General features: G+C 38.1%; 3 protein-coding genes, 1 non-coding gene and 2 pseudogenes across 4 annotated transcripts in view; 2 read left to right on the top strand and 4 right to left on the bottom strand.

Annotated features, from left to right (window-relative positions):
- Positions 1–28,215: 28,215 nt before the first annotated feature.
- On the bottom strand, positions 28,216–31,320 carry LOC142178504 (putative disease resistance protein RGA3; annotated as a pseudogene).
- A 7,497-nt stretch (positions 31,321–38,817) lies between these two features.
- On the bottom strand, positions 38,818–38,924 carry LOC142178708 (small nucleolar RNA R71). The gene has a single exon (XR_012706972.1). It is a non-coding gene; the product is annotated as a small nucleolar RNA R71 (small nucleolar RNA).
- Positions 38,925–43,192: 4,268 nt separating this feature from the next.
- LOC142178288 (uncharacterized) lies at positions 43,193–44,218 on the top strand. Its single transcript, XM_075247618.1, has one exon. It carries the CDS (start codon positions 43,193–43,195, stop codon positions 44,216–44,218), a length of 1,026 nt encoding a protein of 341 aa, XP_075103719.1.
- A 13,226-nt stretch (positions 44,219–57,444) lies between these two features.
- On the bottom strand, positions 57,445–62,362 carry LOC142178287 (uncharacterized). The gene is made up of 6 exons (XM_075247617.1): positions 62,129–62,362; positions 59,007–59,290; positions 58,438–58,712; positions 58,218–58,393; positions 57,509–57,905; positions 57,445–57,455 (listed from the first exon to the last, which is right to left on the bottom strand). Exons 1-6 carry the CDS (start codon positions 62,360–62,362, stop codon positions 57,445–57,447), a joined length of 1,377 nt encoding a protein of 458 aa, XP_075103718.1.
- Positions 62,363–66,867: 4,505 nt separating this feature from the next.
- Positions 66,868–71,543, top strand: LOC107801427 (katanin p60 ATPase-containing subunit A1-like; annotated as a pseudogene).
- A 137-nt stretch (positions 71,544–71,680) lies between these two features.
- LOC107801423 (GDSL esterase/lipase At5g03980-like) overlaps positions 71,681–72,089 on the bottom strand; it is a 1,518-nt gene continuing 1,109 nt past the window's right edge. The window contains exon 1 of the mRNA XM_016624750.2: positions 71,681–72,089. This exon is cut by the window's right edge and continues 1,109 nt beyond it. Coding sequence (XP_016480236.1) covers positions 71,824–72,089 — 266 coding nt within the window. The 3' untranslated portion in view covers positions 71,681–71,823.

Raw genomic sequence — 72,089 nt, 5'->3', positions numbered from 1 at the left:
CCGTACTATGGGCATAGCAGAGTCGAGTGTGGTTTCTTTTACTACATTCCAGTTTAGAGGAGCAACCCATTAGTGGTGGCGTGCTTATGAGTTAAGTAGTCCGGCTGAGGTAGCTTCACTTACATGGACTTGGTTCTCAGACATATTTTTGAGGGAGTATGTTCCTCAGAGCCTTAGGGACGCATAGCGCCCGGAGTTTGAGAAGTTGTGCCAGGGTGCTATGACTGTGCTAGAGTATGTAGTTCTGCTTCAGTGATTTGGACCGACATGCACCGACCTTGGTTGCTACAGTTCGAGAGAGGGTTTATCGGTTTATTGAGGGAATCCGCCCCAGTATCCCGATTAGTATGGCCAGGGAGTTGGAAATGGATATTTCTTATCAGCAGGTCGTGAGTATTGCTAGGAGATTGGAGGTCATGCTTGCTCGGGATAGAGAGGAGAGGGAGTCCAAGAGGTATCGAGAATCGGGCACTTACAGTGGTACTCGTGCCCCAGCTGCAGTTTGCCAAGGTAGGGGTTATGTGAGTCGCCCCGTTCATTCAGCTCTTCCGGCCGCCAGTGGTATTGCAACCCCTTCTAGACCCTAGGAGCCTTATTATGCACCGCCAGTATCTAGTGTACCTCCTGCACGGGGTGCTTTTAGCGGCCAGTCCAGCAGACCTGGCCCGAGTCAGTCATAGCAGCCACGCCCTCCGAGAGCTTGCTTTGAGTATGGCGACACTCGCCATATGGTAAGGGATTACCCCAGACTTAGGAGGGGTGCACCTCTACAGACTTCTCAGGCACAGCGTGCTCCACAAGGTCCTCAGGCTATGATTACAGCACCAGCTACCGCTCCACTTGCTCAGCTAGCTCGAGGTGAAGGCCGGGGAGGTCGAGGTCATCTTAGAGGGGGAGGCCAGTTCAGATATTATGCTCTTCCAGCTCGTATAGAGGCAGTTGCTTCTGACTCTGTCATTACAGGTATTGTTCTGGTCTGTCATAGAGATGCGTCGGTTTTATTTGATCCAGGCTCCACTTATTCCTATGTGTCCTCTTATTTTGCCATGTATTTGGGCGTATCTCGTGATTCCTTGAGTTCTCCTATTTATGTGTCTATACCTGTGGGAGATTCTCTTGTTGTGGACCGTGTGTATCGGTCGTTTTTGGTTATTCTTAGTGGTTTTGAGACCAGATCCAATTTATTATTTCTCAGCATGGTAGACTTTGATATTATTTTGGGCATGAACTGGTTGTCGCCCCATTATGCTATTCTTGATTGTCACGCTAAGACCGTGACGCTGGCTATGCCAGGATTTTTGCGATTAGAGTGGAGAGGTACCTTAGAGTATACTCCCAACATAGTTATTTCATTTCTTAAAGCTTAATGAATGGTTGAGAAGGGGTGTGACGCGTATCTAGCTTATGTGAGAGATGTCAGTATTGATACCCCTACATTTGAGTCAGTCCTAGTAGTGAGGGATTTTCTAGATGAATTTCCAGCTGATCTTTCAAGCATGCCGTCCAAAAGAGATATTGATTTTGGCATTGATTTGTTGTCGGGCACTCAGCCCATCTCTATTCCTCCATATTGTATGGCTCCTCCGGAGTTGAAGGAGTTGAAGGAGCAGTTACAAGAGTTGCTTGATAAGGGATTCATTCGGCCCAGTGTGTCACCTTGAGGTGCTCCTATCTTGTTTGTGAAGAAAAAGGATAGTTCTATGAGTATGTGCATTGATTATCGCCAGTTGAACAAAGTTACAGTAAAGAATATGTATCCATTGCCTTGTATTGATGACTTATTTGATCAGTTACAGGGTGCTAGTGTTTTCCAAGATTGACTTACATTCAGGCTATCATCAGTTGAAGATTCGGGAGCCAGATATCCCAAAGACTGCCTTCAGGACTCAGTATGGTCACTACGAGTTCCTGGTGATGTATTTTGGGTTGACCAAAGCTCTAATAGCATTTATGCACTTGATGTACAGTGTTTTCATTCGTAATTGTGTTTATTGACGACATTTTGGTGTACTCCCAGACTCGGGAGGATCATGAGCAGCACCTGAGGATTGCGCTTCAGACCTTGAGAGAAAAGAAGTAATATGCAAAATTTTCAAAAGTGTGAGTTTTGGCTAGACTCAGTAGCATTCTTGGGTCATATAGTATTGAGTGATGGGATCCATGTGGGCCCGAAGAATATTGAAGCAGTGCAGAGTTGGCCCAGACCATCCTCAGCTACGAAGATCCGGAGTTTTCTTGGTTTGGTAGGGTATTACCGTCGATTTGTAGAAGGTTTCTCATCTATTGCAACACCTATGACCAGGCTGACCCAGAAGGGTGCTCCATTCAGGTGGACAGAGGAGTGTGAGGAGAGCTTTCAGAAGCTCAATACATCTTTGACTACAACCCCAATATTGGTATTGCCTATAGGTTCGGGGTCTTATACTGTATATTGTGATGCGTTGCGGATTGGTCTCGGCACGGTGTTGATGCAGGACGGTAGGGTGATTGACTACTCGTCCAGACAGTTGAAGGTGCATGAAAAGAACTATCCTATCCACGATCTTGAGTTAGCAGCAATTGTTCATGCCTTGAAGATTTGGCAACACTATTTGTACGATGTCCCTTGTGAGATTTACACCGATCATCGGAGTTTGCAACATCTGTTCAAGAAAAAGGATCTTAACTTGCGTCAGCAAAGGTGGTTGGAGCTGCTTAAGGATTATGATATCTCCATTTTGTACCATCCCGGGAAAGCCAATGTGGTGGCCGATGCTTTGAGTCGCCGGGCGGAGAGTTTGGGGAGCTTAGCATATCTACTAGCAGCAGGGAGGCCCATGGCATTGGATGTTCAGGCCTTAGCAAGCTAGTTTGTGAGATTGGATATTTCTGAGCTGAGTCAAGTATTGGCTTGTGTGGTCTCTCGGTCTTCTCTTTATGATCGTATCAGGGAGCGTCAGTATGATGACCCCCATCTGCTTGTCCTTATGGACACGGTCCAACACGGTGATGCTAAGGAGGTCACTATTGGATATGATGGTGCATTGAGGATGCACGGCATGATATGTGTGCCCAATGTAGATGGTTTGCGTGACTTGATTCTCTAGGAGACTCACAGTTTGCACTACTCTATTCATCCGGATGCCGCAAAGATGTATCAGGACTTGAGACAACATTACTGGTGGAGAAGAATGAAGAAAGACATAGTGAAATATGCAGCTCGGTGTCTGAATTGCCAGCAGATAAAGTATGAGCATCAGCGGCCAGATGGATTGCTTTAGAAGTTAGAGATTCCGGAGTGGAAATGGGAGCAGATCAAGATGGATTTCGTTGTTGGGCTTCCACGGACTCAACAGAAGTTTGATGCAGTTTGGGTGATTGTGGATAGGCTGACCAAGTCAGCTCATTTCATTCCTATGATGACTACCTATTCTTCCGAGCAGTTGGCTCGAATTTATATCCGCGAGATTGTCAGGCTTCATGGCGTACCGGTATCTATCATCTCTGACCGAGGTACGCAGTTTACATCACGGTTCTGGAGGGTTGTACAATGGGAGTTGGGTACTAGGGTTGAGTTGAGCACAACATTTCACCTTCAGACGGACAGAAAGTCTGAGCGCACTATTCAAATACTAGAAGATATGCTTTGTGCTTGTGTGATAGATTTTTGAGGTGCTTGGGACCAGTTCTTGCCACTTGCGGAGTTTGCTTACAACAACAGTTATCAGTCGAGCATTCAGATGGCACCGTATGAGGCCTTATATGGGAGGCGGTGTCGGTCCCCAGTGGGTTGGTTCGAGCCGGGGGAGGCTAGATTATTGGGTACAGACTTGTGAAGGTGATTAAGGATCGACTTCGCACAGCCTAGCCTAGACAGAAGAGTTATGCGGATCGGAGGGTTCGAGATATTGCATTCATGGTTGGGGAACGGGTCTTGCTTTGGGTTTCACCCATTAAGGGCATTATGAGGTTCGGGAAGAAGGGCAAATTGAGCCCTAAGTATATCGGGCCTTTCGAGATTATTGAGAGGGTTGGAGCGGTGGGTTACAGACTTGCACTACCACCTAGTCTCTCTGCAGTTCATCTAGTAATCCATGTTTCTATGCTCCGGAAGTATCACGACGATCCATCTCATGTGTTGGATTTCAGCTCAGTCCAGTTGGACAAGGATTTATCCTATGTTGAGGAGCCAGTGGCTATTTTGGACAAGCAGGTTCGAAATCTTAGGTCAAAGAACATTGATTCAGTGGAGGGGTCAGCCGGTCGAGGAGGCGACTTGTGAGACCGAGCATGATATGTGCAACCGCTATCCTCATCTTTACACCACTTCAGTTATGTCTCTATACTCGTTCGAGGATGAACGATTGTTTAGAGTGGGTATGTAATGACACGGCCGGTCGTTTTGAGAGTAATAGCCCTGATGCCCTATTTATTATTTCCCCCGTATCGTTTTCTGCTTATGTGACTTGTCGGGAGGTTTTATTTTTGGTTTCGGAGTGTTGTGGGACACTTAGTCCCTAAAACAGAAGCTTAAGTCTTAAGAGTTTTTCCCGTAGTTGGTACTGTGTGAAGACGACTCCAGAATGGAGTTTCGTCAGTTTCGTTAGTTCCATTGGGTGATTTTGGACTTAGGAGCGTGCTCGAATTGTGTTTTGGAGATCTGTAGCTAAATTAGGCTTGAAATGGTGAAAGTTGAATTTTTGGGAAGTTTGACCGGTGGTGGACTTTTTGATATCGGAATTCCGGAAGTTGGAGTAGGTCCTTAATGTTGAATATGACTTGTGTGCAAAACATGAGGTCAATCGGACATGGTTTGATAGGTTTCGACATCGGTTGTAGGAGTTTAAAATTTCAAAGTTCATTGAGTTTTAATTGGAGGGTGATTCATATTTTTAGCATTGTTTGATGTGACTTGAGGGCTCGACTAAGTTTGTATGGTGTTTTAAGACTTGTTGATATGTTTGGTCAAGGTCCCGGGGGCTTCGGGTGTGTTTTGGATGCTTAGCGGATTGAATTTGAACTTAGGAAAATGGCTGAAGTTTTCTGGTTTCTGGTGTTTCGCACCTGCGAAGGGGGAGACAGCAAGTGCGGACACGCACGTGCGAGAGGCCAAGCACAGAAGCAGGATTGAGGAAAGTGGCCAGAGGTCTCTGGTGCAAGTGGGTTGTCGCATATGCGAACCCGCAGATGCGCTTGAAGTTCTGCAGATGCGGAGAGTGAGCTAGAAGGGGAGTCCGCAAAAGCGAACATTTGTTCGCAGGTGCGACCTTTTGATCGCAGAAGCGGACCCAGGTATGTAAGTCAAGTCCGGACCTACGATGGAAATTTCCGCAGGTGCGGCGTTGCAGGTGCGACAATGGGTCCGCAGGTGTGAGATTTCTGGACAAAACACTTAAATGCAAGGGTTCGCAATATTTGCTCATTTTTAACATTTTGAGCTCGGGTTTGGTGATTTCTTGAGAGTATTTTCGAGGGATTTCTAGAGGTAAGTCTCCTATGCTTATTTTTGATCAATAATCTTGCTTCCCCATTTATATTTCCACTAGTTAGTGTATATTTAAGGTGAAATTTGGGAGTTTGAGACTAGGGATTTGGAGAGTTTGATTCGAGGATTAGAAGGACCATTTGGTGTTGGATTTTTGTGAATTTGATATGGCTAGACTCGTGAGTGAATGAGTGTTCATATTTTGTGACTTTTACCTGATTTTGAGACGTGGGCCCGGGTCGACTTTGTAGCGCGAATTTCAGAATTTTTGTTTAAGTATTGATTTCATTAATTAGATGAGTCTATTATAGTTGTATTTATGATATGCAATTTTGTTTGGATAGATTTGGGCCATTCGGAGTCGGATAATCGAGGAAAGGGCATTCTTACGGATTGATTGAGCTCGATTCGAGGTAAATGGCTTGCCTAACCTTATATGGGAGAAATCTTCTTAGGATTTGGAACTATTGTGATATGTGAGCGCTATGTACGTGAGGTGACGAGTACGTACACAGGCTATTTGTTGTAAAAACCGATTTTACTAAGCAGCAACCTGTTTTCCTTTTAATTTGATTTATACTATTTTAGTGAGTAATAATCTATTTTTCATTCTTAATTGAGCTATTCCAATAGGTATAGTTATCCTGTTTAGTCTAATATCGCAGTTGTACGTGCTTTAACTGCTTATTTGAACTCTGTGCAGCATGCCAAGTTATTTTCTTGTTTTTCCTTATTCTTTATTAGTTTTAATTGTAGAATTCTTGTTGTTAACTGTTGTATTTATTGATTTGAGTTGTGTGTTTACTTTTGAGACTACGAGGCGGTTCCTCGGGAGTTCTCCCTATACATTTACTCTTGAGACTACGAGGCAGTTCCTCAGGAGTTATCCTTGCACATTTACTTTTGAGACTACGAGGCGGTTCCTCGGGAGTTCTCCCTATACATTTACTCTTGAGACTATGAGGCGGTTCCTCGGGAGTTCTCCCTGCACATTTACTTTTGAGACTACGAGGCGGTACCTCGGGAGTTCTCCCTGTATATTTACCTTTGATACTACGAGGCGGTTCCTCGGGAGTTCTCCCTGCACATTTACTTTCGAGACTACGAGGCAGTACCTCGGTAGTTCTCCCTGTATATTTACTTTTGAGACTACGAGGTGCTACCTCGGGTGTTCTCCTTGCATATTTATTTTGAGACTACGAGACAGTATCTCGGGAGATCCCCTGCTGTTTACCCCTGTGTTGTACTGTTATTTTGTTGTGTTTCCTTTTGTTAAATTCTAGTCTCTTATTATACTGTATATTTTCTTGCCTTATTTATCAATTACTAGTGGGCCGGACCTAGCCTCGTCACTACTCGACCGAGGTTACGTTTGGCACTTACTGGGTACCGTTGTGGTGTACTTATGCTACTTTTCTATACATGTTTTGTGTGCAGATCCAGGTACTTCTTATCAGCCCTGCTATTAGCTGAGAGTGCTTGCTGTTGTACGAAAACTTCAAGGTACATCTGTCGCGTCCGCAGACCTCGGAGTCTCCCTCTATTCTCTCTTATGTCATTTACTTTCCGTACTTCTTTTATTAGACTCTGGTGTATAGAGATACTAGTTTCCTTCTGTAGCTTGTGACACATGATGTTTCGGATTTTGGGAAGACTATTTATTTATTGAGTATTAGTTGTTGTACATGCCGAGCGGCATTGTTACTGGTTATTCAGTTATCCACTGCTGTTAATTATCAAGTTTTACTTTCGTTTTGTTATTTTTTGCGATTTGTTAGGCTTACCTAGTCGTAGAGACTAGGTGCCATCACGACATTATACAGAGGAAGTTTGGGTTGTGACAAACAAAATCTTTAAACTTATTATTGGTGATCTTAGAGATTCTATATCGATGTTATAGAGGGGTAATTTTATATAAAGCGTACTGCTATAAAAATAGATGTTACTTTTATAGATAAAAAGGTGTTATAGAGAGATAAAATATAACATTTAAAAAATCGGTTCTTAGAGAAATTTAGCTTTTATAGTGAACGATGACTATTAAAGTAATAATATTGTTATAGAGAGTCTAATAGTATTTGTTTTCTATTCATGTATAGCTAATACTTGTATAAAGTTACACACCAATTTTAATATTGTATGGAATAATAATGCATGTATAGCTTATTTATGGAAAAAAACATCAAAAAGGACAAAACTACCCTTGTCTTGGTCAAGTATTCAAAGGTATAATTGTAAACTCATTATTTTTTTAGTTTAAAAAATAAATAAATATTTAAATGATATTTGTATATATCTTATTTTAGTACAATACCAAATACCTATCAAAAAATAATTCTTGCATTACTTGTCAATATATTATTAATATCCTATATTAGTAGTCCGTGCAGTAATGCCTACATAACTTATGACATAGGTGCACAAGAATACTTCGCGCTACAACCATCTCCTGTTTATAGGTTCTATGGACCGATGCCTGCTGACTCAGCAGCAGTGCGGAATTGAGTTTCTTGTCTGGTGGATATGATCTATAGTTAGGGGGCAATACATACCAAAAGGTTCGAAGAAGGAAGGCGCATAAGAGTATATAACCAACCTACCCTTCTGTATAACCTATTCACATTAGTGAAGCGATTGGATGCATAAGGGAAGTGCACGTTTGTGAGACCTTAGATCTTCAAACCAAATAACCCTTGAAACTAAAATTCAGTATTCATTTATACAATATTTGGTTGTTACTTTTATGTTTTTCGTAGATAACATGTATAAATTATGCGAGAACCAAAGATAACCCTCGTGATTGTAACAAACTTTAAACATATCTATATTACTCTATACATTATATACAAATTTATAATATGTCAAACTAAACATTCTATAAGAAATAATCCATGCACTATAATCCTTTATAGCTTTTGTATTATTAATTTTTAATACAATACTAATTCTTGCATAATTTATCTTTAACCAAATCTATCCAAAAGTATAAATCAGTATACCACGCGTACATTTCCCCAATAACCAAACAAAAAATACAGTAAAAAAATGTCAGAAGAGTCAATGCAAGTTCAAGTTGGACAACAATGGTGAGTCTCGAACCAAAATGTGATACTTTTGGACTCAAAGTATGGATGATTAACGGGCGGGTTGGGACGGGCTGTATACAAAAATAACCAGCAAGTCTGTTTAACGTTCCGGGATGGTTAGCGGGCTAAGATAACGGGCTGTTAGCGGGTTGTACATTTTTGGATTTTTTGGGCCCGTCCGGGTTCAGGCTTAACGGGCTACTTTTTTTTTAATTAAATTTTATTTTTCTTATTCAATGTTATTGATACTTAAGTGTTTGCAAATTTTTAAGGCTTAGAATTAAACTTTAAAGTTTTAAATTTCAAATTTGAATTTTAAAATTTTAAAATTAAAATTTGAAAGTAAGTGGCTACAAAAAATTATTTAATAAGACTAATAGGCAATATATAAGGATCAAGCTCCGAAGGCTTTCATTTGATATTTTTATTGAATAATATATAATACTTCAAATTAATTTGCAAGTTCTTTTTTGATTTTTTTAATTTTTGAACTTGCAAATTAAAAGTTTACAATAATTATAAAAAATAAGAAATAGTACATCACATGCTTTGCATCATTTTTGTAAGTTCATTCATGTCAACATGAGGTTCGTGATTTTCGGCATTGGTTGAATCGGAATCATAAACCATTATATCTTCAATTTCTTGGTCCTCCGCTTAATCTACCTTGTCACGCCCTTGATTTCGCCGTTCTGATCTTATCCAATATCTGAAGCACACTAGAATTTCCAAAGCGTTGTTGCCCAATGAATGACGGATATCTCCTAGTTGCTGCCTTGCTTGACTAAATGCGCTCTCTGATGCGACTATTGAAATCAGCACATTTAGCACGTCTCGAGCCATGGTCGAAAGAACAGAAAATTGATTTGAGTTGCTCCTCCACCAACCCAGCGGTAGAAATTACTTTGTGCGGCGCTTTGCTGACTTTTATAAGTAGAATTGGAGTTCATCAATATTCCTTCTACCGGTTTGTTGATGCTCTTCTAGTGTAGACCAAATCAAATAATCTTCAACATCATCATTATCATCCAAAGCACCGGTCCCAGATGTTGAAACTGAACTTGAAGGAATATTTGCATCTACAGCAGAAGAAGCATCAACAATGTTAGCATAATAATTATATAAAGTTTGTAAATGTTTGTTTAGATCAGAAATACATGTGTCAATATGAGGAGTTTCAGTTGGTTCAATATCCATATAAGAATATAAAGCACTGATTAATTGGCGACAAATGGCCATTTTGATAAAAGGGTTTAAAATAGTACCAATTAAGTAATTGAGAATTTAAGAACAATAATCAACAATATCAAGAGAGAATTGAGAGACAATTAGAGTAGTAAGAGAGTGAATTGTGAGGAAAAATGAAGAAGAAGAAGAAGAAGAAGAAGAAGAAGGGGGCTATTTATAGTTTTTAAAAGGTTAAAATTATAATTTATCAAATATTAGGAGTGGTGGGTCTATTTTCTTAAGGGGGTAGGCCAAAATAGCCATTTCTGCAAAAAAGGGTTGTTGGCCAACGGTCATTTTTGAATTTGACCATTGGCAACGGTCCAGAAAATAAAATTAAAAAAAATAATTGTAATGGATACCGGGCTGAACCGGGTAGTAGCCCATTAAAAATCCGTTAATGGGTTACCGGGCTTAGCGGGTTCCGGTGCACCTGTATCAAAAAATTATTCGTCTAAAACCCGCTCCCCGCCCAACCCGTCCCAACCCGCCCCCAAACGCTACAGTACCAGGCTGAATTGGGTTGAACCGGGTTGTAAACGGGTCAGCCCGACCCGATTAACAGGTATAACCCAAAGAACCATAATGTGTAGAAAAAATAACTGGTGACCATAATATATAAAATGCCCTTTTAAAGGGCGTTATACCTTAACGGTTGTTTGCCCAGTTAAATATAGCGCCCTTTTAAACGACGTTATATATATAAAGCACTTCCTTACCGCGCTATATATATTATGTGGGCCCACCAATAATTCTTCTAGGCTTAACTGATATAATAATAATTTAATTGGGTATAGCGCCCATATTTAAGGCGCTATACCTCAAATAATTCTACCCCCGGGATTGGTTTTTGCCTTATTTAAAGAGGTTAAGGATTTTGTAAAAATCCATTCATAAATATTCTCAAGTCTTCTAAAATATTTCTTCGTTAAGTTGTTTTGTATTTTGTCATAATATCTGAAGAGCGAATAATTAGGGTTTCATTATATTGGGGGGTGAGGTTGTGGTGGCGAATAACTCAGTAAGCTATAGTTTATCTCTATAGTGTCATGTTAAGTTACCACTTACAATGGAGTATGATACACTGGTATCGTTGTTATGTAAAAAAATAAATATGAGCAAACGTTCAGTGAATATTAATGTAACCGGAAGATATCCGAATTCTGTCACTCCGCACGGGGTTGCTTGTTATGCTGAGTTTAACATCGAAGACGATGAAACTCTGAGAGATTTTTTGAGGACTCCGAATGAATACCGGGAATTTCTTATGATAAAAATGTTGGAAATATACGTCAAGGCTGAAGACGTTCGCAATAATGAGATTGCGCAAATTAGGGATATTCCTCAGTCATCGGGTGGTTAGTTTGGAGCAGTTTTAACCGAACAAGTTCCGGCTGAAAGAGTTTGGCCTGATCAAAACTTATCTCCACGGGCGAATGAGGAGCGAGAAAATAATTTCTTCCCTAGTTTATATAATCCACAAGCCGAGTGGTAAACTTCAATTTTCCTTTGTGTTACGATGTTTATTTTTGATGTATTAAATTTGTATTAACACTCATATATTCCAAATGGGGTACCAGCCAGATATGAATTTTATAAGTTATGAACCAACGCCCAGTTGGAATATGCCTAATTTTGGTATGTTGGATCATGGTGGTCCATCCGGAAGTCATCACCAACAGGATAATGTCCATCATGGGATGTCAACACATTGTGATTTGTAAGTGAAGTGATAAAGCTATATGTAAAGTTTGGATTAATTTGAGTAACTCATTATTTTGTTGGTTGTGCAGTGAAAATGAGCAACTTGAAGGTCATGTCCTTACTCAATTGGCTGAAGATGACATATTTAATCGGGATCTGGAAGATGCGCAGAGTCAGAAATAGAATAGTGATTATGACAACAATGCCGACGAGTCTGGAGATGACACACCCTTCCCTGATGAGGTTAATGATGAGGAGGGAGAGAATGCTGAACCTTATTTGACGAGGGAGCATGCTCCACCTCCCGTTAGACCAAGAGTGTATGAGTCCCACGTGCCGTTTCATTCAAGGGAGATTCCCTACCTTGATAATTTAACAAGTATGCCGGATGTGGATTCCTTCAAAAGGGATATTGACGAAATTCAGACAGCAATATAGGATGAATCTAAAGCAATTGTGCTGTCAAAGGGCATGCTTTTTCCTGATAAAGCTCTCCTAAGCAGGGCGGTGCGAATGTACAACGTAAAAGAGTGTCGTGAGATGATGGTAGCAGAATCATCTCCGGATGTATACAAGGTTATTTGCTGTAGATGGTTACGGGTTGTAATTGGATGCTGCGTGCGAGGAAGAAGAAAACAAATATATGGGTTGTGGGTAAATACATTGGCACCCACAATTGTGAAATGGACACATTCAGTGGGAATCATTTTAACTTGAATGTTGACTTGATTTCTATTGTCTTGATTTCACACATTGAAGCGTCCATAAGATACAAGATCAAATAGTGTATAACATTTGTCCACCAGGAATATGAGTGTACCATTACCAAAAGAAAGGCATTTCTCGGGCGCAAACGTGCGTTTGAAATTTTTTATGGTAACTGGGATAAATCCTTTGCATCTCTACCCAGGTACATGGCCGCATTGCAACACTTTAACCCCGGGACTGTTGTTGAATGGAAGTTTGAGCGGAGTCCGGGAATACTAGAACATATATTCAGTTATGTGTTCTGGGCATTTAAACTAGCAATTGATAGTTTTGTGCATTGTCGGCCGGTAATATCCATAGACGACACTCATGTCTATGGAAAGTATGATATTAAGTTGTTGATCGCCATTGCAGTAGATGCTAATGGAGGTATATTTCCCCTAGATTTTGTTATTTGTGCCAATGAAATCCAAGATACGTGGACACTATTTTTGAACCACTTGAAGGAGCACGTTGTCAGACAACATTCAGGTATTTGTCTAATATCTGATCGGTATGGCGGTATTTTAAGTTCTATACAGAATTTGCCTGCATGGAAGGACCGTATGCTTACCACCGTTACTGTGTGAGGCACCTGAAGGCCAATTTCTAGAAGGCATATCCCGACAAGGATTTGCATGATTTAATATGGATGGCTGCAACTGATCACCAAGAATGTAAATTCAGGAGGCGCATGAAATCGATCAGGCAGGAATACCCAGGAGCCTATTGTTGGTTAATGCGACATGAGCTTGACAAGTGGACTTTGCATGCGGATGGTGGAAGAAGATGGGGAATTATGACATAAATGTGTCTCTTTCAACGGGTTATTGAAGTCTGTACGTGGATTGCATGTCACTGCCATGGTGCGAATGTCATTCAAGAAGATGGCGGAGAGGTTTGTTGAAAGGGCTAGAGGTTTATCGTCATTGATGGAAAGGAGTGTTGAATTTATGCCAATACCAATGAAAAGATTTGAGAAATACAGGAGGCGAGCACATTGGCATTCATATTTACAGTATTGCAACAAGCGAAATATTTTTGGAATTTGCACCGCTATCCATCAAAACCGGAGGAACAATACACACATCTTAAATGAAGCCAGAAGGTTATGCTCTTGTGGGAAATGGTCCATCTACCACATGTCGTGCTCAGATGCCATGAAGTGCTTTCAACATACAGGTTTCGCGGCAACCAACTATGTTGATAAAGAATATAGTATTGTTGCATACTTAAACACCTATAGTGGGCAGTTGTAGCTAGTGGGTGCCGAGCATTATTGGCCGCCAGAATCTTTTAAAATGGTGTGTAACAAAGACTATTTACGTCCACGACAAGTGCAAAAAAGAACGTATATACGAAACCAAATGGATGTTAGTGATACCGTTTATGTGCGTAAATGTGGCATATGCTACAAGACACAGCCGTCGTAAATGTCCTTCAGTTGGTTTGGGTAGCGGTAGTAATTCAACTCCCGGTGGAAGTTCATGCAATGTGACCAATTATCAAGGATTTCTGTAGTGTTGTATTTCAATAATTTGTTGTAATAAGTGTATGTATATATTCATCTTGCAGAACGTATGAAATAAAATTATGTTTCCATTGGTGTTAAGTCTTAATGATATTTAGCATTAATACTTCAGTACAACAATTTAACATACACCCCAAGAAAAGAACAATTGTCATTCGCCATTATCGTCGTTGTATTGCACTATTTCATTGTCATTGTCTTCATCTTCTTCGTCAACATCGTGTACATATCCTTCGGGACCGAGGGAATCGTAATCTAGGTCCCAGTTGGCACACATTTCTTGTATTTTATCGCTATCATCAATAAGACCACTTGCTAGATTTCTACAGCAATATGGGACTCCGACGTTCAACGTATGCGGTAGAAATTTAGGTAGTCCCTCCTACTCGACAACTGTTGGAAAAACAGGATAATCGTTGTCTTTATGCAATTTTTTATTTTCTAGTAAATCCCAGTACTGATTATCTGTTCTTCCCTGGAAGTTAAGATTATCCATTGCATGATGAACATCTAGTGCCTTTTCCATCTCTAGAATCTCCTTCATCAAATGCCGAATCACTTCTGGTTCATCTTTGTGTGTGTTTGTTTGGAAGGTTGCAGACAGTGCTTGTGGCACAACAAGCCCATGCCAGCGACATAGTACTTCATAATTAGATCATTTTGTATAAAGGGGAACCCATTGTAGTTTTTCGCCCCAAATTCGCATACCTTCAGACTTTTGAGAATGCGCTTCGCCCTCAATAATGTGCCATGCAACTTTGAGATCAGTGTGTATATTGATAGGCTTATTTTCCAAGGGTCGCAGAACACCATACCACTTGTCATCAACTAAATCAGTATAGCAACCTAGCATATTTTTTTTAAGGTAGGGATCGATAGTGTTAAGACGTGTTCCATGGGATCTGTTGAAGAACCTTCACCCTTTTGCCTCTTCGTGAACCATTTATTAAATGTTAGTGTCATTTTTTAAATCGATGTTGTAATGTTTCTTCAAATTGTCTTTGAATGCATATCTCTTGTTTCAGTTTAAGAAGTTGTCTTATACCCTAAAGAATCATAGGGCGCTACCAAAATGCGTTATATTTAATATCTTGTCGATCTAGAAAAGCTAGAGTTCTGTAAAAGCTGTAGTTCTGGAAAAGCTGTCTTGTATCCTTGAGAATCCTTATCACGGCAACATAGCGCGACACCAATATGCGTTATGTGTATTGTTTTGTCGACCTGAAAAATCTGTCATTCTGAAAAAGCTGTCTTGTACCCTAAAGAATCATTATCACACGAAACATAGTGCGCGCCAATATGCGTTATGTGTAATATCTGTCTATAAAAACTTAGTGCATTTTAGTTATTATTTTCACTTAACGAAACAAGTAGAAAACTTTCCATTAATTTTTCATTTGTCTTGCGTTAAGAAATGTCTGGACGCAATAATATACCAAGTTGTTATTGTGGCAAACGTGCGATTTTGAAGCCATATTGGTCAAATGGTAATGTGGGGCGCACACGCTGGATATGTCAACAACTTGTAAGTTATTGTTTTGGAAAAATTGTTTGTTAATATTTTTATATAACATGTTTATTGATAGTGTTGTGTTACAGTCCCCATTTGTAGGATAAAAATCAATGTACATTTGAATAATGGTACGATGAACCCATTAATCAGGAATACTACAAACATTATTTGCGCTATATTTGGAATATGACCGGTGAATACGAACTCCAGATATTTAAACTACAACAACAACTTGTGGCAGTTAAGGAGAATCTAAAAGAGGCGGAAGAAGAAAAACTAGGTTGGAAGAGAAATTTAAGTGGTTGAAGTAGAGAATAATGGGTGATTGTGACTAAACAAACACAAGTATGTTTTGAGTCTAGTATTTTATGTTTATGTTTTCCGTATCATGTATTTTCATTAGTTGTACCAAATTTAAATTATGTTAAGTTGTTATGTTTGTTTTTGTGTTGTAGTATTAAAATAACAAAGAACCCGAGAAATAAAAACATAATGCAGATATAATGTAAACCATAAATAATGCTACTATTATTTACCATGGTCTCGGCGGGCTCCTGAATATAATCATCTGTCTCAGGCATGTCAGTATCGCACAAAGTGCCTCTGTGACGGGCGAGGATGATGCCTTAAAAAAATACTTTAGATATTTATGACTAATCAATGAGATAAAAACAAATATAAATAATAGTAATACAAACTAACCAAATCCCGTGAAAGATCCTCAGCATCCCTCGATGATGAGACATAACTCAGTCGTCGCCCACTATGCACCTCTCGTATCGGACGATCCTCAGCAACCGTCGATGGCCCTGGTCGATCAGAAAAATACTGATCCCACTCCTGCTGTGTAATGGTCGTGCCCGTGATCAATAATGGATCTGACGGGGTCACCTGCGAAGTCCTTGGAGTAAGTTGCAGGCTGAATGATGGAATATCACTAGGACAATGGTCTGGCTCAGGGTGGTCACACGGCTGATAAACTCCAACATCCTCAACAGATGCCTCAACGCCCCCTTGCTGGGGACCACATCCTCACCGACCCCCACGACCTCGTGGGACACCCCTACCTCTCTAGGCACGCCTGCCACGTCGACCACGTTCCGGCTCCACTACTGGACCACGATGGTACTGCTATGGAGCCACATAATCAGCCTTGTATCCTAAGCGCTCATCATCTCGAGCTCGCCTCAATGTCCAGGAAGCCATATCTATAACCTGTCGGCCATACTCGTGCAAAGCGGCTGCTCCCTCACCGGTATGTTGCTGCATCTGTAGTCCCAACTGGTAGAACAGATGTGGGCCAATAGCCTGCACAATATGTAAAGTATTAATTATGGAATTCTAGGTTAACATTATAAGCTAGTATACCAAATAACATACCAGTGCCTTATGCCTCCCGATGTATGGAACGTATCAACCGCCAGCGCGATGAACGGGATTCCTAATGAAAAGTCAGGTAACGCTGCGGTACCAGCCCATATACTCATGCTCACCATCCATACGCTCAGGTGGAGGGGGTGGAGGAATCAAGTCATACCGTTGGCCCCAAATCTCGATCTGAGCCTCTAGCCATGCCACATATGTCTGGTCAACCCTGGAACGATGATCACGATGGTAATGTGCCCTGATCCAAGCGGGCGGTGGAGGTACAAGTTATGGTCGACCAAACTGGCGAAGGACTTGCTCGGTGGCATGATGCTCGACAATATCGAGACACATCAATGGGGCGGAAGAGCTCCACATAATTCGGCCGGTCGAGCAATAATCGGGCAAACCAGCTATTAGCTCGTCATTATATGGCCTCCAAATGAACTATTAAGTAAAGACAGGAACCGTGAGAATACACAACACATATAAGCCAAGCCAAGTAAACTTAAGTAAACATTTACCTGCGCGCCCTCCAACAAATCCAACAAATCCCTGCAATAGGGTAGATTATGTCGAGCCTCGTACTCACGTCCATATCCTCGCCTATCAACCCACTTCCTAGCTAAAAGGAGAAACGGAGGTGGTGCATCCGAAGCGAAGGGTGGTAGAGGTAGCTGCAACTGCAGGAACCGCTCCTAGGCCCAAACCTAATATACAATGTGGACGTAAAATTTAAGATATATGTTTACTATGTATGTTATAATGAAGAGAGTATTTGACTATGTTTTCACCTGCAACAGCGGCAAAAATCCGGCAACGTCTCGCTGGGTGACCATGCTCGCCCGACACATCTGCCTGTATAAGTAACCAAGAACAGCAGCACCCCAGCTGTAATCATGTAAATAATTTAGCCGCTCAAGATGATGAAGAAATCTCAAGCTGACTAGGTTTCCCGAAGTGTTCGGGAACAATACCCCTCCAAACATAAGCAACAACAGCAACCTCGTGTACCAGTTAATATGAAGATCTGGTGTATCATCCGTAATGTCAGTATGCATCGCCTCCAGATGCAGCCGGACGGGTGTCAACTGCAGACGACTAGCCCCAACTAATGCACCCTCATCCGCTAACTGGAAATTGGTGAGCCGCTGCAATATCTCTAAGTACTGCAAACCCGTATACTCTCTGATGGCATGCGGTAAAGCAACATGATGTCCATCAACCGGCAGCCCATATAGAACCTCCACGTCCTGAAGCGTGATAGTGGCCTCGCCAATGGGTAAATGGAATGTGCGTGTCTCCGGTCGCCACCGCTCTATCAAAGCCGTGATCAACGACAAATCCAGCTGCAGCCGGTCGATCTCAACAATCCTATAGAAACTCGTATCCTGAAGCCGTCTGACTATACGGGAATGGAGATGGTGGGCCCTACGAAAGTTTCATATATCGTCTACTCTTCTAGCACGGAACGTCCGGGCCAACAACTGCCCCTCCTATATGTAGGAAGACCTATGCTCGGCATGTAGCAACAGTAGCTCTAGCGAGGCAGGTCCGAGATGCAAAGGCAGAACCTCCATGACGACTACTGTAAATTGAACAATATTAATTAAAGTATTTTTCTTTTTCATTGCTTAAATATATTGCAATACCTTTAATATTAAAATCTATTCGATATTTTTACTATATTGTTAATTAGGTTGATACATTTTTAATATTATAATTTTATATTTTATATGTTACTTTAATATTTTACATGTTAGTTTACTATTTTATATGTTTGTTTATTATTTAATATGTTTGTTTCTTATTTTATATGTTAGTTTTATTATTTTATATGTTTGTTTGTTACTCACCTATTTTTTACTATAATAAAATTAAATAATTAATTTTCATAACTATACAAGATTTAATTATTAAATATTCACATTTTGGTTCCGGACTCGATATTTGAGGCCCGATAATACCAAGGTATCCGAATTCTTGTGTTCATGATGAGAAAATTTCTCCGATTTAACACTCATCAGGGCTGTTATTTTATATGTTAGTTTATTATTTTATATGTCAGTTTATTATTTTATATGTTAGTTTTATTAGTTTATTTGTTTGTTAGTTACTCACTTATTTTTAATTATAATAAAATTAACTAATTAATTTTCATAACTATACAAGATTTAATGATTAAATATTCATTAAATAATACTTAGTTTGACAAATATTATTGCTTTCTCATGTTATTTTATTACGTTTGTTGACTAAAATTGGAGAGAGTTTGTGTTTGAACTATCATCTTTTTTTACGTATCTTTGGGTTTAAGAGATACTTAAATGATTAATTTTAATAACTATAAGGATACTACGTTAAATGACACTTCATTTTACAACGCTAAAAGGGCACTACATTACAAGATACCATTACAGGGAACTAAAGTAACAATTTATCTATTTTACTAGTCTTTTAGCAAATAAATAATCTAAACCGGATAAAAGAAACAAATTAATTTAATAAAAAATAATCACGAAAATACATAGTACACCACAGTAAAAAGTAACTAATTAACAATTTTTTTAACAACTAATAACAATTTCTCTATTTTACTAATTTTTTTAGCACAATAATACTATAGTCCGGATAAAAAATAACAAGTTAGTTAAATCACAAAACAATCACAAAATAACATATAGCACATTAAAAAGAACTAATATGCATTTTTATACGAGTTTTAACAAAATCTAAGTTGGAATACCTCGATTTAGCTAGCGTTTGGCCATAGATTCCCAAATTTGTTTTGAAAAATTTGTTTTGGGTGAAGTTTAGCTTGAAGATGAAAATGTGTTTGGACATACGTTTTCAAAACATATTTCCCAAATTTATTTTCGAAAAACATGTGTATTATTAGGGATTTGTCCCAAAATCAGCTATTGAGCTGGTTTTGGGATTTGAGATTTTGGATTTTGCCAAAATATAGGTAAAATTTATGGCCAAACATGTGTTTGCCAAATAAAACTCAAGTTTATTTTGGCAAAATCTATGGCCAAACGAGTCCTTAAAGTTTTGGAAAGTTGAAGATTTAGTGATTTGGAGCCGAAACGAGCAACCCACTACGAGATAACGCCTTAACTAGGATGTGAGACCGAGAATCTATACTTTTGTGGGACCAATGGGCTCCACTCGAGCTTTTTTCGATAATAACCGAGGGGGGGGAGGGGGGGCTATTTTTTTTTTGGTTTTAATGGGGAGAGGGAGCTTCTGGTTTGGTGGGGAAGGAGACTGGACGGATTTTTATGTGGATATAACGCGTTTTATTAAGACGTTATACTGTAGCGTCTTAATAAAAAGCGTTATACCTTCCCGCTCTTTTCATGTTCAAATATAGCGCCTTTTAAAAGGGTGCTATATTTAACTGAACAAACAATCGTTAAAGTATAGCGCATTTTAAAAGGGCGTTATATATATATTATGGTTACCAGTTATTTTTTCTACATATTATGATTCTTTGAGTCTAAAAGAATGACATTTTGATTCCGGACTCCAACAATGGTCAGATACCGAAAGGAAAAAATTACATACAATGTACACTACACAGTAAATAAAGCTTAAAAAAAATTAATTTATCCAAAGTCGTTACACACATGTTTAGATACCGGGGAAAGAAAATAGACCCAATTAGATACAGCAGCAATCACAAAATCTGAAAAGAAATCTCCTTTGATAGATTCAAAGATCTAGAGTACATATACAGTGAAACTGGACTATTCCCCCATATCTGGCTAAATCTATCTCGGTCATATACTTGTGTTGACTCATTAAGTACTAGTTTTGGTTCAGATTTTTTTTTTGGGGGGGTCGGATTTGGGTTGACTTTATATTTTTGGGGATGTAATGGAAGAAAATAACTCAGCAGTAATTCATACAGCTATAAATGCAGTGCAAGCATTAGGAAGGGGATTTGATGTGAATTATGATACAAGATTGCTATATTGTAAGGGGGTAGGTGAGAGATCTTTGTTTATATGATAACGTAGTGCTGCCTAATATTTCTAGGGATATTAAGAATTTTCAGGAGCCTGGTGGTCGAGATGGTTCTAGTGTTTGCAATTATAATGAGGTATGTCTGCTCACCAAATGGCTGTTTTTAGTGTTTGAATGTATTAAGTTAGATAATTGTTGGTTTTACTGTTTTGTTATGTCAATCAATTAATGCTTTCTGCTAGTTTCTTTTCGTTCCATTTTATGTGACATTGTTTGATTGAAAGAAGTCTAGGGTGTATCGGAAACAACCTCTCTATCCTTGTAAGATAGGGGTGAGTGTACTGAGCATAGTGAGAGAGAATGCGAGACAGTGAGATTGAGTACTCTCAGAGTGTGAGTACATGAGTTCATCATCGAGATGCATTGCATTTGACATGCGTACTTGTGATACATGAATAGAGGTGCATTTTCTTCTGCTACCCAGTTTGGAGGCATTTATGGTTTTACCTGTATCTTGATATGTAGACATAGAAAAGTACTTTCCTCGTGCTATCTCAAATTGAAACATCTTACTACTCGTTGAAAGAGGTTTTGGGAAAAATCACAGTTTTCAAACTTACTCGTATTTTGGTATTTTCGGTAAAAGATTTGGATTTTCACTGAGATACTTGAAAAGAAATGCCTATTTTTTTTATGGAACTGTGAGCGAACTGAGCATTTTATTTCTGAGATATCTCTTTTGTTACTTGTACTATGTTGTTATGAACTGTTGTAGAATATTGGTGTTGGACCTGACCTTTGTATTAGCTCGTCACCAACATCTTACTACTTGTTGAAATAGGTTTTGGGAAAAATCACAGTTTTCAAACTTACTCGTATTTTGGTATTTTCGGTAAAAGATTTGGATTTTCACTGAGATACTTGAAAAGAAATGCCTATTTTTTTTTATGGAACTGTGAGCGAACTGAGCATTTTACTTCTGAGATATCTCTTTTGTTACTTGTACTAGGCTGTTATGAACTGTTGTAGAATATTGATGTTGGACCTGACCTTTGTATTAGCTCGTCACCACTTTCAACCTAAGGTTAGGTTTGTTACTTATTGAGTACATGGGGTCGGTTATACTCATACTACACTTCTGCACCTTGCGTGCATATGTTGGCTGCTGATGTTGCTGTGTTCGATGGGAGCTGGATTTGAAGATGTACCTGTGTCCCGGTTGTAGCTGCCTCTTGTTCGTGGTAGCCTTAGATCTATAAAACTCTATTTATGTACTTTTCAAACAGACGATGTATTTATTTCATTTTAGTTTTGTGAATTCTATTCTTAGAAGCTCATGATTTGTACTACTAGTTCTTAGGAAATGTATACGATTCAGTAAATTACTTTCGTTTAATTGTCTTGTTAATATCATTGGAATTGGATAGTTACCAGTTGGTTTACCTAGCGGGTTGGGTTAGGTGCCATTACGACTAGCAGATTTTGGGTCGTGATAACTTTTTTTTTTCTTGATGAATTTCGTAGACTGTAGCTTGATATTAAATTAAATCTCCTCTAATTATTTTTCTAATTTTTGTTCATATTATAAGTTCAGTTGCTACTAAGAATTATGAGTATCACATCCCATAGCTTGGAATTTAACTTTGGTTCTTAAGGCGTAATTTTGTGATAATTACTTGTTGCCCAAATGTTTAAAGTAGAATAAGAAAATCATGGTGCGTGAATACTCATCAACAAAGGCTCACTATCGGAGGAAGAAATACTTCAGTTGTTGCCTTAAGACTTCAGAGTTGTTAACCTAATAAGATATTATAAACATTCAAGTCATGTTGGAAAGAAAATCATGATGAATATTTGGTACATTTGGACATGGTGGAAAAAATAAAGAGAGAAGCTAGAAAAATACAATAAGTATATTAAAAGAATCGAAACTCAATATATAAATGAATATATGGTTGTCAGTATTTTTACGAAGCAGATGACTAATATATGAGGAAGAAGTGCAGTAAATGAAAGGGGTTTAACAGGTTATTAATGGGTTTTAAAAAAAAATATTTTTTAATTTGGTGGCTTTCTGTTAGGTTAAGGGTGTTTTTAAAAAGTTTGTCTAATGGTATATGTCCCGATAGTATAAATGGAGGATAGTTGTAAACAATATGCCAAAGTAGAGGGGAATATTCGACCCTTTTTCCTTTTATAAATGGTAGTGATGCCAAATTTAGGAGTGACAAATGGACCATTTGGGTCGAGTTTAGGTGGGTCAAAATGGACTAACTTAATAAATGGATCATTACCCAACCCAGTCCAAAATTTATTTGGGTTAAGATAGATTGAGTCAAGATGGTTAAACTATGGGTCATAATCCAACCCGTCTAACTTGACCCAACTTTCTTTTCTTATTTCTTAAGACATTCTCAATCAATTTTTTTCCAAATAAGTCTTCAAAGTGTAATACTTATATATATTTTGGAATAGACTAAAAAGAAAAGCAGTTCATCTAATTTGAAACTGAGGGAATATATAACAACTCTAGTTTTCTTTGTCATTTTATGTTCAAAATTTTGTTCAATTTTTCGAATGTATAAATTTTATTTTTAATGGCTATTAGTAAAAGGAAAGAAAAACAAAAGTTTACTGATACTACTTAATAGTTGTTTGAAAAATCATACTCACTCCGTTCATTTTTACTTGTCCACTATATTAAAATTATATTTTCACTTTTACTTGTCCATTATACTAAATCAAGATAAAGACAATTTTTTCTGTTTTATCCTTATCATTAACTACTCATCCCCAAATTATTTTTCAGGACTTTTGAAAATACTATCATTATTATAGATAAAATTGTAAAATACATTTTTTTTAAAAGAAGTGTAAAGTCAAAAGTGGACAACTTAAAAGTGAACGGAAGGAGTAACACTTTACTCATCCGTTCCAGAATAAAATATTTATAACTAAAACCACGTACTCAAAAAATAAAAAAATAAAATAAAAAAAGACAAAAGGAAAAGGATGAAATGCAAATCGAGAAAAAGAAAAAGAAAGATGAATTGGGAAACAAACCTGACCAAAACTAAAAGAAAAAGTTATAGACGAGTTGTTAGACCTTTACTCAAAGTTTTGTTCTTTTACGCTTTACTATTTCATATTACTGTTGTCTTTTAGAATACTTGGATTGCTTCTTTCAACAATTATTACATTTAAAGAAAAGGTGATACAATTTACAAAGGAAAAGTTGCAGAAATTGTGAATTTGCTCGATGTTGTAGTCACGAGTTATGTTTCGGCTGTTTCGCGGGTCAACTTAGGCTAGTGGCTTAATGGTGGGTCAACTTGGGCATTGCCCATCTTAGCCCATCAATAAAATAGTTCTTGCCCAACCCATTACGGGTTGGACAGGTTGGACGGGTCAAATGAGTTTGTGCTCAAATTACCACCCCCAACAACAATAAACGTTTCCAAGAAAATTTTGAAATTCTCCAATTTCATTTTAAACAGGTAACCACCAAGAAACAAGCTTAAAACTTTTATCTTATACCTCATGCGTCACATATTGATTTTTACCTGAAAAATACTTCCTATGTCCCTTTATGTGGCGGAGCTTGAATTTCAAGAGTCGATTTCTTAATTTTGACTGTGAATTGAGACATAAAATCTTTAAGTTTTTGAAAATAAAATATATACATTTGAAAACTAGTTAAAAGTATTATAAGTCACAATAATTAACAATTCAAAATATCTAAAAGATATGAAAAAAATTACAGTCAAATATAAACTTGTTTGACTCTCGAAATTCAAACTCCGCCACATAAATTGGGACGAAGGGAGTAATATATTAAGGCATTAATGGGAAGAACTTCACATTTTCATTCAATGTATATATCTTAGATTTTGGTTATGGACAATACTATATAACTATTTACATCTATGGACAATACCTAGTCGCTAGTGAATTAAGGAAGTTACAATGTACGATTTGGAGAAATATGTATCGTAAATAGTAATTTGCCAATATTACAATCCTATATTTTAAGGGGTTGTTTGTTTGAATGGATAAGATAATCTAATGACCCGACTTGTCGCTCTAATAATTAGCATCTCGTTCAGCGACTTAAGGTCCCAAGCAACTTTGTGATGTGTATTATGACTTGCGCGTATGGTCGAGTTTGGTTTTCGGACAATTTAACAATTCTTATTTAAGAAGCTTAAAAGAAAAGAGTTGACCAGAGAGTTGACTTTTGAGCAAACGACTCTGAAATAGAATGTCGATGGTTCCAATAACTCCGTATGGTGATTTTGGACTTAGGAGTGTGTCCGGATATTTATTTGGAAGTCCGTAGTTGATTTCCCTTGAAATGGCGAAAGTTGAAATTGGAAGGTTTGGAAGTTTGACCGGGACTTGAGTTTGGTGATATCGGAGTCAGAATGTGATTCTGGAAATTGAAATTGGTATGTTATGTCATTTATCACTTGTGTGCAAATATTGAGGTCAATAGGTTTCGGCATCGATCGTAGAAGTTGGATTTTCCTTAGTTTTAATAGGCTTGAATTGGAGTGCGATTCGTATTTTTGATGTTGTTTGATGTGATTTGAGGGCCCGACTAAGTTCGTATCGTGTTGTAGGACTTGTTGGTATATTCGGACGGGGTCCCGAGTGGCTCGAATGAGTTCCAGGGTGAGTTTTGAGCGAGTCTGGGCATTTCGGCACTTTGACGATGTTACGGGACAGTTGAAGTGTAAAGGGAACATTTTAGAGTGCAGAAGTGCGGCCGCAAACTCCTAAAGTGCTGTAGCAGTAGGAATTGTACGGACCGCACTTGAAATTGTACGGTCCGCATAATTCTTCTCGCGGCCACAAAAAGGTGATTTCGGAGATTTAATGGTCCAATTTCGGAAGCTTATATCTTTTACTGTACAAAGAATTTGGAGATGATTCAAAAACGAAAGTTGTAGCCCTTTGAATCTAGTTTCCATAGAGGTATACCTTTAACCAATTGGACATTTGTAGAGAAAGTTATTATCAATTTACTGAAATAAAGTAGTGCAGAGCTGCTGAAGTGCGGCCGCACAATTTGGAGTGCGACCGCACAAGAAAATGTGCGGTCAGCACAATGGGGATCAGATTTTGTACTATATATCATTTTTGGACTTTGAGAGCTCAGTTTATGGTGATTTTTCGTGGGAGTTTCAAGAAAATCACCGAGGTAAGTGATTCTAACTCGAATTTGGTTAATATACATGAATATATCATTGTTTTCATCATTTAATTAGTACTTTGAGATGAAAATTTGGGAAAAATTGTAGAAATTTTATAAAACAAAAATTTAAGATTTGGAGGTCGATTCGTTATCGGAATTTGGTAAATTTGGTATGGTTGAATTCGTATCGGAATGAGTGTTCGGATTTCGTGAAAAATCTGTCGAGTTCAGAGAGGCAGGCCCCGCGTTGACTTTTTAATGTGAAATTTTAAGTTGACATTTTATTATCCGAAATTATTTTCGATGAATTTTAATGAAGTTATACAATTAATTTGGTTAGATTTGAACTGTCTGGAGGTCAATTCATTTGCCAAAACTTCAGACTAAATATGCTTAAGTTTTTTTAGTTCATTTGCTAAAATTTCAGACTAAATTATTTAGTTCATTTGCTAAAATTTCAGACTATACATGCTTAAGTGTTTTAGTTCATTTGCTAAAATTTCGGACTAAATATGCTTAAATTTTTTAGTTCATTTGCTAAAACTTCAGACTAAACATGCTTAAGTTTGTTTTGCAGTATATAATTTTCTAATGAGCTTTTGCTAATGCATGCTGAAGTTATTTAGTTCATTTGCTAAAATTTCATACCAAAACATGCTGAAGTTTTGTCCTGCAGTCTACAGTTTTGTCATGAGTTTTATCCGAAACTTAAGTCTAAACAAGCTGAAGTTATTTAGTTCATTTGTTAAAACTTCGGTCTAAACACGCTTAAGTTTTTGTCTTGCAGTATGTAATTTTCTAATGAGTTTTTTCTAATGCATACTGAAGTTATTTAGTTTATTTGCTAAAATTTCATACAACACATGCTAAAGTTTTGTCGTGCGGTCTACAGTTTTATCAATAGTCTTTTATTAAAGAAGGGCAATTTAAAACGCTTTTAACAAAAAAAATTAGTGCGGATGCAAACGGAAAAACAAAACGGGTATAAGTTAAAAAGGGGCGCAAAAATAGGGCGTCACATGCAATGTTTTCGAATTTGAGGTCCCAAGGGTATGGCCTCCTGTACAGTCCAGACTTCCAGGCTAACAACGTAAGGAACCTGTTTGCCCACATCTGCAGTCCAGCATGATGGGGCAAAAGCTCTATGTTAGCCAATAACAAGTATGCTGATTTCCGAATTTGAAAATAGTGCTTTTTGTGAATGCTAATTTATTTATATTGATTGAGGAAATTATTCGTTTCTTCCTGAAAGTTTGTCAGACTCAAACTTACCTCCAAATAAGCTATCAATCGTAAATCAAATTAGTTCCAGTTTTACAACCGGTTTGATGGCTATCCGATAAAAGCTTAGAATATTTTTGAATTCAAGGATCAGGGGCTTAATGAAAGTCATCCATTTTTAACTGTTAATGTTTCCCTCGCAATTAGAGGTGCTGTTTGAATGTTGTAGTAAAGGTGTCGGTGGGGCATAAGCCTGTGACTGGTGAGTGTCCTGAAACTTTTATAGGTGATGACCGCTCTGGTGTGTACACAGTGACAGGAGCACAGCTTGGGGTGTGGGACTTTGGGTCAAGAAATGTGTTGTATATGAAGCTTCTATATTTGCAAGGCTACCAGGATGCACTATATGAAGATCACTACAAGTTTATTCTTCATATTGACTAGTATTGGGAATGACTAAAGCTATGGAAAGCTTGTGAAAGACTTCCCCTATCGTCTCACTAACCGACCTTACCACAATTATTTTGAGGTCATATCTAGTATTCAGAGTTTGTCTCAATTTGACAGCGCTCGCGTATCCTGCACTGAAATAGTGCTCGTAGAGAACCAACTAGTTCTGGGTCGAGTGGAGGTCATGAATTGGGCTTTTAAGAATCAACAGACTTAGATAAATCGTAGAGGGACAAGAGGAAAATATACATTTTTACAAAATACTACCATGTCAACTTCGGCAGAACTGTTACATATTTGCATTTTAAAAGTTAGTTGTAACTACAGTGTTGTATACGTATTTCCTAATAATCACTTTTTCATAGTAAAATGATGCTTGAGATACTTAGAGATATCCTTTTCTGGATTGTAAGAAGGATTCGCCTTTTCCTAGTCAACTCTCCGATTGGAAAAGGAAGGCAGTTATAAAATTTACACAGGTCAGTTATTTGGTTTGGTCCTTAACGTCAAATGTTTCAACTTAATCCTCAACGGACAAGATTTAATCCACTTTAGTCCAACACTTTACCGGTTCCTAGCAAGTAATTAACTAGAAACATGTGCATTGCATAATATAGTTGAGGGTAAAATCAAGGAGTTGGAACCGCTGTGCATAATGTTTCAATCTGTCACTTGAAAGTTAAAAAAGAAAAACTGTTGACGACAATAGACAAAATTTGGAGAAAGGAAATACTGCTTGAATCAGAAGGGACAACAACAACAAACTCAGTATAATTTCACATGTAGGTCTGTGGAAGGTAGTGAGTACATATACATTACCCTTACAACTAATGTAGAGAAGTTGTTTTCAGTAGACCCGCGGCAGGAGGAAAGATTAAATTTTCATGAGAAAAGGAGTTGAAATTTTAAAAAAAAAACATCAAATGAAATTGTTCTTAAGCATACTTCAACACAAATTTTAGCTTGGCCGGCATGAGAGAAAAGTGCAGCAAATAGTGCACACACAATTTGTCTTTGTACCACAGTAACCTCCTGGCTGCATCCATTGAAACAATCTACAGTTAGCGCCATCAGTTCTTGTAGCACATCCCCAAATAGCATGAAGGAAATTTGGCAGAAATTGACATTGGCACACTTAATGTCAACTTGACCAAATTTGGCAGAAATTCTTCATCGAACCATGAAGGAAATCTACTCCCCAAATAGCTGTCCACTTCAAAGGTTTTCAAGTTAGGATGCGGTTGAAGACCATCCAAAACATACTCATCATTGTTTTCACATCCTTCTGGTTCACGATGAGACCATAAATATGCCAGCTCGTAGATATTTGGTTTCTCCTGTAGGTATGCTCTTCCAGCTTCTTCTCTATTACGGACCAATTGCAGACAATTGATCGTCAATTTATCTCTAAGGTTTTTCAAATGACCTAATTCTTCTATTCGGCGACCTTTCTCTAAACCCACGTTGAAATACTGTAGCGTTTGGAGACAAGTCAATTGCCCCATATTAAGTGGCATCTGAAAGTGCACCTTACTATTAGACCATATTTCCCACAAATTCGGTGGAGTCCAAGAATATGATTTGTAATATAGGTGTCTCAAACTTATCATATTTCCCATCTCATCTGGAAGATCCTCGAGTAAAGAGCAGTCATTGACTCTAAGCGTTTGCAAATTGTAGAGCTTGCAAATGGAGTTGGGCAAGGCTTTGATCTTAGTGTGGGAGAGATCGAGATATCTCAAGCAGATTAGCTTGCCGATTGAGGCTGACAACTCCTTGATGCCTGACTGGGATAAATTTAAAACTCTCAAGAACTGAAATCTCAATAGCATATCTTCAGCCATATCCCTGCTTTTCCAGAACAATGTGCATAAACGTCCAGGCTCATTGATCTTATCTATTTGATCACTTGGTGACCCCCATCCAAAATATCGAACTTGAGAAAGATTTTCTCTTCCAATCCTCTTCGAATCAAATAGTTTAGATTTCAAAATATCTCCAGCCAAATCATGCACAAGATCATGCATCTTACAGCGTGTTATATCGTTGTGCTCATCTAGCTTAACATCTTGCAGCAGGGAATTTTGCAACAAAAGTTGAAAAAACCTGTTCCCGATATCTTCCATCACAGAGGTCTCTTGACATGGGTGAAGATATCCTTCTGCCATCCAGAGTTGGATTAGTTGGTCCTTTTCAAACGCAAAATCTTTTGGAAACATTGCAAAGTAAGCAAAACATTTTTTCAGATGCGGAAATGGTAGATAATCATAGCTGACTTTTAGGATTTTCTTTATCCTATTTTCCCCAGTATCATCTTCACCTGCAACAAGGGGGTTGCCATTAAGAATTGTCTGCCATTCACGTTTCTCCTTATTGCGTAATAGGCCTCCCAACACACTTGCTGCCAATGGTAGACCCTGACACATTTCAACAATCTTGTTGCCCATGCTCACTAATTCCTCTGTGACCTCCCCATCAACAAATGCTCTTTGTTTGAAAATGGACCAACAATGATCTGCTGCTAATTTTCCCAACGTATGAAGATCTACTGCTACTGAGGATGCCACTCGCTCCGAACGAGTAGTCACAAGAATGCAGTTTCCTCTGGATGTGTTTATTCCTTTCAAGGTGTCCAAGAAATCGTGCCACAATGTAGTTTCAACGCGCCACAAATCATCCAGGACAACCAAAAACCTTTTTCCACCCAATTCATCTCGGATCTTCTTGACTATTATATCCCTGCTTTGGACCACATGTTTCCTTTCTGTCAATTATTCGAGCATCAATTCAAGAAAGCTCTTAGTTTCTAACATTTCAGGTAGACACAACCAAACTCTCTTTTCAAAATGTTGCTTGATCTGTTCATCGTTGAAAATTATCTTAGCCACAGCTGTTTTCCCTGAACCTCCAAGACCCACTATGGGAATGGTGCACAGAACAACATCCTCTCTCATGTTCAATATCTTCTCCTTTATGCCAGCAACATCCTTGTCTCTACCAACAACATCAGAAGCAATTACCACAGAATCTGTTTCTCGAATTGGTAGTATTTGCCGAGAAGGACCTTTTAAAGGTTGGAGACTAAGGGTATTGGCTAACTGATTGATAGCACTCAACTCTTCGTTGATGTTTTTGATTTTTCGAGACATTTTGCTCTTAAAAGCTGCATGAGAAAAGAAACCACTGACCTTTCTCATTGGGTTGTTTCGGATCTTCATCACTTCTGCTTTGACAGATTCATATCTGAATTTGTCAAACACATTTTCAGCATCTTCAGCAACTTTCTCAAGCATCTTGAGCCATTCTTCCACAGTTTGATCCTCAACTTGTCGTCTTTCTGCATCATGAATGAAAGCTTTGATCATGGTTACAGTTTTGTTCAGCATTATGAGATCTTTCTTGCAGTTCCTTAAACTTTTGACTTCCTCAATAGTGAGAGAAAGCAGCTTCTCAAGCAAAACTTTAACAGTAGCACCAATTACAGGGTCGGCCATTTTTGCTTTGCTCCTTCACAAAGTCTTCTTCCTCTTCACGAAAGTCTTCCCAAAGTTCTTGCCAAGTCTTCTTTTGCTGGAGTAGTTGTTTGTGGAGCATTAAGACAATAATTCAAACGGTAAAAGATTCCTTTTGCTCATTACAGCTAATCATCCTTTAAATAAATAATGCTTTAAATTAAGCTCCTCGTTCTTCACAGAAGAATAAAAATGGACAGGAGGAGTTGAATCATACTTCATATATTTTATATAATAAAGAGTAATGACTAAAGATGGATTGGATAAAATAAGTGTCATACTCTTATCCAATTTTATCATGACTTGTTCATGTTTACCAATACAAATTCAAAATTGCCCAATTTCTTTTATACCTTTTCCTTTTGAACATTCTTTAAGACGCTCCAACTGGTAAAAAGTGGAGCTATTACTCCTTAAAATGATATGAGCAACTGGAACCTAAAAACAAGCGAATGAAGTAGTAAAATTTTTGTATCTAGGCTTTGCCAAAGTCATTAATTAGCATTCAACTAAAGGCCTTAATCCTTCCTGAAAACTCTTTTTCATAAAAGGAAGAAGAAGAAAAAGCTCACTGATACAAGAAACTTAAATTCAAAATACACCTAAATCAATGGTTTGAAAATAATCAAGTTGATTATCAAATTAACCTAAATCCATTTCCTTTTCGTTTTCACATACCCCAAAAACTGCACTCATCACCGTCGCCTTTTCATCACAGGAATCAAAGATCAGCTCATCGAATCAATCAAAGAGTGAAATGTCGTTTTGCAGTGTGAGTACACTTTTATTCATCACTTAATTATGTCTTGGACACTCAGAATTCTAAAAGCACAACTGATTATCATGTGCAACAAAACCCAATCACTCATTCGATTCGACCCATTTTGGAGCCTAAATTTTGGGGTTAACATTAGCATATGTGAATTTTAGATTAAACAAATCAACTCAAAAATTAACTTTTTCCCTTTCCTCCAATCTAGAAATGTGCAGGTTGGGAATTGGAATTACACACGTAAAGATCATGACTTGTGGATCCGGAACAGAAGCTCTAGCTAGATTTGAGCCTCGTAGTGTTTGGACTTAAATAATGCAAATGGCAGGCTTGGTTTCTTTTTGTTTAGTGTTCACAAACAAAAGCCTAAATAAATTTCAAAATGAAAAACAGAATAGTACATTAAAGAAGCTATCAATTATGCAATGATACAACACATAAGTGCTACAAGTTTAAAGTGTTTGCAGGAGACAGAAATTCTGTTTATTAAGAAGAGGCAGGTGTAGCATGTACACTGTGCAGAACTGGACTCAAATCTTAGTCCAGGATTTTCCACATACAAAGAAATAATGTCGCTGATCCAGCTTCAGCCAAGTGCAAATGAGTTTAAGAAATACAATTTCCCTTGCCAATCATGACACCAAAACACATCTAAGAGAAGTCTTTTTCAGTCTACCCTTTTGACAATGATACATTTGTGGTTGGGGCTGTGGCAACAATTGTTGTAAAAGTTATTGGAAATTTTGATCCTAGCAAATTCAAGCACATTTTCAATCCCAACATCAGTGTCAATGATAAGATGGGAAACAACTCTTACATTTCTCGGGTTTCGTCTAATTTTGGCAGTAATTTTGAGGATTGGAGGATTTCATTCGTTGCCATCATGAGTGGGCTGTTCAATGTGCTGATTACTGATGATCACTTCAATGCCTTTGATTCTTCCATGCATTTTCAAGTCACTTCAGGTTCCCTTATTCACTAAGTCATGTTATGGAAATATCATTGTTGACTATAGAACATGGATTCGGCCAATTAAACGCATGCTCTATTGGTGAGTATAAGCACTTTACTTTTATAGGAATTATAAGAGATTTGCACGTCAGAAGAAAATATAAAGTATTTATTGTACTTTGTACTTTATTTTTATGTTGTATAATATATATAGGCATGAGATAAGTTTATACTGATCATTCATACAAACGATTTCAAGTTGTTTTGGATTGAAGCTTAATTATCGTTGTTATTGTTGGAGTATATAAGCATCCGGTAGAGTAGTTTTTGTTTGTTGGATTAATTTGATATGATTCACATATATATTGGTCTAATAAAGTTAATGGCAAATATGTCTCAACTACACACTGTAAATTTAAAGCTAAAGTCAGTAGCTTTTTATCTTTATCACTAGTTTCTGGACACGTACGTTGCACATGTATCTTAATAGATAAGTATGCAATTCTTATCCCATGTCAATGAGTTCAAAATCCATTGTCAAGCTCAAAACGATGAATTATATATGAGCGTATTCGACTAACATTTTATTTAATTGGTCTATGTTATAGTTTATAGGATAATAAGATGGTTAGAAATCCTTTATTTGTTTTAACCTAATCGCTAATTGGACTTCGGAAAAAACTTTCTTTAGCAATATACTATTTGTTCTACACACACATTCCAAATCCTTCCCGATACCTCCCAAGGAAAATCTCGTATTTGGATCCCAAATTGACGGATTAGTATGGGCTTATCCATGCGAACCGAATTGTCTCACGACGTTGTGAACACAACTCATGTATCGCTTTAATGGGCGAACAACTCAACCCGTGGAACATACTACAGTCCCAGGTGGTAAAGAGCCGACATTGAGGTGACAAATCTTCCCCTCGATATGAGCTCTCTCCGGAACCAAAAGTTAAAATTTTGGTAGATACAGATCCCGTAAAAACTTTGTTCGAGGAATGGGCCAGATCGGGTCATTTGAGATAAATTCGAAATTGTTCGAATTGTGTATCATCAATTATCAACATTGATAAGCAACCCAAAACAGGAACGGCGTTCCGCAGAATATATGACTCATGCTCCTTTAGGTTCTTTAAATTCCATGGGTGGTGTAGCTACCGAGACAAATGCCCTAAGTTATGTCTCTCCTAGAAGTTGGTTAGCTAAAATTCTCTCAATTCCCGGGCGATTGCATCAAAAAATTGAATTTAACCTTCTAAAAACCATTTTGGGTTTTGAATTGATCCGAAAACAGACTTTTTTGATAATTGAATATATAATGATTAGTTGTTCAACTTGCACATTCACTTAGGTATGTATATTGTAAATAAAATTAACTTTGACTTTATCATTGGTATGATTATAAAGGATGTTCTTTTGTATGTTCTATCATGACGTTTCAATTAATTTGTCATGATCAAATTTCTTGTTGTAGGCATTTATAACGCTTTTGAAAATATAATATATAATTATCAGCGTGAGAAAATACATTATACAAATACAAGTCATGAACGGAATTCTTATTGTAAACATTGATATTGCTTTTGAAAATATAATATACAATTATCTATGTGAGAGAACATGTTATAAAATACAAGCTAACACTATGAATGCATACGATCGAAAGTTTCCGTATTTGTACACTGTATTTGTCATTTGTGTGAAGAAAAAAAAAGGAAAAATGAATCAAATCCTCCCATCAGCTAGTGTGTGATGTTATCCATCAGTTTTTCCTACTTATGTAAGCTTTTCGCTTAAAATTTTTATTAATATTTAGGAGCAATTCAACTATTACGTAAAATATTTATCGAGTTTCAAAAAGTTAATTAACCAATTAACTTTGTAATTGTCAGTTCTCCTCTTTCTTAATCTCTTTATTTTTTTATTGTGTTATTAGCAAATCCACAATGATTTAATTCCCCTTCTAAGCAATTTATTTTGCTGATATTGCTTTATCTTTCACATGCATAGTCATCACATACTCTGTAACACTTCTCAAATCTATAAAAGTTTCAAAACACGCTAAATATAGAATTTTTTTTTTAATCTTACCTTAAGTGCATAAAAAAATTATACTTCTATTACGGATTTAAATCCTTGTGATTGACTTTGAAGTGGTGATGTGATGCCAAAATGCTTTACTTTTAGCACATTACTCGTCCTATATTTTGTTGGTCTAATGAGTTATTGTGCGACATTTGAGTTAAATTGTATTTTTTTATGTGTAGGAACATCGGAAGGAATCATCAAATGAAAATTACACAAAAAGAGGACAAAAATACAAGAAAAGAGCACAAAAGCATCAAGTATCCAAACCGTGCTACAGACTAGGCTTTGCGAGATCTATAGCCAGGTCGACCGCGCTATAGACCAGGCTTCGCGAGGTCTATAGCACGGTAATTAAAAGTCGGGGGTTAAAAGACCCAAACCCGAAATTGGACTGAGGGATTGACATAAATAATCCTCAAATCTCAAATGAGTTATTCTAGGGTTGGACATGATTTTGGAGAAGAAATAGGCTGCCAAGCACTGTGGAGCAAGAATCAAACGATTTTTTCCTTTATTTATCTCTTTACTTTGTAATTTTATGTCTTTAAATATTATATTGATGGTTGTTGTATTTATGAGTAGCTAAACTCTTTAATCTAAGGTTTGATAGAACCTATTGGAGGATGATTTTCTACTGCGTTTAATATAGATTTGCCTGTGATTTTTTTCTACTTGTTCAACTATATTTTCATTGTTGTTAATTGAAGAGCTCTCAATTAACTGCGCCTATTTAGTGTGTATATTGCTCGAGAGAGAGTGCATATTTAGGTAGTTGTTGAACAACACCACTCCTAACGTAGTTGAGAGATCGATACAGAGGGTTTAAAGGCGGGAGTAGAGATAACGAAGCCTTGGTGCGATCGTCGTGAGCGATAAATTAGTGTCAGCTAGCGTAGTTCGAGAGAATACGTCTAATAAATTATAGTAGTTACTCGAGAGAGAGCTACAACACTTAAAGTACTCACGATCGGTAGAAAATATTTAGGCGAATTTATAGGAGATATAGCGGGGAAGATTCCGACAATAGGGGAAATCATAACCTTAGACTTTTCCAAATCTTGTCTACAATATTTGCCTTGTTAGTTATAAATTATTACATTTTTAATTACTTTAATCTTAGTTAGTAAACTCTCAAATTATTTTATAATATTTCTGAATGTTCATTACTTGAATTCGTGCAAAAGTATTAGTTGTAATTAACACGTTATTTCCCTGTGGGATTCGATTCCAGACTTGTAAATTTGATTATATTTGCAACGACCGCTAGACCTCTTAGGAGGCATAGTTTGGCGTGATCAAGTTACTTCTCTATTTATAAATAAGTGAGTATACCATTAGGGGAATATTAATAATTTTAATATTATTAATTATTAAAAGTGGGTACCATTAATTATTAGTTAAGTTAAAAAGAAAGAAAGAACAAAAAGACAAAATAACAAAAAAGGTGGGGAACAAGCCTAAAGCCCTTGAAAAGCGAAAGGCTTAAAGCATTAAGCCTTGGACCGGGGGGGGGGGGGGGGAATTCCAAAGAAACCAACGCAACAGACTTCTGCGGATATGAAACAAAAGCACGTCCCAGTGAAATATTCACGCAAGCAACGGAATATTCTAGGTTTCTTTACAAACCACTAGTTCTTGAACTCAAGTATATACAATCTCCTATTCTCAATTATCCTACAGTATAAGAATTGGATAGTTAATTCCCTTCTTCCTCTGTATCAACAGTAAGTTCAATGTTTAGGTGTGAAACTTTAAAATTAATTAAGATGCCCTGACTGTTGTAGAATCGATTGGTTGACGGGTATAAATTGGACCGGAGCCTACGTATTGGCTCGAGGAGTTTTGAGGTGAGTTGACATAAGTAAAGTGGTTTAGCTCACAAAAGCACGCATACAAGGTGTTTGATGAATTGCTTAAAAGAGCTAATATATACTTAATTGGAGCGAGTGAATACCTATTAACTTAAAATCATTCTAGCTAAAGTTTAGACGATTTATTATGATATATATGCATAAATCTTCAGACTTTTGTATTATTCTTATATGCCATTTTTATGTTAAAAATTCATGAAGAAGCAAGATCTTTAGAAATACTTTTGAATGTTTATTTAATTCTTATGCCATGCTTTACATTTAAGGATATCAATATGAGTATGTATAAGATGTTCCAAAAACGATTTAGACTTGAAAAGTCACAAAACGAAGTTTTAGATAGAAATTTTTTTTGGGAGTATCCTCTATTCTAAGAAGGGGTCATCATCGAGGCCGAGGGTCCTGACCAAGGTGTTGACTTCCTGAAACTACTTGTGCCAAAGTAGAGAGCACACGAGCTGAGGGTCTCGTTGCTGAGAATTTACTTAGCCAGGCTAAGGTATGATACATGAGCGCTGAGAACCATGAAGCGAGTAACACCTCTTGGATTTGGCTTATTCGATCAGGTTGGGATCGAACATGTGCCGATCACACGGTGACTAAGACATGAATAAATCAGGATAGTTAAAACTCCCGAAGTATAAAGTAAAGTATTTTTTTTATAAGAAATAAAAAGAAAGAATTTCTTTTTGAATATTCATAAACTGTTATTATGCAATTATTTTAGAATTGTTCTTGGAAGCTTTCTGTTTTCCATGCATCTGGAATCTTTGCTCGTAATATATATTTTATTAGAGCTTCGTCCCCTATCGTTGAGACTCACTGAGTACAATGGATGGTACTGACGTTCTCTTTTGAAAACCTACGTTGGTCTGCAGTACAATGTAGGAACCGATTTTGCAGTCAAGCAGGCTACAGGTTAGGACTTCCCTCACTTCTAGTGCTATTGGTGAGTTTCGCTTTTGTTCGTGTAATATTCTTTGGAGTCGTCATTATTTAGCTATTTCTTTGTTTACTCGGAGAACTTGCCAGGAAATTTCATGTCTTGAGCAGTGCGTCAGTTTATCAGTAGAGGCTTCATAGACACAGTCGGTGGGTTAAGATTCAAGTATTTTTGATAATAACTTTGTAGTATTTTAGTAGTTACTACGAATAAAGTTTTGGAGTTGGTTTATTTTATATATTCAAATTAATTAAAAGTATTTGGTTAAAATATTATCTTGTTGCATATAAAATTTGCGGTTATAATAGTTTTGATAAGCACAAATGGTTCGCTCGGTCAAATTTAGCAACCGGGTGTCGGTCATGGCTTATTCAGAAAATGGGTCGTGACATACTCACAACCTCTTAAAGGTTATAATACTTGCAACGACCGCTAGACCTCTTAGAATGCATAAGTGGGCATGATCAAATTTTGGCGTCATTGCCGGGGAAAGCAACAATGTTACTAATTACAGCTATAAGAATTTGTAGGATTCTTAGTTTAGTCAATTTTCTCAATTTTTATTCATTACATTGAAATTCTAGCCTTTGTGGTTTAGTGTATTATAGGTGTATGCCTAGAAACTCTTCAAGAACTGGTGAATTGTTTGAAGCATTACCAGATCCTGAGAAAACTTTCAAGGCATTAAATCGTGCAAACAAGAAAGACAAACAACATCATCACCCAAGAGAACAAATTGAACCAAACATGGGTGACGCTTTGGATAATCAAAACAATCGAAATAATGTGAATGGCCTGAATAATCAGGGTGTGGCACCTCTTGTTCCAGAAGCATCTTTGTATGATGGGGCACAACCCACTGCTGAAAATTTGGCAACTGCAATTGCAGTCCCTAAGATACAAGCGGAATCATTTCAAATCACAAACAACATGCTACATCTGCTGCAAAATAAGGGACTGTTCTCCGAGTCTTACATTGAAGATCCACAACAGCATCTGAAAAATTTTCTATCAATTTATGTCACGCAAAGGCAACCAAATGTGACACCGGAAGCAATAAGACTATTGTTGTTTCCATTCTCAGTGACAGTAGAAGCTCAAACTTGGCTTAATTCGCTTCCCATAAATTCCATTACAACTTGGGAGGAATTAGTCAAGCAATTTTTGAATAAGTTTTACCCGCACAATAAGACTGCCAAGCAGGTTGATGAGATATTGTGCTTCAGGCAGAGACCAGGTGAAACATTACAAGAAATGTGGAAGAAATTCAAAGGTATACTGGTTAAGTGTCCACATCATGGCATTCCAGATCAGATGTTGGGACAATAGCTTTACATGGGATTGGCGAACAGCTTGAAGGCCAATGTTGATGCTTCAGCAGGTGGAGCATTTTTAAGCAAGTCATTTAGAGAGTGTAAGGTCCTGCTAGATAAAATGGCTCAAAACTCGAGATGGATAACAAGAGATTCCACAATCACCCCTATATTTCACTCAGTAGCATTGGACCCGAACAATTCCATAGCCAAAAATATGGCCACTCTGATGACGCAAATGAGTATCCTCACCAAGAAGATTGATGAATCAGGCCAGAAGCAGGTACACATAGTTGACACGACTAATGGGGGATTATGTACACCATGCATTAACCAACCATACGTGTGTTCGTGGAGTGGTGAAAGTGATAACCAGAACTATCAAGAGAATATGAACTATGTGGGAAACTATGGAGGACAAAGACAAGGTGGTCAGAATTGGGGGCAGAAAAATCAGCAGTATAGACCAACACAACAACAGTATAATAATACCAACAATCCTGGAGCTATGCGACCACAGGGTCAAGTAGCACCTTACCAAAGGCAACAAGGATACAACCAGCAAAATTAACAGCTAACTTATCAACAATCTCAACAACAGCAGATAGTGAGGCATGATGATGTGTTATCTGAAATTAAAGGAATGCTGCAACAACTCATTGGGGCCAACGGGAAAATGGAAGAAAAGGTCCACCAAATGCAAGAAAATGTAGTACCACACGATTTGGCTATCAAGGGCATTGAGATTCAACTAGGGCAATTATCCATGTACCTTAACAATCGTCCTCAAGGGACGTTACCTGCGGACAAACATGTCAATCCAAAAGCGTAGGGTTCGAAGCCGCTTATGGTGGTGAGCTTGAGAAATGGTAGAGATCTTGATTTAGAGCAAGAAATTGCTCGTGAGAGACGGTCAACTAAAACACTTGTGTCAGTGCCAATTGAGTTAGATGAGTCAACCGGGCTAACAGAAGTAAGAGTGCAACTAGCCCACAAGGAAATAAACAAGGAAAAAGTGGTTGCGGAGGAGACTGAGAAAATGCAAGAGAAGGTTTTAGAAAAGGTGCCTAAGCAGGATCTAACTCAAGCCACAGAAAATAAGCGACCTCCTACACCCTTCCCGTAGAGGTTGGCCAAATATCAGAAGTATGAACAGTACAAAAAATTCATGGAAATGTGTAACGACCCGGCCGGTCGTTTCGAGAGTTATAGCCCTGTTTTCCCCATTTCTAATTTTTTTTGTGTTATTCAGCTATATTATGTTATATCGGGTTAGTTGGTTCGTGTCCGGGAGAAACTCGGAGTGAAATGAGATACTTAGTCTCATAATTGAAAAATTGAATTAGAAAAGTGGACCGGATATGGACCTATGTGTAAACGATCTCGGATTCAAATTCTGATAATTTCAATAGCTCCGTGTGGTGATTTTGGACTTAGGAGCGTGTCCGAAATATTATTTGGAGGTCCGTAGAGGAATTAGGCTTGAAATGCCGAAAGTTTAATTTTTGAGAAGTTTGACCGGGGGTTGACTTTTTGATATCGGGATCGGAATCCGATTCAGAAAATTGGAATACCTCTGTTATGTCATTTATGACTTGTGTGCAAAATTTGAGGTCAATCGGACGTGATTTGATAGGTTCCGGAGTCTTTTGTAGAAATTAGAAATTTCAAAGTTCATTAGGCTTGAATTGCGGTGTAATTCATGGTTTTAGCGTTGTTTGAGGTGATTTGAGGGTTCGACTAAGTCTGTATGATATTTTAGGACTTGTTGGTATATTTGGTTGAGGTCCCGAGGGGCTCGGGTGAGTTTCGGATGGTCAACAGGTTGGATTTTGGACTTGCAACTCTGCTGGAATTTTTCTGATACACCATCTGGTTTCCTTCATCGCGTTCGCGAGTGGAGCCTCGCGTTCGCGAAGAGGAACTGAGAGGCTGGCAATATTTGCTCTTCGCGTTCGCGAAGAGAAGCACGCGTTCGCGAAGGGTGGGCTGGGTGTGCATCGCGAACGCGAGAGGTGTTACGCGTTCGTGAAGAAGAGAGGAAGCAGCCGAAGACCCCAGGCAATTGGTCTACGCATTCGCGAAGAGGGGTGTCACGTTCGCATAGTGAGAGGGAACGAAGCATCGCGTTCGCAATGGGTTGAATGCGTTTGCATAGAAGGCATTGAGGCAGAGGCATTTTGTGCTTCGTGAACGCGAGGGTGATGTCGCGTTCGCGAAAGAGGAATTTGGACGGGAGTTATTTTGTGCTTCGCGAACGCGAGACACTGACCGCGTTCGCGAAGAAGAAAAGTCTGGGAAGTGAGTTTAAGTTCTGAAAATGGGACAGTTTTTGATGATTTGGAGCTCGGATTTGAGGCGATTTTGGGTGATTTTCAGAGGAAACAATGGGGTAAGTGTTCTTAACTCAATATTGGTTAAATTATCCGAAACCGTGGTTGTTTTTATCATTTAATTGGTGAATTGAGTTGGGAAAATTTGAAAACCCTCTTGGTTTAAATTGAAGATTTGAGGGTCGAGTTGGGGTCGGATTTTGGTAAAATTGTATGGTTAGACTCGTGGTTGAATGGGCTTCCGGATTTTATAACTTTTGTCGAGTTCCGAGGCATGGGCCCCACAAGCGATTTTTGAGCTAATTTTCGGATTTTTATGGAAAATCATTATTTTCTTATGGGATTAATTCCAATGAATTTTATTGACTGAAACGAATTATTTATGACCAGATTCGAAGCATTTGGAGACCAATTCACGAGGAAAGGACATTGCAGAGTAAGAATTTTTCGGCTTGAGGTAAGTAACGATTGTAAATCTAGTCCTGAGGGTATGAAACCCCGGATTTTGTATCATTCTATTATTTTTAGTGACGCACATGCTAGGTGACGGCCGTGTGGGCGTGCACTGTTGGGGATTTGTCACTTGGTCCATCCCGTAGCAACTGTAAAGTTGTATACCTTGTTGAAACCATATGATACTTATATGTTTTAGAAAGAATTTCTGTAAATTGGGCTGAATGCCATGTTTGGGCCTTGCGCCATTGCTGTTTGGACCCTTAGGCACTGTTTCTTACCATCCTCTCATTGTTTTCGATTGAAAATCTATACTCAGTCATGTTTATACTTGTTCACCACATAACTCAGTTTTGTGACTCTATTTTGATGCATATAAATGTTTTGGGCCGAATGCCCTATTTTACTGAAATGCCCGAGTGGCGTGAGATTTATGACTGAGTGAGGACGAAGGCCTGATTTGTGAGGATGGGTGTGGATCGGGGCTGCCCGCCTGCAGCATACTTTATTATTATGGCACGTGAGTTGTCCGTGCGGCACATGAGTTGTCCGTGCAGCACGTGAGTTGTCCGTGCAGATTATAGCGCTTGGGCTAAAGGAGCCCCTCTGGAGTATGTACACACCCCCAGTAAGCGCAGGTACCTACTTAGTGCGAGTGCTGAGTGCTGAGTAACTGGGAGGCATGAGTGATTGTGAGGTATGCCCAAGTGGCTAGAGTGATTGTGAGGTATGCCCGAGTGGCACGAGTGACTGTGAGGTTTGCCCGAGGGGCTGTATATGAGTGATGTTTTGCCCGAGGGGCTGTTTACGATTTCATCATTTTTGCTCACCTTTGCATTAAGCCTTTGTTTGAAAAACTGTTGGAAAAATATCTTTAAATGATTTTTTTACTGGAACCAGGTTTAAACGAGATGATTTGATTCAAACACTGATTTTTAAAGCATGTTGTACTTTACTGAGATTTCACGATATGGACGTTATATGCTTTATTGCTCGTCACTACTGCTCAGTCTTTATTTATTGTTGTTACTTACTGAGTTGGCGAACTCACGTTACTCCCTGCACCTTGTGTGCAGATTCAGGTGTAGTTGGACACGGTAGAGGTTATTGAGTGTTCTGGTTGCAGATTTTCTTGGAGACAACAAGGTAGTTGTTTGGCGATCGCAGCCCCTGCCCTTCTCCCTCTTATCTTCCTCTAGTTGTATTCACTTACTTTCCAGGCTGAGTTAGCCTTGATATTGTTAGACAGTTTGTAGTAGATGCCCATGACTAGTGACACCCCGATGTCAGGCTTTTTTTTTCCGCACTTCTATTTTTTTTTCTTTGATTTGAACTCCTTAAATGAAGATTTTATGTTAAATAGTATTGAAATTATCTTTGAAAGGAAATATCGGTTTGTTTGGAAATGAGTCAGCTTGCCTAGTTCCACGATAGGCGTCATCACGATAGATTAGGTTTTTGGGTCATGATAAAATGCTGAAGCAAATTCAGGTAAACATTTCTCTAATTGATTCTTTGAGGGAGATGCCTGGTTATACAAAAATGATGAAGGACTTGATGTCTCGCAAGTTTGACTTCCAAGACTTGGCAAATGTAACATTGACACAGACTTGTAGTGATGTTGTGTCAAGACTTATAGCTGAGAAGTTATCCGACCCTGGAAGCTTCACAATTTCATGCACCATAGGTAGCTATGCATTTGCCAAAGCATTGTGTGATTTGGGAGCAAGTATAAATCTGATGCCATTGTCTATCTATAAAAAGTTAGGCATTGGAAGAGCAAGGCCCACATCCATGTTACTGCAACTAGTTGACCGAACGGTGAAAAGGCCATCAGGTATACTTGACGATGTACTTGTGCAAGTTGGAAAATTCATATTTTCAGCAGATTTTGTCATTTTGGACTGCAAGGTTGATAATGAGATTCCCTTAATTTTGGGAAAGCCGTTCTTATCCACATGGAGAGCTCTGATTGATTGTGAAATGAGGGAGCTGAAAATGAGGCTCAATAATGAAGAAATAACATTTAATGTGCAAAAGTGTATACGGCAACCTAGTGAGTTTGCAAATTGCTCTTTGTTAGACACGGTGGATGTAATCATGGAGGAAGATGATGAGGCACTTAATGCAAAAGACCCTCTAACAGCCTGCCTTATGAACTTAGAAAATGTAAATGGTGAGGACTTGGTGGAATGGGTGTTGGCTCTTCAAGGGCAAGGGTACTGGAAAAGAGAGCTCAAATTCGAGCCTTTACACTCGAAAGAAAGAAAGAACTCTCTAGCCAATCCATCGATCGAAGCACCACCACAATTGGAGCTAAAACCGCTACCAGCTCACCTCAGGTATGCTTTCTTGGGACCTAATTCGACTTTACATGTTATTATCTCATCCGGTTTATTAGATGTGCAGGTAGAACAACTTTTACAGGTGTTGAAAGAGTGCAAGAATGCAATTGGTTGGACCATTACAGACATTAAGGATATCAGCCCGGCCTTCTAAATGCATAAAATTATACTGGAAGATGGGCACAAACATTCCAAAGAACATCAAAGAAAGTTGAACCCTAACATGAAGGAAGTTGTAAAGAAGGAAGTTATCAAGTGGTTAGATGCGGGAATTATTTTTCCCGTCTCAGATAGCAACTGGGTTAGCCTAGTTCAGTGTGTGCCTAAGAAAGGTGGGATGACTGTTCTGCAAAATGAGAACAATGAATTAATATCAACAAGAATAGTCATGGGATGGCGAATTTGCATGGACTACAGAAGATTGAACAAGGCCACCCGAAAAGATCATTTCCCCTTGTCGTTCATTGATCAGATGCTAGATAGACTGGCGTGGAGGTCCCATTTTTGCTTCTTGGATGGATACTCGGGGTACAACCAGATATCTATTGCCTTAGAGGATAAAGAAAAAACGTCATTCACCTATCCATATGAAATTTATGCTTTTCGGAGAATGTCGTTTGGCCTATGCAATGCACCCGCCACATTCCAAAGGTGCATGATGGCCAACTTCACAGATATGGCAGAGGATATAATGGAGGTTTTCATGGATGATTTCTCAATGGTGGGAAATTCTTTTGATTATTGCTTTAAAATCTAAAAAGAGTGTTGCGGAGATGTATGAAGACTAATCTGGTGTTGAACTGGGAAAAATGCCATTTTATGGTACATGAAGGTATAGTCTTGGGACACCTAGTGTCAAGTAAGGGCATTGAGGTGGACCGTGCCAAGATTGATGTAATAGAGAAGCTGCCACCACCCACTTCCGTCGAGGCAATAAGAAGTTTCCTTGGTCATGCCGGTTTTTATAGGCGGTTTATAAAAGATTTTTCCAAAATTGCTAACCCTTTGTGTAAATTTCTTGAAAACAATCACCTTTTTGTGTTTTCTGATGACTACAGGGTACCTTTCGAAGGATTGAAGAAGAGGCTAGTGTCTGCACCTATCATAGTTGCACCCGATTAGGAGCAACCATTTGAGCTGATGTGTGATGCAAGTGACCATGTTGTGGGAGCAGTACTTGGACAAAGAAAAGATAAAATCATGCATCCAATCTACTATACAAGTAGAACATTGAATGGCGCCCAACTGAATTACACAGTGACAGAAAATAGATGCTAACATTGGTGTTCGCATTTGACAAATTCTGGTCCTACTTGATATGCTCGAAGGTAATTGTTTATACTGACCATGCTGCTCTCAGGTAACTATATGATAAAAATGAAGCAAAGTCGCACCTAATTCGATGGGTTCTACTGCTGCAAGAGTTTGACTTGGAAATTCGTGACCGAAAAGGAACGGAAAACCAAGTTGCCGATCACTTGTCCAACTTGAAGGAGCTAAAATGAAGGTTGAGATGGAAGATATCATGGAGACTTTCCCCGATGAACAACTGTTAGCCACGAGACTTGTGGAAGAGCCATAGTATGCCGACATTGCAAACTACCTGGCAAGCGATATTGTTCCCTATGAATTGTCTTCTGTGCAGAAAAAAAAGTTCTTTCGTGATTGTCGCATGTATTTCTGGGATGAACCATATTTGTTTCAGATTTGTATTGATAACATGATCCGGAGATATATTCCCGAGATAGAACAAGCTTCTGTTTTGTAGGCATGCCATGCTTTGCCTTATGGAGGTCATTTCAGAGGAGTAAGGACAACTGCTAAAGTTTTAGAGTCAGGCTTCTATTGGCCGATGTTGTTTAAAGATGCACACTTTTGGGTAAAGAGCTGTGATGAGTGTCAAAGGACAGGAAATATTTCCCGTCGACATGAGATGCCCATGAACCCAATCCAAGAAGTGGAAGTATTTGATGTATGGGGACATTATGGGACCATTTGTTAGCTCATACAACAACAAATATATACTAGTAGCAGTGGACTATGTCTTGAAATGGGTAGAAGCTGTAGCACTCCCAAAAAATGTGTGATGATCCAAAGGGTCATCTTTAAATTTAATAATTAATTATATGTTCTAGGACCTCAAAAAGCACTATTTATCATTCCTCGACTTGCATGCGCAGTCCGTATAATTTTTCGGAAAGTTTTTGTGTGAAAAATGGATTAAAATGTGAAATAGAGCTTTAAAACTCAACTGAGTTGACTTTGGTCAACATTTTGAGCAAACGGACTCGGATCAGTATTTTGACAGTTTCGGTAGGTCTGTATTGTGATTTGGAACTTGGGCGTATGCCCGGAATCAAATTCCGAGGTCTTAGCCCGAGATATGAACTTTTGATGAAAAATTAAAAGTTTGAAAGCTTAATGATTTTTAAGAATTTACTGATGTTGGATTTATTGACACCGGGTCTGTATTTTGGTTTTGGAGCCCAGTATGGGTCCACTATAATATTTATGACTTGTCTGCCAAATTTGTTGAGAAACGGAGTTGATTTGACATGATTCAGACGTCCGGTTGTGAAAATATAAGTTTTAAAGTTTTCTTAAAAATTTCATTCGATTTGGTATTTAATTCGTAGTTCTAGATGTTATTTTGGCGATTTGATCGCGCGAACAAGTTCGTATTATGTTTTAGGACTTGTGTGTATGTTTGGTTTGAAGTCCCGAGGGCTCGGGTGAGTTTCGGGTAGGCTACGGGATGATTTTGAACTTAGAAAATCTGGTTTTTGAGCTTCTACTGTCATCTGGTGTATTGTGCTTCGCGATCGCGAAGAGGAAATTGTGAGCCGTGAGTTTTACCCTTCACGTTCGCGAAGATAGACACGCGAACGCGGAAGGTTAGCTTCCAGTGCACTGCGAACGCGGGGACCAAGTTGTGATCGCGTAGAAGGAATGAGGCAGAAGCTGAAGCACTGAATTTGTGCTACGCGATCGCATAAGCCTGTACGCGATCGCGTAATGTTGAGAAAATGTTCTCTGCGATCGCATGGCCATTTACGCAATCGCGTAGAGTTAAACGAACCTGGGCAAAAGTTGTTCTACGCAATCACGAACGAATTTCCGCGATCGCGATGAGTAAAAATCTGGACGAACAGAACTTAAGTTCTAGAAATAGGCTTTCGTCCCATGTTCAACCATTTTTCATTTTTGAGCTCGGGTAAGGCGATTCTTGGGCGATTTTTACGGGAAAATATTGGGATAAATATTCCTTATCCTATATTGATTATATTTCATGATTCCATTCTCATTTATATCATGAATCTGTAAAATTTTGGGAGAAAAATCAGATTTTTATAAAATCTTCCAAAAACAAAAATTTAAGATTTGAAGGTTCATTTGACATCGGAATTTGATAATTTTTATATGGTTGGACTCGTCTCGAAATGGGTGTTTGGATTTCGTAATTTTTTCCAAGATTTGAGACGTGGGCCCCACTGTCAATTTTTAAAGTGAATTTCGGATTTTATCCGAAAAATTAGTAAATTCATATGGAATTAATTCCTATGATTCGTATTGAGTATCTCAAATTGTTTATGAATAGATTTAACGCTTTTGGGGACAAATTCAAAAGGAAAAGTTGTGGTCGAGTAATTGATTAAAATTGCAAAGGGAGGTAAGTGTCGTGGTTAACCTTGAATTGAGGGAATAGAACCCTTAAATTATTTGTTATGTGAAATGCATGCGAACGACGTATAGGCGAGGTGACGAGTGTCTATACATCGTCAAATTAATTGTTTGCATAATTATTTGAAAATCATAAATTATTCTAAGACACGGATTAATTATTATAATAATTGTTTCTCCTATTCTTTGTCAAATATTAATTGTTGAATTCCTGCAATAATTGTTACATGCTTATTTGATTTATGTGTCTTAATTATTACTTGACATTTAGCATATTAAATATTAAACTGCCTATTTTCTCCCTGATTTCCAAAATAAATTGCTACTTGTCATTGTCTGTTTCATAAATAAATCATAATTATTGTATGCTTATTGTCTTATAATTTCATATTAATTGTTGTATTTATTGGGGTAATTTTTTTAATAAGAATTGGTAAATGAATATATTGGGGGATCGGGTTGCACAACGCAACAAACTTATTAAAAGTCCATATTGGGAGATCGGGTTGCACGCCACAACAGACTTGTTTAAAAGTCCATATTGGGAAATCGGGTTGCACGTTGCAACAGACTTTTTCAAAAGTCTATATAGACTTGACTAAAATGAATATATTGGAGAACTGAATATGAATATATTGTGGAAGCGTGTTGCACGCTACAACGGAAATTGATAGAAATAATAATTGGTTATGACTGCTGAATTGGCTTCAACTGTTAAAATGAGTTACCTGATTTATTTATATTATTGTTGTTATTACTATTATTGCGTACAGGTTAATGTAAGTGACCTGCCTTATCCTCGCCACTACTTCGTCGAGGTTAGGCTCGGCACTTACCAGTACATGGGGTCGGTTGTACTAATACTACACTCTGCACTTCTTGTGCAGATTTCGGAGTTGGTCCCAGTGACGTACCATAGACTTTCTCAGGTTTCAGCTATTCAGAGGACAGCGTACGCAGTTCTGAAGTCCCCGTCTACTTTACTTTAGTTGTGTGTTTGTTTTCAGACAGCTTTATTTTATTCAGACCTTTATTTGTATTATTCTAGAAGCGCGTGCACTTGTGACACCAAATTCTGGGATGGAATTTAGACATCGTTATTATTATGGATTATTCACTATATTTCAAACTTACTTCCGTATTTGTTTCTTTGTTATTAATTAATTAAAAATTATTTTAAAATGGTTAGTATTATTCTAACGTTGGCTTGCCTAGCAAGTGAAATGTTAGGCGCCATCACAGTCTCGAAGGTGGAAATTTCGGGTCGTGACAAAATGATGCAAAGGGAGTTATTGGCTTTCTAAGAAAAAATATCTTCACCCGATTTGGAACTCCAAGAGCGATCATTAGTGATGTAGGAAATCACTTCTGCAACCGAGCCTTCGCAAAGTTGCTGGAAAAATATAGCGTACGCCATAAGGTTGCCACTCCGTATCACCCACAAACAAGTGGTCAAGTTGAGGTGTCAAACAGAGAAATCAAGAATGTTTTGACCAAAACTGTAAATGCTACTCGGACTGATTGGGCAAAAAAATTGGATGATGTACTATGGGCCTACCGCACTGCATTTAAAACTCTGATTGGTATGTCACTGTACAAATTGGTGTTCGAAAAGGTGTGTCACTTACCGGTGGAGCTAGAGCAAAGAGCTTTTGGGGAATTAAGACAATTAAATCTTGACATGGAGGCCGCTGGTATGAGTAGAGTCACAGAACTTCATGAACTCGATGAGTTCTGTTACCATGCTTTTGAAAGCACCAGGCTGTACAAGGAAAGGATAAAGATCATGCATGACAAGCATATTCAAGAGAGGATTTTCAAACCCGAAGATGTCGTGTTGTTGTATAATTCAAGATTGAAACTATTTTCGGGTAAGCTAAAATCTAGATGGTCGTGACCATTTAGAGTGGTGCAAGTACTCTTAAGTGGAGCTGTAGAAATTGAATCCGAGGATAGAACGAACAGGTTTAGAGTTAATGGACAAAGGTTGAAACATTACCTTGGCATGAATGAGGAAAATATTGTATCGGTGATTCATTTGCAGGAGCCTCAATTGTTGAGTGAACCTTAAGTTTGATCGCATGCGTCGTACCGCGACGTTAAATCAGGCGCTCGTTGAGAGGCAACCCAATTCGTAGTTTATTTTAGCTTAACTATAAATTTTCGTTTGTTTTATGCACTAACAAGTTTTTAATTAAATCTTGGTGTCTGAACAGGTAATGGAGGACGATGGAAAGTTATGGCGCTTGGAGTTGTTCATGAAATGAAATAAAAATTACATGCGTACGCTCCAAACAACGTTGCGTACCTCGCGACACCCAGTTTAATGCACAACGCACCTGGAAGCAAACCTCGCATCGGTAACATTTCACCTTGCGGCACAGCTTGTATCGCCTGCTGTTCAGCGTGATTTCCAACTCACATCGCCCAGTTTTCAGCGCATTATAGAGCTCGCCCAACGAGGGTTATAGCGAGACCAATCTCGCGGCAGCCTCGCGTCGCAAGGAAAATAGCGAGCAAATCCTGTTGTTAAGCCTCGCGTCTCCTTCTTCGCAGCTCGCTAAGGAGCTCACGTCGCCAGGTAAGTTTCTCGTGTCGCCGGGTTCTCAGTATGCGTTAGAGATAGCCTCGCATGGTCCTTTGCTCGCTGAAATCCTCGCCAGCCATGTTTCTTACTCGCTATTGGTTTCATTGGCCATTCCTCATTTTTGCTGTAAAACTCAGCTTCAAAGATCGCCATGAACCTCACATCCTATTGTCCAGTGCCCGCTTGGGAGCTTGCCCAGCAAGATATGGCGTTAGCCTCGCGTCACACGGGTAATCGAAAGGTACAGCTCGCATTAGCTTCGTGTCGCGCGGGTTATCACGATGTCCAGTTCGAGTTTGCTTTGCGTCGTACGAGTTATCGCGAGGTAAGTTTTCTTTGATTTTCAATACCTCGCATCAGACCTCACCCAGCCAGAAAATCAGCTCGCTATGGACCTCGCATAGCATGGGTTGTAGCGAGGTCTACCTCACAGCAGCCCTCGCGTCGCCAGCGTTTCCGCGCGATAAGAAGCTCGCGTCGCCTGCTTCTAAGATCGCTAAGTATTTTGCCTCGCCAGGTAACGTGCTTTAATATTTTTTAAACTTAGTTTTCTAACTTGTTTATATTAAAACATCACTTTGCTTTCTAACCTCTTTCTGTTAAAACACTATACAAACACACATACCTCACTCTACAGAATACACTGCTCGTCCCTTTTCCCTTCCCCTCACACACAAATTTCATTGAAGACCTTGCTCATTATCTCTTTCAATCACTTGGGACCTTATTTGAAGAACACTTCAATCCTCCTAAGCATCTAAGGTATGTTTCTAACTCTCTACTCTATCCAAAATTCGAATTTAGTTAAAGAAATGCAATTCCACCATTTTTGTGTATATCTTCAAAGTAACACTATGCTTGCTCGCCCTAATCCCATAAACCCCATATGATTGGTATTGTTGTTGTGTAAAAGGGTGATAATATGAAATCCCCAAGCTGATTTAGGGAGGGTGGGCAATCCCTCATATCTACAATTAATTTGACAACACTAGTGCACGCTAAGTGTTTGTCAAAATGCCTCAAAGGCATTCTTGGCCCAAATGGAGTTCTACTCTTCGGGATTGTAATGACTAATATTTTGTTGCATTTCAATACTCCAAATTGCAAGTTTAGGCGGGCTAAACAGTAGCAATATGCATAGCAATTGTGGTAAACATCATTTTGCGATTGTTTTATTCTCATGCTAAAATAAATAGGTGAAGTCTGAGTAGCCTCAAAATGGTTGAACATCATGTAGTGAACTCTTAAGTGTGGGGCCATAAGACCATGTTTTGAATTGATTCATATGTTTTATCACTGAGGAACAATCACTTATGTAGGTACGACTATGCCTCCTAAAAAAGATGATGGTAAAGGCAAGGGCAAGGCTATTGTTCCGACGAAGGCCAAGGCTTCTTCCAGACCTCCACAGAAAAAGAGAAAAGGTGGGGAGGCCACTTCAAGCCAAATTGAAGGGTTGCAAGCAGTTGCAGCTATAGCAGCCACACGCTCACAACCTGAGGGACAACAAGAATTTGGACTGAAGAGCATACCTCAATTTTCCAAGGCTTGGTACAAGCTTTGTCGGCCGAGACAAATACATCCCGAGTCATCTATTCATGAGCGGCACCTACAAGCTAAGTAACACTCAATTTGGAAAGGTATTCACGACCTTGGCTTAAGCTATGTGTTCAGAAACACCGGGGATATAAATGTCAACCTTGTTCGGGAATTTTATGCCGGTTTTGATCCTAATGATCTTGAGAAGCTGGTGCCTATTAGAGGTAGGTTGATCGATTTTTCGGCAACAGCTATATGTAAGTTTTTGGGAGCTCCGGATGTTCCACAACAACCCTTGGAGAACTTCATCACTCGTCCTACATATCCGGCATTGAGACACACTCTCTGTGGTGTCAATTCTATGGCTGCTTGGGTTCGTGACAAGAAGACCCAATGCCATAAGAAAATTTCCTAAGAAAAAAAAATGAAGCCGGAAGCTCAGGTATGGCTGAAATTGATCAACACACGACTATTACCATGCAATCATGAGACTCTTATAAGTCGTGAAAGGATATGCGTGTTGTACTTCCTCATGACTAGCCAGAAAGTGAATGTGGGCCACTTAATACGCTACCAGATGTCCGAGGTGAGAAAAAGAAAGTGCATTGACAGATTGTCCTTTGCCAACATGTTGACTCAGTACCTACGCAAAGAGGAGGTGGAGGAGGAGCGAGATTTTGATAAAGTCATTCCACCACCCCTTAGACTATTGGACATCACAAGAATACGGGTGAAAAAGGAGAATGACATAGCCACAATGATAGGTGCCGAGCACAATGCTCGAGATGACAGCTTTATGGCACATCTATATGGGATGATGGACTTACAGCTCAGGATTAGGGGAAGACCGGCCACTACTGAGGAGAGGGCCACTTTGGAGGAGCGTTATCTGCTAAAGCCTCATGTGCAACAGCTAGTTAGGCTTGGCGATGGGCAGCGACTCCTAGATGATGAGGATGTCAACACACCAATATGTTCTGAGGCAAGCCAGAGCAGTCCGACGAGGATGATGATGATGATGCCGAGGGAGAAGAGGATGAGGACTGGACATGTGAAGATGGAGCCTTCGATGATAAGGGCGAAGACGATGTCTGATTAGGGAGTTTTTCCAACCACCTTACATGTTTTATTTTGTTTATGAATTTATATATGCATTAAGGATAACACATGATCTAAGTGTGGGGTGGAAGGTATTCCCCGTCATTTGTAAATATTAGATAAACTAATTAGTTTGTGTGTTTAATGTTTATGTTATTTTCATATTTACCCTTATTTAATATTTTAAAAAAAATTAATAATAATTAAAAAGAATTATAAAAATGTACTTTTCTCGAATATGTATGTATGTATGTATGTATGTATGTATGTATGTATATATATATATATATATATATATATATATATATATATATATATATATATATATATATATATATATATTTTTTATTATTGTAGATAGTAATAATCCCTCGTGGTTTTTCTTTGTGCATCGGTTCTTTTCCACGGGATGTAGTTGAACCGGGCAGTAGTTTTTATTTTCTCTTTAGATTATAATAGAATTTAGGGAATAAAAGAAAAGAAAAAAAGATAAGAAATGCTAGGCGCCTTTGACTAATTTTATAGTAGCATATTTAGGCTCTACCATATGTAGTACCTTTCCTATGGTTTGAAAATATTTATTATGCCTTGTTGAGTAATAACATGTTTATTGATACCTATATTTCATTTTCTTGGCTTGTGTCACTTTGTGTTTGATGCTTAATATTTTGTGGCTATGTGAATACTTGCAGTTGTTTGAGAATAGGAATGGAGCCGTCCTTAGTGAGTCATGTGCCATGTGTGGTGAGAAATTATATAGTCACTGTCATTGCATTAGAGTCTAGAACTTACCCGGCATGTGAATTAAAGAGAAATTGTAGGTTTTGCTCGGTTTGAAAAATGACATTAGGTTTTCTTTGATTTGTTTGAACTTAATTCTTATCACAATAAAATATTATCCCTAGTCAACCCTTTTGAGCCTATAAACTTTTATTTGGCAACTACATTACAAGCCTATACCCCTTTGTTCTTAATTATCATTGTTTTGATCCTTTTACCTCTTAAAGTACTTTAATTGTAAAATGAGCAGTAAAAGAAGTAAGGATGAAACTTGGGTGGCTTTTGAGTGAAATCAATGTCACGACCCAATTTAGGATTATTGACCGACACTTAGGAGCAAGTGCCCCAAGTAAGCCTCATTGGTATTTTACAGAAAAACGGACAGAGTTTTTCCTGTTTTTGGGCTATCCAAAAAATTTTCCTTTCTCAAAATCAACAACCAACCATCCTAATATCAAACCAATAACCGACAACTTATCAATTAACCAAAACAAATCTCCACCATTACTAATCAACCCACTAACAATCAGAAATACTAATTTATCTCCAATTTCGATAAGATAGTGCAATACTCATCATAAGTCTATAATAACGAAAGGATACTCATGGCGCTAAAAGAATGACTATAGAGCGACTCTAAGAGTTCAAAGAAAAGACCATAACAATAAATAAAATCTCCACTCACGCGAACAAGTGCGAGGCTCACTAAGAACTATCAACATGTGTGCTCTAATTAACAAAATCCTCGCTCTCGTCAATTGCTGTCTCTATAAAAAAGAATTAGCGGGGAATGAGTCGCTAGCTCAGTGAGTATTAACACTTAACCACAACTGTTTTTAATGGGGACAAGTCAGAAAACATGCTAGTATATCAAACAGAAAATAACATGAGAATGCCCTTTCAAAAACAATAAATTATTTTCAGTCTCGTCATATTTTTCTTGTAGTATAATGCAATTAACAATTCAATAATAAGCTCGGTAACCACTGTATAATATCAATATTCATATTTGGGAGGTTTCAATGAACGGATTATGTAATCGGTATAACTGTGGACTTCTTCGCAAGAAGTCAAATATAACAATAGTCCTTATTCGAGGAAAATCGGTAACGGTATGCTAGTTCTACCTTCCCACTAGCGAGGGCTATAATGGTAATCGGTAATTACAAGGTGCACCAGGTCTAACGAACCCGCCGTTAGCTACGGGATCCTTCAATGTCTACTTCCATTATACTTGTCTCTGTAATCCGTATATACTTGTAAAAAATATTTTAAAACAATATAGGGCATTTCGGTTCTTATCAAATCATATAATTTTATTTCGATAACAGTAAATTCAAGTAACGGTAAAACAAATCTAGTGACAACGGCAATATTTAAAACAACGGTAATCATCTCAAATAACTATTTCGGTATCATATCGAGTAAAAAACTTGTCCCACATGCAACTCAAAATAATCGGTAACATATTTATATTAAAAATCATGCAAGTTATGAAAACACAAATTGCGGTAAGATTACTACTCACAGTACTCGTGCTGAAATATCAAATGCTTCACCTCGAGCAATTCATACAAATTCCTCCAATCAATCTATAATTATATAATACCGATCTCATGTTAATTGCCTCATTTAGGCTAAATCCATCACTAATTTAGAATACCCAATCCTCCGAGTTTTATATTTTATCATCAATTCGCCGAATTATATTTACCCATTCTATGAGTAATTTAAATTAGTCCAAAATCTTTTAAATAAAAAGGTATTTATATGGTTTATTCCCCGTACTGTTCAATTTCCTTAACCGTGTGCATAAATTGAAACTGAAATAACATTACTGTCCATAATATTCCTTCTTAATTGGTACTTATCTTTTGTGCTCAATACTAGACTTACCACATTCAAACCCAATTCGATATTGTTATTGCAATACAGTTAAACACCAAAACTCAATCCTTGTACCCTAACTTAATTTACACCTAACAAAGATCATATATAATGAGACTAGTTTAAGTACAAATACATAAATACCCTTCTTTTTCCAAGTGAATTTATCCTACCTTTGACCAACTTTCAATTGCCTAATTTGCCCAGAATAACTTTTATTGGTATTAAATTTCTTATACCTTGTGAAACCCTTTAAATATATAAACTGAGACAAAAGAATTACCAGAAGAAAAGAACCCGGATGAGAAATTCGAGTATTACCCGAAAGAACCAGTGCGTATTTAAAATTTCTCAAGGTTTGGTTCCAGCTTTTTCTTCTTCTTCTTCTTCTCCTTTTGAAATTTTTTTTTCGGCGTTTCTGAAGCTTCTGCTTCGGTGTAGCAGCTAACCCCCCTTTTGCCCTTTCTTTTCTTTTGGCAAATGGGCTTCGGCCCTTTTGCTTTACTCTTTTTTTTCTTTTTTTTGATTTGTTTTTTTATAGTTAGTTTCTTCTTCTTCTTCTTCTTATTATTATTATTATTATTATTATTATTATTATTATTATGCTAATGACCAATACACCCTTATAAAAAAATATGGTATTACATTCTCCCCACCTTATGAAATTCGGTCCCCGAATTTAACTAAAGTACGTACCTGTAGAGTGAAACAAATGGGGGTACTTGACTCGCATAGCATCTACTATTTCCCAAGTAGCTTCTTCAACGGTATGATTTCGCCATAAGACTTTTACGAACTCAATTTTCTTTGACCGTAATTTTCTTACTTGCCTATCAACAATAGCCATCGGCTCCTCCTCGTAAGACAACTTCTCATTAATCAGTATAGTAGGTACTTCAAGTACTTGAGATGAGTCTGATATACATTTTCTTAGCATTGAGACGTGAAACACTGGATGAATAAAAGACAACTCAGAAGGAAGTGCCAAACGATAAGCCACAACTCTCACTCGGTCTAGTATCTCATACGGTCCTATAAACCTGGGGCTCAACTTGCCTCTTTTCCCAAACCGCATCACATCTTTCATAGGGGAGACTCGTAGGAACACTTTGTCCTCAATTGTGAACGCTAAATCTCTTCTTCTCTTATCAGCATAAGAATTTTGTCTGCTTTGAGCTGCAAGCAATCTCTGTCTGATCAACTAGACCTTGTCCATAGCTTCTTGTACTAGGTCAGGTCCCAATAAGTTAGTCTCACCAGCTTCAAACCATCCGATTGGAGAACGACATTTTCTACCATATAATGCTTCGTACGGTGCTATTTGAATACTGGACTGGAAGCTATTGTTGTAAGCAAATTCAGCTAAAGGTAGATAAGCGTCCCAACTACCTCCAAACTCAAGAATGCAAGCTCTCAACATATCCTCCAAGATCTGTATAGTACGTTCAGACTACCCATCTGTTTGTGGATGAAATGCAGTACTAAGATCTACTCGTGTACCCAATGCTTCTTGAAAAGATTTCCAAAAGCGTGAGCTAAATTGTGATCCTCTATCAGAGATGATGGATATTGGAACTCTGTGAAGTCGGACAATTTCGTTCATAAATATCTGTGCATATCTTACTCCACTATATGTAGTCTTCACTGGCAAAATATGTGCTGATTTCGTCAATCGATCTACAATCACCCATACAGAGTCATAACCTCTAAGGGTTCGTGGTAGCCCGGTGACAAAATCCATAGTAATTCTTTCCCATTTCCACTCTGGAATCTTAATTTGTTGTAACAGTCTTGCGGGTCGCTGATGCTCAGCCTTGACCTGCTGACAAGTCAAACAACTAGAAACAAAGTTAGCAACATCTTTCTTCATACCTTCCCACCTATAGAATTGCTTTAGGTCATGATACATTTTTGTGGATCCAGGATGTATAGTGTATATAGAGTTATGGGCTTCTTCAAGAATAGCATGTCTCAACCCATCTATGTCTGCTACACATAGCATGTCACCCATTCGAAGCACACCATCACTTTCAACAATCATATCCTTGCTTTTACCAGCTAAGGCCTCATCTCTGTATTTGCATAATCGCTCATCCTCATATTGGGTGGCCTTAATGCGCTCAACTAATGAAGACTTAACTTGAGCACAAGCCAACAATGCCTCTGAATTTCCGACACTAAATCTGATACCTATATCTTCTACTCTCTGAATATCTTTGGTCAAAAGTCTCTTTGCAGGAGCTATATAACTAAACTCCCCATAGATTTTCTGCTCAATGCATCAGCCACCACATTAGATTTTCCAGGATGTTACAAAATAGAACATTCATAGTCTTTGAGTAGTTCCATCCACCGACGCTGCCGAAGATTCAGATCTCTCTGCTGAAAGATATACTTCAGACTTTTATGGTCAGTATAAATCTCACAAGTCCATATAGGTAATGCCTCCAAATTTTTAGAGCAAATACCACTGCAGCCATCTCCAAATCATGTGTAGGATATTTTTGCTTGTGCATTTTCAATTGTCTCAAAGCATAAGCTATAGCGCGACATTTTGCATGAGAACACATCCTAATCTCACCCTCGAGGCGTCACAGAATACTGTAAATCCTCCAGAACCTGATGGTAAGGCTAATATTGGTGCAGTTGTCAAACATGTTTTGAGTTTTTGAAAGCTCTGTTCACATTCCTCCGTCCACTGAAACTTGCATTTTTCTGTGTTAGCTTGGTCAGCGGTGCTGCTATTCTGGAGAAATCCTACACAAAACGCATGTAATAGCCTGCCAAACCTAAAAAGCTACGAATCTCTATAGGAGAAGTAGGTCTGGGCCATTTCTGCATAACTTCTGTCTTCTTAGGATCTACCATAATTCCATCTTTGGATATAACATGCCCCAGAAATGCTACTGAGTCTAGCCAAAATTCATACTTTGAGAACTTAGCATAAAGTCGATGTTCTCGCAATGTCTGCAACACAATCCTAAGATGATTCTCGTGTTCTCCTTGGCTACGAGAATATACCAGGATATCATCAATAAATACTATTATAAATCTTTCCAAAAACGGCTTGAATACCCTATTCATTAAATCCATGAATACAGCTGGAGCATTAGTCAGTCCGAAAGGCATCACAAGAAACTCATAGTACCCGTATCGAGTTCTGAAAGCAGTCTTAGAAATATCTTCATCTTTGATTCTAAGTTGATGATAACCAGAACGGAGGTCAATCTTTGAAAAGTGGGCAGCTCCTTGTAACTGATCAAACATGTCATCTATACGAGGCAAAGGATATTTATTGCGTATTGTTATCTTGTTCAACTCCCTGTAGTCAATGCATATTCTCAGGGATCCATCTTTCTTCTTTACGAACAGTACTGGTGCACCCCATGGAGATATACTCGGTCTGATAAAACCCTTATCTAACAAATCATGCAGTTGTTGTTTTAGATCCTTCAACTCTGCTGGTGCAATCCGATATGGCGGTATTGATATGGGTTGTGTGTCAGGTGGCAAATCAATACCAAAATCTATTTCTCGTACTGGAGGCAATCCTGGTAATTCCTCAGGAAATACATCAAAAAATTCTCTTACTACTGGTACATTTTCTATACTAATTGTTTCCTTTCTTGTGTCATTTACAGTAGCTATGAGACCCTAGCAACCGTTCTAGCAGTCGTTGAGCCTTCATAAAAGATACAAATTTGCAATTCTCTTGAACCTGACCCCCTTTTAGAATAAAACTGGGTTCGTTTGGTATCTCAATGTCACGACCCAAAATCTAACCATGGTCGTGATGGCGCCTATCGTGTTACAAGGCAAGCCTATTTTTCAAAATATTACTACTAAATCTATTATAAGAATTTAATAAAACAATACTAATATTTGAATTTATCATAAACTAAATCAACTCTAAATATAATATAGAAAATACGAAAATGAGCCCCAAACATCGGGGTGTCACTAAGTCATGAGCGTCTAAAACTATGAACTAAGATAGATAAACTGTCTAACTGTCCAAAAAAAAGAAATGACAAGAGGAGTAACAAGGTCCTGCGGACGCTAACAGCTACCTTGCAGTCTTCAAAGATAGCCGGCCTGAACTCAACTACCGCCGCCTTCTAACTCACCTGGATCGGCACATAAAGTGTAGGGTGTAGTATGAGTACAACCGACTCAGTAGTAACAGAAATAACTAAGGAACTGAGTAGTAGTGACGAGCTAAGTAGAACAATTCGATTATTTCTTTATCACAATTTAAAATAAACAGAAATAAACAGGTAAATTCCATCAATTCAATAAATCCTACAAAGAAATTAACGGGTAAAATGCAGCAACAATAAAAGCAATGAATCCTCACAGCAATGTCACTCTATCACTCAGCACTCGGCTCTCGGCACTCATATTCAACACTCAACACTCAATAGGTACTTGCACTCACTGGGGGTGTGTACAGACTCCGGAGGGGCTCCCAAAACCCAAGCACTAAGCACGGACAGCTCACGTGCCATAATATCAATACCTGGATCCGCACGGTCAGCTCACGTGCTACGCGGACAATTCACGCGCTATGGTATCAATACCTGGACCTGCACTATCAGCTCACGTGCTACGCAGACAGCTCATGCGCTATGGCATTAATATCCTCACAACCAGGCCCTCGGCCTCACTCAGTCATGTACCTCTCTAGCCTCACAATGCACCACCAATAAGGAGACACAACCGACATCAAGTATCACAGCATATCAGCAAAATAATAGAGACTGAGGTAAACATGTACAATAATTTCTATGAGTGAGTACAAATAATGTGAGCATGAATAAAGCCTAAGCATGATATCTAACATAAAGGCAGACAAGTTCAACAATAAGTAACTACATAAATAAAGATGATGGCTATGAGGCCTCACGGGACGGACCAAGTCTCAATCCCTCGCGGTGCAAACCCACACTCCCGTCACCTAGCGTGGGTATTACCTCCAAACAATCACGTGATATCGAATCTCCGGGTTTATACCCTCAAAGCCAGAGTTAAAACTGTTACTTACCTTAACAGCGTAAAATCCTACTTCGGGATGCCCTCGTCTCTGGACTCAGTCTCCAAAAGCTTCAAATCTAACCATAATCAGATTAATACCATCAACATAGGCTAACGAATCGAATTCCACAATAAAAACTATAAAATATGCCAAAAATCCGAAAACCGACCAAAATCTGGCCCCCGGGCCCATGTCTCAGAACCAGTCAACAATGGCAGAATCAAAACCCTCATCCTCTCCCGAGTCTAACCATATAAAATTTATTAAAATCGGACTCTGTTTGGTCCCTCAAATCCCTACCTAAAACTCTCCAAAACTCAAGCCCCAACTCCTTCAATTTCACTTTGAAATCATCAATCAAATCCCAAAAACGAAGATGGATTCATGAAATATAACCAAAATCGAGTAGAGAACACGTACCCAATCCCTATGATGAACATTTTCTCCAAAATCGCCTCAATCCGAGCTCCCCAACTCAAAATATGACCTAATGAACAAACCCTTGTTTTATATATTTTTCTGCCAGTTATTCTGTCTCGTTTCTCATGCCAAACGATCCCGAAACTCATTTTTTATGCCTTTACTGGATTCCTTGTGAAATCCTAGTCAATTTAGGCTTTTGAATATTTGTGCAGATTTTTAAATACGCCGTCAGTGGCAATTTCGTAATTAATCTAAAAAAATCTGGCAACCTAATTCTTAGTAAAATGACCATAAAATCCTCATACGATGTCCAAATTCGACGATTCTTTTTACTACAGGTTTGTGATTATGATACGGATCTAATTTTTCAATCAAAAAGGAAATCAGAGCTCATTTGTTCAATATGATATCATTTATGCTTGAAGAAACGGCATCGAAACATAAGAAAAACGAGCGCAACACAACCCAAACCATCCGAAACTCACCCGAGGCCCTCGGGAGCTCAACCAATAATTCCAAAAAGTCATATATCACTACCCGAACTTAGTCGAACCTTCGGAACCCCCAAAACAACACCAAATCAACCTCGGATTCAAGCCTAAGAACTTCTAAACTTCCAACTTTCGCCAATTCAAGCCTAATTCTACCACGGACCTCCAAATTACATTCCGGACACACTCCTAAGTCTAAAATCACCCAACGAATCTAATCGAATCATAAAAATCCAAATCCGAATTCGTTTACTCATAAGTCAACTTTTGGTTGACTTTTCTAACTTAGCTTTCTAACTAAGAGACTAAGTGTTTATTTCACTCCAAAACTACTCCGAACCCAAACCTACCAAATCGATACAACTCAACACAGCTGAACAACACATAAATAAGCATAGATGGGGGAAATGGGACTATAACTCTCAGAACGAACGACCGGGTCATTACATCCTCGACTATCTTTGCATGACAATCGACGATAGTATAGCATAAAAATAACCAATCCATTCCCATCAGCATGTCAAAGTCAATCATATCAAGTACAATAAGGTCAGCTAGAGTATCTCTACCCTCAACCCGAATCTGACAAGCACAATACACGTATTCAGCTAATAGAGACTCTCCAACAGGAGTAGCAACTAGAAAAGGGTCATTCAATAGCTCAGGTTGTCTACTAAACCTCAAAGCAAAGTACGAGGACACATAGGAGTGAGTAGATCCCGGATCAATCAACGCAAGTGCATCAAATGAACAGACAGAAAGAATACCTGTAACCATAGCATTCGAGGCCTGAGCATCCTGTCAAGTAAATGCAAAAACTCTCGCCTGACCTCTACCAGCATTCCCTTATCCTTGATTCACAGTAGCACGATCTCTAGCACCTCGACCTCTATTTCTTGTACCTGTATCACTTGAAGTATTACGAGTAGTCTGAGTAGGTGCAGCTGTCTGAATAGAAGCCTGGTTGAAATTTCTCGGAGGCTGAGGGCAATCCCTTAAGTGATGTCTCAATTGGCCATACCGAAAGCACTCTCCAGTTAGAACATGACATTGGCCCAAATGTGATCTACCACAGGTCTGGCAGACTGGAGTAGTGGCATATATCTGCCCAAAATTATGATGTCCAGAAGATTATGGTCCCCTATTACCCTGTCTGTAATGTGGTCTGTATGTGGACTGTGAAGACAAGTGTGTCCCTGTCTGAGAACCCTGTTGTTGTTGTCCTTGATTTCCTGCTCTTCGATTTTCACTAAAACCGCCACTGAAAGACCCTCTTGTCTTGGCCTTCTTACGTAAATCACTAGCTGCACGCTCCTCACGTCCCTTGGTTTCAATCTTTCTAGCAAGTTCGACTGCATCAGAGTAGGATAAAGTCTTCATCTGTGGGGCTACTGCAGTGTATAGACGACCAACCAATCCATCAACAAATCTTTGAACTCGAGATTCTTCGGTAGGCACTAAGTAAGGAGCATATCTAACCAGCTTACAAAACTTGGTGCTATATGTTGACACATCCATATCTGGAGTCTGAACTAATCTCTCAAAGTCTCTAGCATATTTTTGCATCAGGCTGTCCGGAAGAAAATGATTCATGAACAATTTAGTGAATTCGTCCCATGTCAGTGGTGCTGCTCATGCTGACCTTCCTAGCAATACAGTTTCATACCATGTGTTGGCCATATCCTCTAGTTTGTATGATGCGAGCTCTACGGCTCTCTCACTAGAACATCCTAGAGCACGTAATGCCTTAAGTGTCCCATCCAAGAAACTTTGAGGATCTGCTGAATTATCAGAACCTCTGAATTTTGGTGATTTCAATTTCAAGAACTCTTGTAGGGATACTTCCTTATTCCCGAAAGTCTGAGTCTGTGCAGGTGCTTGTGTCTGTAAAGTAGCTTGAGGAGCTGAACTTCCACCCTGAGTAGGCACCAATGCCTCTAACACATTCAATAACCTTTCCATTGCGTCTGCAGGTAAGGAAACAATAGGCACAACAGTTGGCACTGGTGGTGGAGCGTCCTGAACTCCCTGCCCTTGCACTTGATCTGGCATAGCAGCTTGGGGTTGACCCATGTTCCCAACTTCAGGTTGAGGGATAGCCTGTCTTCTAGTTTGATGAACGCCAACTTGACCGCCACCCCGGGTAGCACCACGTCTAGCAGATGAGGGTGTGCGTGTCCTAGACATCTGCGAAAGAAAGATTCCAAAGTCAATCTCAAGTTATCTCAACGCACGATCAAAGAATGAAAGAAGGGAAAACATTCCCAGATGTTCAGCAGCCTCAATATCATAAGTATGGGTGCCTACATACCCATGAACAAGACTCTACTAAACATTGCTCCATGACTCGGGACTTAAAGCCTAAGCTCTGATACCAACTTTATCACGGCCCAATTTAGGATCATGACCGGCACTTAGGAGCAAGTACCCCCAAGTAAGCCTCATCGGTATTTTACAGAAAAACGGACAGAGTTTCCCCTGTTTTTGGGCTATCCAAAAAAAATTCCTGTCGCAAAATCAACAACCAACCATCTTAATATCAAACCAACAACCGACAACTTATCAATTAACCAAAACAAGTTTATCTCTAATTTCGATAAGAAAGTGCAATACCCATCATAAGTCTATAATAACGAAAGGATACTCATGACGCTAAAAGAATAACTATGGAGCGACTCTAAGAGTTCAAAGAAAAGACCATAACAATAAATAAAATCTCCGCCCACGCGAACAAGTGCGAGGCTCACCAAGAACTATCAACATGTGCGCTCTAATTAACAAAATCCTCGCTCTCGTCAACTGCTGTTGCTGTAAAAAACAAAATTAGTGGGGAATGAGTTGCTAGCTCGGTGAGTAATAACACTTAACCACAACCATTTTTAATGGGGACAAGTCAGAAAACATGCTAGTATATCAAACAAAAAATAACATGAGAATGCCCTTTCAGAAACAATAAATAATTTTCAGTCTCATCATGTTTTTCTTGTAGTATAATGCAATTAACAATTCAATAATAAGCTCGGTAACCATTGTATAATATCAATATTCATATTTGGGAGGTTTCAATGTCTAATCTGAAACTAGTTTCAGTTGCTAAAAATATAGTTCCCTTAATCTCATCAGTTGCTATACTAGTTTCGGCGGTGTCAGTATTTTTGTGCTCATTTTTTCTTTCTTTATGATTTTCTTTATTTTTCAGTTTATAGCATTCAGAGATATTGTGACCTTTCTTATGACAATAGCGACACTCTAAATTATTGTATCTGGAATTGGAGTCAGATTTGCCCCTAACAAACAAGCCAACTCCCGCTTGAGTTCCACTAGCTTCCCCAGTAATATCACTATCTATTTGTTTTTTTGATTTTAAGATAGATTTAATATCCTTATAAGAGATATTATCCTTTGTATAAAGCATAGTATCTCTTATATGCTTAAAAGATAGGGGTAGAGAACAAAGCAGTAACACGGCTTGATCCTCATCTTTAATTTCAGCATCTATATTACTCAAATTCATAAGAATGGAATCAAATGTGTCAAGATGAGAGAGAATAGAGGTATCTTCACCCATACGAATTGTATAAAGCTTCTGCTTCAGGTAAAGTCTATTTTCCACCGTCCTCTTCATATATAAGATTTTTAATTTTTTCCACGTGCCTTTGGCTGTGATTTCTACAGAAACTTCACGTAAAACCTCATTTGAGAGATTTAAAATGATACCTGCTTTTGCCATTTTGTCTATGACGGCAAACTCCCCATCCGTTATTTTATCCGGCTTCTTCTCCTTTCCTTGCAATTCCAACTCTAAGCCATCCTGAATTAGGATAGCTTCCATCTTTAATTGCCACATTCCGAAGTTTGCACTTCGGTCAAATTTCTCAACATAGGTCTTTGTTAGAGTCATTTTGGCTATTGAAACTAACCCGGTTAGATCCAGCTTTGATACCAATTTGTTAGGATCGGGAACCTGGGTAGTGCGGAATATAGCCAAACAACGGTATAATGGCAATAACAAAGACAATGGAAGTTGATAACAACGATAATTAAACTAGATAAAGAAGACACAAATTTAATATGGTTTGGTCAAAGTGACCTACGTCCACAAGCGGAGAGCAGCAATTTACTATAACAATAAGAGTACAAAAGAGAGTACAAATTTAGAGTAAATATTCTAATTAATCCCAAATATCCTAAGAGAATAACCTCACAAGATCACTCCAAAGAAAGGGTTCACACAAGTGCTTCCCAACACTTAATTCTCATACAAAACACTCTTAATAAAGGAGGAAAGGAAGAAACAAGAAATGAAAACTCAAGTCTTGTTGGTGTGTTTAAAATGAACTAATTGCCTTCCCTTTTATAGACAAAAAAGTCTTGGCCTCTTAGGTGTAAAAGAAGAGATACAACTTGTGCAAATGATGTCCACCACATAATGCAATATTTTTGGGTCCTAAAGAATATTGCCAACAAAGTCTACACTTTGCAAAGATATTTATGCTTATGTGAGATGGACTCCATTAGCCAAAATATTGGTCATAATTACAATGTTAAACAATTTTACTTGTAGGTTAGAGGGTAATTTAGTCATTCCATTTTTAAAGGATATTTTAGTAAACTAATTTCACATAAAAGTGTTATGCTTGTAATATAGTATGATATGATGATATGATATGTTCCTTAATTAATTATGATGTGTATATGAAGGTAACAACTATCCATCTGGCATCTCCAAGTGTGGTGTCATGGAAGAATGGAGAGAGTGAGTTTGTAGTAGGGACGAAAGCTTCAGTTATGGTTCTTCCTAAAGATGCATTTGGAAATAATATCTCTTCAGCAAGCTGAGTGCAATTGAAGGGCTTAACTCTTACCATTTACGTTGTCTGTTTCAATTTTCAATGGTTCCGTCACAACTCACAACTATGCTCAATTTCACCAATAACAGATGGGATATAAATGGTTATCTCGAAATAGAGTTTGTTGTAGCTATAGCTGGAAGTCTTTTACTTCATGTAAAATGAGAAAGACATGTAATAGTTTTAGAATAAAATTATTTAGGTTACTTAATAATTAGTCACTCTTTTTGAAATTGAATTAAAAAATAATTAAATATCTATATATTTTTAAATAAACTATTGTAAAAAAAGAGGAAAAATATATTAAAAAAATTTTGGTCAGTTTTGTTCTATTTTTCGTGGAATTATCTCGATTTGAATTCTATAATATGATATATTAGATTATAATTCTATAAGATTAATATTGTACTAGTAAGAAAAGAAAAGAAAAGAGAAGGGGAAAAGGAGGAATAAAAAAGGGAAGCAAATGATAGAGAAGAATCCTTCTCCTTGTAAAGCTTTAACTTAATTTATTCAGTTTGCATTACGTGATGAAATTTGACCCCAAATTTTCTGCCTGTAAGTTACAAGCCGCCCCAAATTTTATTTATTTACCCACCCTTGTTGTAGTAGTGTTAAATTATTACTATGTTATTTTGATGAATGATGGTGTCTCGTAAATGCCCCATCAGTAAGGAGAAGTTGAAGAAACTCTTCGACACGTTCGACGCTAACAAAGATGGGTATCTCTGCCTGACGGAGCTGGTGGCGTGGATCACCGCTGTAGAACCCGAATTGAATCACAATATTAAAAGGATTCCGGACATCCTGTCGGAATACCTCCGCCATTTCCACTATGCTGTATTTGGTTCCCGAGGTTTATTCTATGTGGGCTTCAACCTAATTTATGAGCACCGAAAACGTGACCTTGTCGAGTCTCTAGCCTTTTAATTAAGACTTTACTTCCACCCCAAATTAATCTTTATATTTGGGATAGTGTTTAAAGAGGGTCGGTCTATCACCCACTAAGACAATAGAGAAGAAGAAGAAAACGACACACCAAGTTCAGGCAAGTATTTGCGAGACTCCAATCTTAAATAATCTTTCACCCTAGCTTGAATTGTTTTTTGTTTGTTAAAAATTTTGATCTTTTTATGAAATTTTTATGGGGGAGGAAGGATCGGCATTGTTGGGCAGGTGAACAATTACAGAAGCACAGATGGGATGATATTGCAGGACTGAATGAAGCAAGAGGCTTTTACAGGAAGCAGTGGTACTCCCATTGTGGATGCCTCAATATTTCCAGGTACTGCAGATAGTTGATTCTGAATATAAGCATACTAAAGAACGATTAGTGTGTGTTTGGTAAAACGGAAGTTATATTTCAGGAAAATATCTTTCATCATTTTCTGGTGTTCCCAAAGTGTGGAAATGGTGTCATTTTCTTTATAACTATGTTAACTTTAACTTCATATTAATCACTCCAAATAATACTTGCACATTATTATTTAATCTTACTACTTACAATTTTTTATCAAAATACTCCCACTTACACTTGTTAGGTTTCTGTTTTCCGAAAAATGTTTTCGTCGGAGGAAAATGACTTCCGTCATATCAAACACACGTCATTTATTCTTTTCTTTTGCCTTGTAACAAACTGTTCATCAGAGGTAGATAGATATGCTCCTCGCACATAATTAAGAAAATAAGCTAGGAATAGTTTTTCCTGTTGAAACCTGAATTATCTCATATATTTGTCTTCAAATAACGAGGATACAATTTGATCCAATGGAAGTTGCAATTTGTTGCTGATATATAAGTTTTTGAGCTGCAGCTATGCACAGGTTGTAACTACATGGCACATTAATAAAAGAGTAATGAATACTTATTATGAAACTTCTACATAGTTCACATATTCAATGTTACTTGCAGGGTATCAGGAGACCTTGGAGAGGAGTTCTTATGTTTGGTCCTCCTGGCACAGGGAAAACACTCTTGGCCAAAGCTGTTGCTACAGAGTGTGGGACAACATTTCTGAATGTTTCTTGTTCTTCGTTGTGTGCAAAATGGTACGGTGAGAGTGAACGATTGGTACGGTGCTTGTTTGATCTTGCCCGTGCTCGTGCTCCAAGTACAATTTTCATTGATGAGATTGATTCTCTTTGCAGTGCCAGAGGGTAAGCAATCTGTTCTTTCTAAAGTGATTTCATATACATGTGACAGCTGAGGATATTTCTCATTGTCTTGCTGTCGTGTAAGGTTTGTTTTCGTCACCATATGTGATAAAACTTCTAGGCATAGATGTGTGTTTCGGGTCTACCATATGTGATAAAACTTCTCATTGTGACTTCTAGAAACTAGATTTCAATCATCTAATAGGACTTGATTGGTGATGTACCGTATAGTATTAATTTCATGACCAGTTTGATTTTTTTTTTTACCGAGTAAATATGTGACGCGCCTCTACTTGTCCAAAGCTTTGCATAGGAACTTCAGAGAGAAGAGAAGGTTAAAACAAATTTGAAAACCTAGAAGAATACCTAGCAGGAAGGAAATTAGAGGCTGTATGTTTTATCAAAACTGAATCATACTTTAGTTTCACTGGAGCAGCTTAGTCTGCACTGAACTGATAATGCCATCCATATGCATGTATATGTTTTTCGACCACAGAGATTTTTATCAAGCTAACAATTAATGCGTCTGAGCAGTGCAATTGGAGGTCGCCGTGACTTTAAACTGATATTTTCTAGATCATATCTATAGCATGTTAGTTATTATCTTATCAGGTCACAAATTAATGTTTTATCAAAAAGATTTATGATATTTATATTATAAGTAGCTTGATTATTGTGAAATAATTTTTATAACATTGATGCATAAACTTTAAACTCTAAATATTTCATCCTGCTCCTCTTTCCTTCACCTACCTCTTGTGTTTGCATACATCTCGCACTAACATTTATGCATGTGCTCAACAATCAACATTAATTTGAGCATAATTAAGTTCTTGCCTGTGTTAAACTTATAATTTCTTAGTTCTAATTCTAGTGGTAAGACTTCATCAACTCTGAACCTATTTCTTAGGGCTTCTGGAGAGCATGAAGTATCCCGAAGAGTGAAGTCTGAACTTCTACTTCAGATAGGTGGGTTAAACAACTCCACTAATAATACTGCAGGCAAACCGGTGACAGTTTTGACAGCAACAAATTTCCCCTGGGCTCTTGATGAGGCACTAAGGTTAAATTTACTCAACTTCCTAGTCAATATTTGCTTTTGTTACTCTGATTTGCGTTCTGTTCCAGTTCTGAATCTTGTCTAATTGGTGATTTACTGTACTACTGTAGGAGGCGGCTAGAAAAAGGGATTTACATCCCGCTTCCTGATTTTAAGAGCCGTAAGGAGCTGATAAAGATAAACTTAAAATCAATCATGGTAAGCTCTTGTCTTATTACTACTGTGCTTCGTTTTCTTGTAAGAAGAAGTTCATTTGCTTTATTATCATCATATGTATCTACTCAAAGAATAGATTCGATGATCAAAGTCAATAAAAGGGAATGACTTTGATCACACTGGAAATTTTTGACTTACAAAGAAAATGTGCATATACATAATATTTGAACTAGCTAGTAAGTAAGCTATACTATGTTGCTGCATATTATAGTTCAGTGATTATTAAGATCACAGGAACAAAATATTATGAGGTATAAAAGGAAAAAAAATGTCAAAAAAGAAGAAATTAATAATAAGAGACCTTTTGGTTATATCTCAACAGAATTTTTAAGTTACTAGAAAGATAAGGAAGGGTGATGATGGAAATATATATGAAGTTTATACATAAACTTTTGTTACATCGTGACTTGAAAACAAACTCAAATATTTTCTCTGCTCATGAGATATGCCGGACAACTGCTAATCATCTAAGGCAAATCCAGGATTTAGAGTTAGTGGGTCCAATTGAGCGTGATAACATATTATGTGTAAATTTTAATTGTTTTCGCATTGCATACAAATTTTGAGCAGAAAGTAATGTGTCCAGTTGAATCATAGACCTCGCCGTAAATTTGCTTCCGGTTATTATTGCTCCTTGAGATTTTACAGAAAATTTTGTTGATACTAATAATCTGCAACATGAATGCCAGTTAGCTCCTGGCCTGGATATTGACCAAGTGGCACGAAGAACAGAAGGTTACAGTGGAGACGATCTAACAAATATCTGCAGAGATGCTTCTTTAAATGGGATGAGACGTAAGATAGCAGGAAAAAACCCAGATGAGATTAAGAACATATCCGAGGCTGAGATTTTGGAAATTCCAGTTATGATGGATGACTTCCTAGAAGCTATAGATAAAATACAACCTACAGTTTCAGCAGGGGACGTTGAACGACATGAGAAATGGTTTTCAGAATTTCGTTCAACGTAGAAAATCAGGTAACTTATAAAATGAATAACTTAAATTGTTAATGTAAATACAGTACCTCTTTTTTTGGTCTTGACATATACAATTATGTGTGACGCTGATCAGATGCCATAGTTGTTATCCTTTCTGTTTAGTTCTCTATCTATTTTGATATTGTCGATTGCCACTTTGTGTAGTGAAAGGTTCACCTTTGGCTTGGGTTATAACACTGCGCATGAATTGACACTCTCTTTTATGTGCTTCATGTTTTCATCTCAAATTTATTTATCCTGACCTAATTTTGCTCTGTTTTTGGTAGTTCAAGCCTCAAAGTGAAGCTGATTCATACAACTGTAATCCAAATGTCTATAACAACGAATTGAATCCATTTTTGGGTATATTTACCACACATATCTTAGTCCAGGATTTTCCACATGTACAAAAAATTAGATATTTGCAAATTGACTGAAGAAATTATTTTTGTTAGGGGCAAATCACTATTTTTGGCAAATTGTACAGCAGCAGTCAATTGGTCTGGACAATTGGATTGATCAGAATTGAAGATCTTTGATTCAGTCAGTATAATGCCCAACCTTGTGAGGAAGTGTCTCCCTTCTACTCTTTTTTATTGTATTTTGTTCTCATTATAATTGGATTCTTATCAGGTTACTTACTATTAAGTATTAACCAGGTCAATTGGGAAGAGCAATCTTATACTAAGTTTCTTACAAACAGTTGAACCCTTTTTGTCAATCTCAGGCTTAAAATTAAGGTTGAAAGATAAAAACAGGATAAACAGATAATAAATAATAAGCATCGAATCATCTCTAGAAAAATATTTGAATTAAATCAGGATACTTTTATTTGATAATGAATCAAAAGAATAGTTAATTATTACAGAAGCAAAGAGGGGCATTCCCCTGTACGTAAGAAGCTATATGAACCTGCTCTCATTGAACTAAACAGATCAGGGAAAAAATCAATGCTATTGAATTGAATACAGAAAACTGGCTTAGACGAAGAGTAAATGCCTAATAACAGAAGATATGTCTCCAACTCGTGCATGAATCCTGAAATGACGCCTTGTTACTGCTGCTGATGTTTCTTCTCCAACCTTCAATTCTGGGAATACGAATCCTTTCTTGCTGAACAACGTATCCATCAGGTTCTCCAAAGCCTCAGGTGTCAATCGAAATCCATCCCAATGTAAATACGAAGCCCTATCAGAACATACAGCTACCCCTTCCTCTCCGCACTTCTTCTGCACGTCAAAGTTGA

The sequence above is a fragment of the Nicotiana tabacum genome, chromosome 24, assembly GCF_000715075.1.
Source record: "Nicotiana tabacum cultivar K326 chromosome 24, ASM71507v2, whole genome shotgun sequence".
NCBI lineage: Eukaryota > Viridiplantae > Streptophyta > Magnoliopsida > Solanales > Solanaceae > Nicotiana > Nicotiana tabacum.
The sequence above is the reverse complement of the archived record's forward strand: the minus strand, read 5'-3'. Positions and strand labels throughout refer to the sequence as shown.

Excerpts from the sequence above, each read along its gene's own strand:
- LOC142178288 (XM_075247618.1), top strand. The coding sequence starts at position 43,193 with ATGCTGAAGCAAATTCAGGTAAACATTTCTCTAATTGATTCTTTGAGG.
- LOC142178287 (XM_075247617.1), bottom strand. The coding sequence starts at position 62,362 with ATGGTTACAGGTATTCTTTCTGTCTGTTCATTTGATGCACTTGCGTTG. Across the intron at positions 59,291-62,128 it reads ATACTCTAGCTGACCTTATT|GGTCTCATAGCTACTGTAAA; the intron begins GTACTTGATATG and ends AACGGTTGCTAG. Across the intron at positions 58,394-58,437 it reads TACTTCTCCTATAGAGATTC|GATTTCTCCAGAATAGCAGC; the intron begins GTAGCTTTTTAG and ends CGTTTTGTGTAG.